General features: G+C 32.8%; 2 protein-coding genes across 4 annotated transcripts; one reads left to right on the top strand and one right to left on the bottom strand.

The window, feature by feature from the left end:
* Positions 1 to 24529: 24529 nt before the first annotated feature.
* On the bottom strand, positions 24530 to 65941 carry LOC115709686 (serine/threonine-protein kinase ATM). 3 transcript variants are annotated; one of them, XM_030637852.2, is made up of 79 exons: positions 65622 to 65941; positions 65151 to 65259; positions 64898 to 65041; positions 64464 to 64625; positions 64163 to 64358; positions 63889 to 64045; positions 63609 to 63745; positions 63125 to 63212; positions 62924 to 63027; positions 62218 to 62316; positions 61569 to 61625; positions 61402 to 61480; positions 60104 to 60178; positions 59703 to 59744; positions 59463 to 59533; positions 56319 to 56367; positions 55879 to 55950; positions 54654 to 54815; positions 54476 to 54565; positions 54200 to 54387; positions 52817 to 53420; positions 52641 to 52712; positions 52362 to 52523; positions 50873 to 50998; positions 49860 to 49987; positions 49031 to 49187; positions 48478 to 48524; positions 48142 to 48205; positions 47832 to 47906; positions 47471 to 47590; positions 46845 to 47027; positions 45760 to 45881; positions 45595 to 45664; positions 45357 to 45484; positions 44992 to 45133; positions 44678 to 44818; positions 44480 to 44578; positions 44314 to 44360; positions 43961 to 44153; positions 43498 to 43722; positions 42795 to 42866; positions 42475 to 42544; positions 41976 to 42093; positions 41710 to 41833; positions 41053 to 41190; positions 40881 to 40958; positions 40348 to 40395; positions 40142 to 40246; positions 39864 to 39950; positions 38396 to 38707; positions 38177 to 38286; positions 35020 to 35086; positions 34867 to 34941; positions 34249 to 34371; positions 33639 to 33803; positions 33453 to 33551; positions 31855 to 32006; positions 31540 to 31741; positions 31409 to 31456; positions 30551 to 30634; positions 30083 to 30166; positions 29849 to 29929; positions 29575 to 29664; positions 29432 to 29494; positions 29188 to 29328; positions 29013 to 29069; positions 28801 to 28860; positions 28578 to 28672; positions 28384 to 28492; positions 27906 to 27995; positions 27504 to 27583; positions 27350 to 27428; positions 26736 to 26782; positions 26556 to 26655; positions 25936 to 26067; positions 25627 to 25761; positions 25461 to 25526; positions 24882 to 25022; positions 24530 to 24726 (listed from the first exon to the last, which is right to left on the bottom strand). In XM_030637852.2, the coding sequence occupies exons 1-79, from the start codon at positions 65697 to 65699 to the stop codon at positions 24649 to 24651; spliced, it is 9069 nt and encodes a 3022-aa protein (XP_030493712.2). In that variant the 5' UTR covers positions 65700 to 65941; the 3' UTR covers positions 24530 to 24648. The 3 variants fall into 3 exon arrangements, with proteins under 3 accessions (XP_030493712.2, XP_060967986.1, XP_060967987.1); XM_061112003.1 differs by having other exon boundaries at positions 44480 to 44818; XM_061112004.1 differs by lacking the exons at positions 63889 to 64045; positions 64163 to 64358; positions 64464 to 64625; ... (1 more) ...; positions 65151 to 65259; positions 65622 to 65941 and having other exon boundaries at positions 44480 to 44818; positions 62924 to 63013; positions 63609 to 63744.
* Positions 65942 to 69272: 3331 nt separating this feature from the next.
* Positions 69273 to 70061, top strand: LOC133036120 (uncharacterized mitochondrial protein AtMg00310-like). Its single transcript, XM_061112612.1, has one exon. It carries the CDS (start codon positions 69273 to 69275, stop codon positions 70059 to 70061), a length of 789 nt encoding a protein of 262 aa, XP_060968595.1.
* The last annotated feature ends 2028 nt before the right edge of the window (positions 70062 to 72089 follow it).

Below are 72089 nucleotides of genomic sequence, written 5' to 3'. Positions count from 1 at the left end.
GTATGGTCGCCACCATTAGGGTGATCTATACCATACAAAACACTTACAAACTACTTATCATTCAAGATTAAACGGTGCGAAATTGCTAATGAACGTTCCTCCATTAGGGAGGATTACTCACTAAAACAAACGCGGTGTAAAACCCACAATGGAGATCGAATGTCTTAATAATAAAGCTCATTATTTAAAGAGAGTTGTATTTTCTTTGATTCTCTTTATTTAATCTATTTATTTTAAATATATATTTACTAATTAAAATTTCCAATTTAGAATGAAAAATTCTAAATATAAATTTTAATTTAATATTTATAAATTTTACTTAGATGGATATGAAAAAAACATGAATTATTTCCATCTTAGTAATAATTTGCAATAAATATTTAGAAAAATATTCAATTTAAGTTGTTACAAAATTAATTTACAACTCAAATTTAATTTTCTATAAATATATATTGCATTTCGAAAAATTAAAGTATTCAAGGACACAATTTTCGAAAAATGCATGTTAAAATAAAAAATTAATCCTGGAAAAATTATTCTAATTTAATGTTGGCCCAAAATTAATTAATAAAATTAATTTACAACAAAAAATATAATTAAATATATAAGAAAAATTTCAAATATTTAATTATGATGATGAAAATCAACTTAAATATTAATTTTCTATTTAATTAAATACACTAGAAAAATACTTCAAGCAAAAATATCATCTATCTAGATTTTCCTTTGACTAATTAATTCAATTTCTAATAATATACTTTAATTCAATTTATTTTAAATTAATCAATAAATGAAAAAATCATTGATTTAAGTTGATCCAAGAATTAATTAAAATAAATAATTAATTTACAACTTAATCTATTTTTCAAATAAAATTCGAAATTCCAGCATTTAAGAAATGCAATTTCGAAATTTGATTAATAAAATAAAGAAAAAATATATTTTGAAAATTATTTAAATTTAGTTGAAAAAATAAATTTCAACTAAAAATAATTTTCTATTTAATTAAGTGTTATGAAAATGAAATATTTAAGTATCATGATGAAAATCAACTTAGATATTTAATTTTCAAATTAATTAAATGTATTAAATTCAAGAAATAAATAATTAAGTGTAGAGAAGGCTTAATTATTAATATCTAGTTTAATACTAGGAAAAAATATACTTAAAATAAATTGTACCAAAATTAATTATTTAAATAATTAATTTCACAATTTATAATCTTTTCATATTTAATATTAGAAATAATAAGTAGTCTAGAAATAACTATCTAGAAAATATCTTATTTGACTAAGTATCTTTTCCACAAAATTTGAAAAAAAAAAAATATCTAATTTAAGTTGTATTGGAAAAAATCTAGAACTTAAATATTTTCAAATTTAAATTTAATTAAATATCAGAAATTAAGTTGTAACCACTTAATTTAAAAATATTCCATTTTAAGTTAATATTCGAAAAGATATTAACTTAAAAAATATCTAAAGAATCTTAATAACCAATGCCTAAAATTCCTCAACTTAATTTTAAAATTTGAAATTCAAAAGATATTCAGATTTAAGTTGATTAGTTATAGATAACTAAATATCAACTTAAATGGGAATATTTAATGAAAAATTTAAATTAAGCTTCAGAAAGAATCTAGATGGTTATAATTCTATATTTAATTAAATACAAGAAAATACATATAGTTTAGCTTAGAATAAAAAATTCTTTAAACTATAATTTTCTTAAATTAATTTCAAAATAAATGAAATTAATTATGTTGTTAATCAATTTTATTAGGTTAAACTAGTTTAATTAACCTAGTACAGTTATTCAAATCAGGCAAATGGGCCTTCACAATTGGGGTGGTTCATGTGAGGGGGTGTTGGGTTCAGTATGTCGTACCCACTACTATGGCTCCCAACTCTCACACAAGGCCCAAAAGAGAGGAATTTAACCTTAATAAGAACAACTGTTATTAATTGAATATGCATCTATAATGAAATTAAACACATAGGCTCACACAGGCACACTTTGGATGGGTCATATCATGTTGCTAGATCATACACAGATGAAAGAAGATTGTAAAATATACCTGTTACAAATTATTAACTTGACCAAGGGAGCCATCAGATCATTAGATCTGGCAAAAGGTAACCATGGCTATTTGCAATCAAGTAATAATAGGTTTTCAAAACTTACACATAAGCTAAAACACATACTCCTGCAACAAGGTTAGTTGAATAGTTGGATGTAGGATTTATTTAATTTTAAATTAAATATTTAATTTCGAAATTAAATAATTAATTAGAAAAAAAATTCGAAAATTTAAAAAAAAAATTGAAATAAAAATTTCTAAATTAAATTAAAATTAAAATTTAAAATTAAACCTACAATTTTGAAAAATTAGGTTTCAACCAACCTAAATATCATTTCAAAATTTGCTAACTACTTTTAAAATTTAAATGTTATTTTATAAATAAAAATTAAATAAAAAATTAAAAAAAAAGATAAATTAATGTTTTTTTCAGATTTTAAATGTAATTTAAATAAATAAAATAACAAAATTTAAAAGTTAGCAAAATATCTTATATCTATTTAAAATTACATGATTATAGTTATCTTATTTTAAATTTAAGTGAGGTCAAATTATTTAAAAAAAGATTTAATTTAAAATTTTAAAATCTGACCTTAAATTTAAAAATAAGATAAGATATAATCAAATTTAAAAATAAGATAGATAATTAAGCAAAAAAGATAGATACTAACTATTTTAAATTCAAATTACACTAATATCTTGAATTAAATTTAAAAAATATTAAATTAATTCATAATGATAATTAGAATTGAATTAGGAATAGTAATAGTATAAATATAGAACTACACAAAAAATCGGAAGTTAATTCCATGAAAAAGCATGAAAAATCGAAGAAAAACGAAAGAAAATTGTGAGCTGTACGGACAATTTTCGCGATCGGAGGAAAATTTCAGCACAACTCTGTTTTTTTTGAATCTTCAAAAAATCATAACTAATTCAAATTAAATCGAAATTGAGTTCTGTAAAAAAGTAACTTGCTTAATTTTTTCCATACTATCCAATAAAAATAATTCCAAAAACAGATATTCAACTATTTTTAACAAAAAATCAATCATCAAATAACACTCAATACAACATGATACCATCCAAAAACAAACAAACAATCGTTTTAAAGTCCAAATTTCATTGCAAGTAAATCAATTACCATGGCTCTACTCTAATCACTAAGATTTCAAAATTTAAGAGGGAAGAAAGAGAGAGGGAGTGGTCGGCCAGATAGGGAGAGAGAAAGGCTCAGGTTTTTCTCTGAAGGAAAAATAGAAAATTTAAGTGTAATTTTTCTGAAGCCTTCCGTTCAGATATCTACTCACAAGTATGTTTATTAACACCCTAAATATGAACTTTCTAAAACGATAAATTAAACACATATAAAGTTTAGGATACCTTACATTGGGTGCAGCGGAATATAATGACTCCTTCCGTTCAGATATCTAGCCCTTGATTCCTTTCTGTAGCAGAGCATTATCAATATCTGAACCTGGATCTCTTTCTCTGAATCTTTGATGCTGAAACTCCTTTTGCTGAATGTCTTTCTTCACGATCTTCCTCACTATGATTGAGGTATCACTTGCTGTGTGTGGGCACTATTCTCACACTAAGATTTTCGAAATTGAAGAGGGAAGGAGAAAGAGAAGGGTTGGCCAAAGATAGGGAGAGAGAAGGCTCAGTTTTTTCTGAATCAGAAGTGTGGAAAATTTAGTGTGTAATTTTCCTGAAGCCTTCACTATCTATTTATAGCATTCCACTAGGGTTAGGTTTGAATTATTTGGCATTAAAATAATGAAAATATCAGAGGGAAAAACCCTACAAAAGTGGCCGTCCCTATACATGTGGATTTGGGCCTCACTTTTTGCAATTTTGCAGTTTTATCTTTTCTGCATCTGATTTTCTCAAAAACGCCAATTTTCTAATTCAACCATTTAAATGCCAATTCTAACTATTTAATAACTATAAATAATTATTAAATAATATTGTCATTTATCATATTTATTAATTGAACCATACAAAGTATCATAATTAACAAATATGCCCCTAAAACTCTTTCTTTACAATTTCGCCCTTACTTAGTGAAAAATTCACAAATAGACATAGTCTAATTTGAGAATTATAATTGATTAATCAAAACCAATCACATGAGTCTTACAAGCAATATTATCTCAACTAGTGCGGGGACCATGGGTCTATATAACCGAGCTTCCAATAAGTAGATCAAGAATTTATTACTAAAATTCACTAACTTATTAATTCTTCGTTGAATCCACGCATAGAACTTAGAATTGCACTCTCAGTTATATAGAATGCTCTATATGTTCCACCATATAGACACATCATTAGTTATCCATTGTTATAATCCTAATGTGATCACTGATCCTCTATATGAATGATCTACACTGTAAAGGGATTAGATCACCGTAACACCCTACTATGTATTTATTCCTTAAAACACTTGACCCCGTATAAATGATATTTCAGCTTATGTGAAATGAGTACTCCACCATTTATTTTCGTTTGGTCAAGCTCGAAGGAGATCATCATTTGCTTACTATTCGCCAGATAGAAGCTATAGATTCCATGTTTATGATAGCACTCCCACTCAATTGCACTACCGTGTTGCCAAAATGTACGTTTCACCCTGACCTAAAAGTAGGCTTAACTAACAAATCAAAGAACACGAATAGCCTTTCAAGATTGAGCCTAATCATATCAGGATTAAGATCATTTGATCTAGGATCAACTAGGCGATATTGACTTGAATAGATATTACGGTAAGTTTAATAAATCTAAGTCAAAGTTCAATATCGGTCCCTTCCGATGCATACTCCATGCATCCAACCTGAGCTTTACTTTAACCAATGCTCTGGAAAGAACATAGAACTTCTCCAAATGCAAGTAAACTCTGTTGTAGATTATCATATCAGTAAAACCCTATGTCTGATAAATCTAGGAAACTTTATTCACATAGTCATGTTTACTTTTCAATGTGTTGACGGCACGATAAACAGGATCAAGTATGTGAAAAGGGTTTCAGATGAATTTATACATTATGTACATATAATCATGAAATAAATCATGTGAACCATGCAACATTAAATGTTATTTCTGATCTATATTAATAAGTAAATCTGATTATATTGAAAAGAGTTTTATTTAGGGCATAAAACCCAACAAACTCCCACTTGCACTAATATAAAACAAAAAGTGCGTTTCAAATATTCTCAACACCTTGATATACAAATCAAGTGTAGTAGTAGTAAACTCCTCGTAATAAGATCTGAAAGGTTGAATTAACCACAACCTTTTCTCCACCATTACTCTTCCTTTAATCACAAAATCATTGATAATGTGAAATTCCTCTCTATATGTCTACTCTCTTGGGATACTGGATTCTATATCTTTGGCAACTACTTTTGGTTAATCAGGAAATTAACACTAGTAGTTTAAGGTAATTTGGAATGATGCCAAAATTGTATAGAACTTTCCTAAGACTGAATAAGTACCTTTCCTGCAGCTTTAACAATCAGTCCCTTTCTGGTAGACCTAGAGACTTCAGATAGGTTTTTACACTTCTCCAAAATCACTATTTCACCCCCAGAGTAATCACCATCTTATCAGAAAGATTTTCTAGCACAAAGGCAAATTTCGATATCTGATATGGTGTAGTCTAAGAGTTTTAAACACACCCTTATAGACTAACATATAGTTCCTCTTCTTAATCTTAGGATTTACTTGATTATCTTCCAATGTTCTTCTCCTGGATTAATCTGATACCTACTCATTACTCCCACTCAACAGCAGGTGTCTAGTCTAAGGCATACAAAAGCATATCTAAGACCTCTCACTGTTGATTTAAGAAATTCTTTCATGGCTTTATCTTTTCTTGAATAGTTGAAACTTTTCCTTAGATAAAATCTATGTCTAAGAAGTTGTGAAGCTTCTATAGATTGCCATTAGAAAGAAAAATGCTTAAGCATCCTACTAAAGTAAGGTGCTTGCATTAGAGTAAGTAATTACCAGGTATACCACAAGCCATAGGTTTAGATAAACTCAAACCTATAATACTAGGAACAGGAAGTTTTGTTAAGTCTATTGAATGGACTTATAAACGAAAATTTCCTTTTATGTCCTTGTAATAGAAAACTTTAGGTTACTCCATGTGAATGGATTAAACCATAGTTCTATTGGCTTTCTTCTTAGTTTCTTATCTTGACAATATATTACTTGTTTAAACTCACAATGGATTTTAATCACTAGTGTCTCCCAAGTCATAAGAAGGTGAGTTCCTAGAAACTCTCCCACTACGACAAGGTACCGTGAATTATGTCTAAGAAAACTAAATGGTATTAACCTCTTTGGTTGTGACAAGACAACAGAGGCAGTGGGATCATCATATGTAAGATGATGGAACACTTTTGGAATCAAGAATTAAATATCTCCTTTAATGCTACTTGTTTTCAGACTTAGTCATTATCTTAGAAAAGTAGTATTTGTTTGAACAAACACTTTCTTATCTATTGACAATGGGATGGTCCACCCCTAATCACTTAGAACAGCTAACAAACCATGGTTAACAGTTCTAGCTTTTCTTAAGATTTTGATTAGGTCAACCATGAATCTAGTAATGATTTACATTAAGTATACAACCATTACATCATTCTGAAATTGTATTACCATAGAAGGAATTAGGCAACGACTAGTAACTAATCATCAACATGCAACTCGAAATTTCTGGGGAGGTAAGTTTGGATATAATTCAAAAATCAATTTAATGATCTTTGAACTGCATATCTACTAACTATTTCTCCACCCCTATCAGTTCGCAAGATATTTAACCACTTACCTTAATGGTTTTAACCATTGCTAGAAATTAATGAAATTTTTCAAACATTTCAAAGTTCTTGCTAAAAGGTATAATCTAGAGTTATCGTTTTAAGAATACAACGAAAAACTCATATCCACCCCTGAATGTACATCCATCGTCGAATGAGATGAACTACTTTCAGTGGATATAGGCATATTAACTCTTTGCAGAGATTGATCTTGTCAAATCCACTATGAACAAGATACAAATGCCATAGATTAAAAAATGGTAGTGTCTTTTGATGACTTAGGTTTATAAAAGAATTCTTAGAATAGTGCAAGTGGATCTTGGTCACAGAATACCTAACTCATATTCCATACATTTTGAATCCATTAATAGAAGATGGATATTAAACACTCGAGAAAGTGTAACTGTATTGTATTCTGGAATTAGAAATATAAGAAAATTTCTATTTGGAATCTAAAATTAAAGTCAAAGACTTAAATTTATACCAAATATAATGAGTAATTCTATCTTGGACCAGCACTACTAATACAGACTCTAAGTCAGATTTGCCCATACAAGTAGGAGATTTCTAAGATTGAGGATTTATATCAATTGGGAATAGAATTTTGGGATTATAATCATATGCGTCATTTAATTTCTTAAGAGAAAATATAGAATGACATGAAATGATTTATAGACCATTCATCCAATGATATGTTATTGAGCTAATTCGAAATGAATAAGCTAAGAGGAATTAGGATAATTTCGTTTAAAATAAGAATCCAACGATGCTTCGATTAGCGAAAGTCAAAGTAATCTTATTTATACAATCTTCTTGTTTCATATCGTAAAAATACTAGTCTAAGATGTCATCAATTGATGAACAGCTAGATGTCGCATATACAATATTTATCTTTCGAGATCTAACACTATTATGAATGTCTAATGGTGAAAATCCACTAGGGATTTATCTCATTAGATAAACAAGCCAAGTAAGACCAACAATGAAGATTCGAAATTAAACTACAACTTAATAACAGAAAATAACATGGTTCAATATAAATTCATACACAATTCAGAAAATTATAAACATATAACAAGTAGGAATGACAAGTGAAAATACTAAAACTTACAATCCTAAATAATTTCTAAGGTTTTCAACAAACTGATATCAGTGTCCCCTTTAGGCGAGAGTCAAAGCTACCATTCATTGAATAGAGTTGTCAGCTCGTCTAAAATGTTAAACATTCTAGCAACCTTTTATTCGATCAAGATTGGAATTCAGCGTTGTCCCGTTTAGGCGAGAGTCAAGGCAATTATATCTTATGAGCTTCCACCATTGTTTCGCAATTTGCAAGTCAAGTATGGTCGCCACCATTAGGGTGATCCATACCAAACAAAACACTTACACACTACTTATCATGCGAGGTTAAACGGTGCGAAATTGCTAATGAACGTTCCTCCATTTGGGAGGATTACTCACTAAAACAAACGCTGTGTAAAACCCACAATGGAGATCGAATATCTTAATAATAAAGCTCATTATTTAAAGAGAGTTGTATTTTCTTTGATTCTCTTTATTTATTCTATTTATTTAAATATATATTTATTTAATTAAAATTTCCAATTTAGAATGAAAAATTCTAAATATAAATTTTAATTTAATATTTATAAATTTTACTTAGATGGATATGAAAATAACATGAATTATTTCCATCTTAGTAATAATTTTCAATAAATATTTAGAAAAATGTTCAATTTAAGTTGTTACAAAATTAATTTAAATTAATTTACAACTCAAATTTTATTTTCTATAAATATATATTGCATTTCGAAAAATTAAAGTATTTAAGAATACAATTTTTCGAAAAATGCATGTTAAAATAAAAAATTAATCCTAGAAAAAATTATTCTAATTTAATGTTGGCCCAAAATTAATTAATAAAATTAATTTACAACAAAAAATATAATTTTCCTATTTAATTAAATATATAAGAAAAATTTCAAATATTTAAGTATGATGATGAAAATCAACTTAAATATTAATTTTCTATTTAATTAAATACACTAGAAAAATACTTCAAGCAAAAATATCATCTATCTAGATTTTTCTTTGACTAATTAATTCAATTTCTAATAATATACTTTAATTCAATTTATTTTAAATTAATCAATAAATGAAAAAATCATTGATTTAAGTTGATCCAAGAATTAATTAAAATAAATAATTAATTTACAACTTAATCTATTTTTCAAGATAAATTCAAAATCATCTTGCATTATGAAATGCAATTTCGAAAATTGATTAATAAAATAAAGAAAAATATATTTTACTTCATTTATTTTAATTAATCATTAAATGAAAAAAATCATCGATTTAAGTTGGTCCAAAATTAAAATAAATAATTTACAACTTTAATCTATTTTTCAAAGAAAATTCGAAATTCCAGCATTTAAGAAATGCAATTTCAAAATTTGATTAATAAAATAAATAAAAAATATATTTTGAAAATTATTTAAATTTAGTTGAAAAAATAAATTTCAACTAAAAATAATTTTCTATTTAATTAAGTGTCATGAAAAAGAAATATTTAAGTATCATGATGAAATCAACTTAGATATTTAATTTTCAAATTAATTAAATGTATTAAATTCAAGAAATAAATAATTAAGTGTAGAGAAGGCTTAATTATTAATGAAATTTTTACATGAAAAATCCTTTTTACACACTTTATTACATAATTACCTTCACACGCTTATTACTACATTTATACTTACAAACTTATTTTTATTACACATTTACCACTTACTCATCATTCCATCCATCATCAATCAAATCCTACTCTCTTCCCTCTCTTTTTTCATTTTCTATCAATCAATCCATCATTTCACTCTCTTTTTTTCTTCTTTTCTTTTTATTTTTAATTTTATTTCAGTTTTTATATTAGAAAATGTCCAAAACAGGTAAATTTATATTTATATTTATTCAGATCGAATAGTAAATATTTTTGAAATGTGTGCTTCAAATTTCTGATCATCCTCTACTGTCGGTCCAAGTTGTTATAATTGCCATGCATGACATAATAATATACATATATATAATAATTCCTAGTTTGAGTTAAAATATTAAAAAAAAAAAAAGTAAAAACTGTGTCAGATGAGAGTAATTAATTGCATGGATATTATATACGTACTACTACTCTACAACTATACACATTAATATTATGAGTAATTTTTCACAACTACCATCATGTGTATTGAACCATACATATCAGTTTCTATTCAAATAATAATTCTTACTTTTCTCTTACCAAAAAAAATAATAATAATTTCTTACTTTTTTCTCTGTAATACACAAAAAGTACAAACAAACTTTTCAGTCACATGTAACCAAATGTGAATTTAATCACAATAAAATTGAATTTAGATATAAATTGTTATTAATTTAATTTTGATTAGAATAAGTATGAAAATTTAAAATTTATTTAATCAAGAATTTTTTAGTCACTAAATTGAATACATATCCTACTAAAGAAAATCACCAGATCAAGCTTCATATTTTCCATGCAGCATGTTTTATATTAGAAAAGTATTAGGACAAACATGATTAAGATTTATGAGTGAATGTGGCAAAGCTAATAGATTAGATTAACCTGGTCAGTCCCATTTTTATATCATCAATGGGTAACAATGAGATTTATCATGGATGTTGATGTTCAAAGAGTTTTTCCTGTATTTTAGTTTGTATACAGTTGTTTTGTAGTTTTATTATAGTTTTGCTACTTGCATATGTTATTTCACTATAAAATTCATATGCAACTATTTGCACAAAACTTACTATGTATAACTACTATTTCTTAGTCCCCATCAAATTAAATTCTTGCATAATATATAAACTATCATAAAACGATAATGCAACTATAAGGCAACTATTTGCACTTGCATACAGTTGTTTTGTAGTTTTATTATAGTTTTGTTACTTGCATATGTTATTTCACTATAAAATTAATATGCAACTATTTGCACAAAACTTACTATGTATAACTACTATTTCTTAGTCCCCATCAAATTAAATTCTTGCATAATATATAAACTATCATAAAACGATAATGCAACTATAAGGCAACTATTTGCACTTGCATACAGTTGTTTTGTAGTTTTGTTATAGTTTTGCTACTTGCATATATTATTTCACTATAAAATTAATATGCAACTATTTGCACAAAACTTACTATGTATAACTACTATTTCTTAGTCCCCATCAAATTAAATTCTTGCATAATATATAAACTATCATAAAACGATAATGCAACTATAAGGCAACTAAAACAAAAAATAAATCAAAATGCAACTTTATATAACGTAGATGTATTATTCATGAGGTTTTTTTTTAAATTTTTCACATCATACATTGTTTTGGATTTAGTGGGAGCTCCAGATCTGTTTGTTACAGATCTATATTTCATGAATATAGATTTCGATATTAGTGGGAGTTATTTTGATCGAATAAAATAGAAAACAAATGTGTAATTTCAGTTTCTTCACAGTTTTTCTGATTTTTTTTTCGTCATTTTCAGTTTAGATCATTGCAGGTATTCTTTTCCAGTTGATTTTGCCAGAATTAATAGTTGTATTTTTCTCGTTTTGGTTTCATTTTGGTTGTTTTGCGGTTTTGAAACGAGCGCGTATTTTCATCTTCATGGTTCGCTCTGTACAGCTGAAGGCTTAGTGCATGTGGTATTTTTGTAAATATTTGTATGTGGACTGTATAAATGTTTAATGGGCCGGCCCAAAGTATTTTTGTAATTTTTTTTCCTTTTTTGTATTTTTTTGTTTTTTTCCCATTATTAATCTCTAGTTTAATACTAGGAAAAAATATACTTAAAATAAATTGTACCAAAATTAATTATTTAAATAATTAATTTCAAAATTTATAATATTTTCCTATTTAATATTAAAAATAATAAGTAGTCTAGAAATAACTATCTAGAAAATATCTTATTTGACTAAGTATCTTTTCCACAAAATTTGAAAAAATATCTAATTTAAGTTGTATTAGAAAAAATCTAGAACCTAAATATTTTTCAAATTTAAATTTAATTAAATATCAAAAATTAAGTTGTAACCACTTAATTTGAAAATATTCCATTTTAAGTTAATATTCAAAAAGATATTAACTTAAAAAAATATCTAAAATATTCCATTTTAAGTTAATATTCGAAAAGATATTAACTTAAAAAATATCTAAAGAATCTTAATAACCAATGCCTAAAATTCCTGAACTTAATTTTGAAATTTTAAATCCAAAAGATATTCAGATTTAAGTTGGTTAGTTGAAGATAACTAAATATCAACTTAAATAGGAATATTTAATGAAAAATTTAAATTAAGCTCCAGAAAGAATCTAGATGGTTATAATTTTATATTTAATTAAATACAAGAAAATACATATAGTTTAGCTTAGAATAAAAATTCTTTAAACTATAATTTTCTTAAATTAATTTCAAAATAAATGAAATTAATTATGTTGCTAATCAATTTTATTAGGTTAAACTAGTTTAATTAACCTAGTACAGTTATTCAAATCAGGCAAATGGGCCTTCACAATTGGGGTGGTTCATGTGAGGGGGTGCTGGGTTCACTATGCCCTACCCACTACTATGGCTCCCAACTCTCACACAAGGCCCAAAAGAGAGGAATTTAACCTTAATAAGAACAACTGTTATTAATTGAATAGGCCCAAAACTAAATGGGCCTAAATAAAATCTATCAAGAACTATGATATTTTATTTAGCAACAACAACCTATATGCATCTATAATAAAATTAAACACATAGGCTCACACAGGCACACTTTGGATGGGTCCTATCATGTTGTTAGGTCACACACAGATGAAAGAAGATTGTAAAATATATCTGTTACAAATTATTAACTTGACCAAGGGAGCCATCAGATCATTAGATCTCGCAAAAGGTAACCATGGCTATTTGCAATCAAGTAATAATAGGTTTTGAAAACTTACACATAAGCTAAAACACATACTCCTGCAACAAGGTTAGTTGGATAGTTGGATGTAGGATTTATTTAATTTGAAATTAAATAATTAATTTCGAAATTAAATAATTAATTAAAAAAAAATTCAAAAATTTTAAAAAAAAAATTGAAATAAAAATTTCAAAATTAAATTAAAATTTAAATTTAAAATTAAACCTACAATTTTAAAAAATTAAGTTTCAACCAACCTAAATATCATTTCAAAATTTGCTAATTACTTTTAAAATTTAAATGTTATTTTATAAATAAAAATTAAATAAAAAATTAGAAAAGATAAATGAATATCTTTTTCAGATTTTAAATGTAATTTAAATAAATAAAATAACAAAATTTAAAAGTTAGCAGAATATCTTACATCTATTTAAAATTACATGATTATAGTTATCTTATTTTAAATTTAAATGAGGTCAAATTATTTAAAAAAAGATTTAATTTAAAATTTTAAAATCTGACCTTAAATTTAAAAATAAGATAAGATATAATCAAATTTAAAAATAAGATAGATAATTAAGCAAAAAAGATAGATACTAACTATTTTAAATTCAAATTACACTAATATCTTGAATTAAATTTAAAAAATATTAAATTAATTCATAATGATAATTAGAATTGAATTAGGAATAGTAATAGTATAAATATAGAACTACACAAAAAATCGAAAGTTAATTCCATGAAAAAGCATGAAAAATCGAAGAAAAACGAAAAAAATTGTGAGCTGTACGGACAGTTTTCGCAATCGCAGGAAAATTTCAGCACAGCTCCGTTTTTTTTAATCTTCAAAAAATCATAACTAATTCAAATTAAATCGAAATTGAGTTCTGTAAAAAAGTAACTTGCTTATTTTTTTCCATACTATCCAATAAAAATAATTCAAAAAACAGATATTCAATTATTTTTAACAAAAAATCAATCATCAAATAACACTCAATACAACATGATACCATCCAAAAACAAACAAACAATCGTTTTAAAGTCCAAATTTCTTGCAAGTAAATCAATTACCATGGCTCTGATACCAGTTCTTGGAAATTATTTTACCAGGATCTTAGATCTACTCACAAGTATGTTGTTTAACACCCTAAATATGAACTTTCTAAAATGATGAAATAAACACATATAAAGTTTAGGAAACCTTACATTGGGTGCAGCGGAACATAATGACTCCTTCCGTTCAGATATCTAGCCCTTGATTCCTTTCTGTAGCAGAGCATTATCAATATCTGAACCTGGATCTCTTTCTCTGAATCTTTGATGCTGAAACTCCTTCTTGCTGAAAGTCTTTCTTCACGATCTTCCTCACTATGATTGAGGTATCACTTGCTGTGTGTGGGCACTACTCATACACTAAGGATTTCGAAATTCAAGAGGAAAGAGAAAGAAGAAGTGGCAGCTAAAGATAGGGAGAGAGAAAGGCTCAGGTTTTTCTCTGAAGGAAAAATAGAAAATTTAAGTGTAATTTTTCTGAAGCCTTCACTATCTATTTATAGCATTCCACTAGGGTTAGGTTTGAATTATTTGGCATTAAAATAATGAAAAAATTAGTTTAAATTGCCTATAAAAGTGGCTGGCCATGCTTAGTGGATTTTGGCCTCACTTTTTGCAATTTTGCAGTTTTATCTTTTCTGCATCTGATTTTCTCAAAAACGCCAATTTTCTAATTCAACCATTTAAATGCCAATTCTAACTATTTAATAACTATAAATAATTATTAAATAATATTGTCATTTATCATATTTATTAATTAAACCATACAAAGTATCATAATTAACAAATATGCCCCTAAAACTCTTTCTTTACAATTTCGCCCTTACTTAGTGAAAAATTCACAAATAGACATAGTCTAATTTGAGAATTATAATTGATTAATCAAAACCAATTACATGAGTCTTACAAGCAATATTATCTCAACTAGTGCGGGGACCATGGGTCTATATAACCGAGCTTCCAATAAGTAGATCAAGAATTTATTACTAAAATTCACTAACTTATTAATTCTTCGTTGAATCCACGCATAGAACTTAGAATTGCACTCTCAGTTATATAGAATGCTCTATATGTTCCACCATATAGACACATCATTAGTTATCCATTGTTATAATCCTAATGTGATCACTGATCCTCTATATGAATGATCTACACTGTAAAGGGATTAGATCACCGTAACACCCTACTATGTATTTATTCCTTAAAACACTTGACCCCGTATAAATGATATTTCAGCTTATGTGAAATGAGTACTCCACCATTTATGTTCGTTTTGTCAAGCTCGAAGGAGATCATCCTTTGCTTACTATTCGCCAGATAGAAGCTATAGATTCCATGTTTATGATAGCACTCCCACTCAATTGCACTACCGTGTTCCCAAAATGTACGTTTCACCCTGACCTAAAAGTAGGCTTAACTAACAAATCAAAGAACACGAATAGCCTTTCAAGATTGAGCCTAATCATATCAGGATTAAGATAATTTGATCTAGAATCAACTAGGCGATATTGACTTGAATAGATATTACGGTAAGTTTAATAAATCTAAGTCAAAGTTCAATATCGGTCCCTTCCGATGCATACTCCATGCATCCAACCTGAGCTTTACTTTAACCAATGCTCTGGAAAGAACATAGCACTTCTCCAAATGCAAGTAAACTCTTGTTGTAGATTATCATATCAGTAAAACCCTATGTCTGATAAATCTAGGAAACTTTATTCACATAGTCATGTTTACTTTCCAATGTGTTGACGGCACAATAAACAGGATCAAGTATGTGAAATGGGTTTCAGATGAATTTATACATTATGTACATATAATCATGAAATAAATCATGTGAACCATGCTACATTAAATGTTATTTCTGATCTATATTAATAAGTAAATCTGATTATATTGAAATGAGTTTTATTTAGGGCATAAAACCCAACAAGGAGGTCTCGGTATGTTCGCGAACCTTTGGCACGAATCACATTTCTGGACGTAGTCTATGCAATCTTTTTTCATCGTTGGCCAAAAGTACCCTTGCCTCAATATTTTCTTTGAGAGACTTGGTCCTCCTGTATGATCTCCACAGAACCCTTCATGGACCTCTAGCATGATTTGCTTAGCTTCAGGGTCCGATACATACCTTAAATAAGGCCTGCTGAGTCCTCTTCGGTAGAGAATTTTTTCCATCATCACATAACGGTGAGCTTGATACTGAATCCTTCTGGACAGTGCCTTTTCTTGGGCAACTCACCTTTTGTTATGTAGTCGATGATGGGGACCATCCAGCTGGGTTCTTGCCCAACCGTTGATATGGCTTCTTTTATTTTGATGCTTGGCTCTGCCAAGCGTTCCACATACCACCCTCAGTTTCTCGATTTTGCTGTCTGAAGCTAACTTAGCCAGACAGTCCACGTGAGCATTCTTTTCCCTGGGAATTCTTTCCACTTTATAGTCCGCGTACTCGTGGAGCAGTTCCCGGACTATTGCTACATACGCGACCATTCTTTCTCCGCATGTTTGATATTCTCCCGACACTTGGTTCACTACCAGTTGGGAATCTCTGTAGACTTCTACTCTTTTAGCTCCCACAGTTTTTGCTAATCTCAGCCCTGCTATCAGGGCTTTCTATTCGGCCTCATTGTTAGAAGCTGAGAAATCAAACCGTAGGGCTGCTTGGAGTCGAAGTCTGTTCAGGGATATCATTGCGACCCCCGCTCCAGATCCATTCTCGTTGGAGGCTCCGTCTACAAATACTTTCCACGCTGGGACTGATGGCGTGGGTATGTTTGCGGTAGCTTCAGCTTCATTGCACTCTGTGATGAAGTCTACTACTACCTACCCCTTTATGGAAATGCGTGGAATGTAGTGTAGATCAAACTGGCTTAACTCTATTGCCCATTTGATGAGCCTTCCGGACGCTTCTGGCTTTTGTAGGACTTGCAGGAGTGGATGGTTGGTTAGTACTTTGATTGGGTGAGCTTGGAAGTAAGGTCTCAACTTTCTCGAGGCCATCAGGAGGCAAAAAAATAGTTTTTAAATTACTGGGTATCGCGTCTCTGCTCCTATCATGCGCTTGCTGACATAGTACACAGGATGTTGAGTTTTCTCCTCTTCCCGAACTAAGGTTGCGCTGACCGCATTCTCGGAGACGGCCAAGTATAGGAACAAGTCTTCTCCGAGAACGGGCTTTGATAAGATTGGTGGCTTGGCCATGTGTTCTTTCAGTTTTTTGAATGCCTCCTCGCACTCGTCGGACCATTCAAATTTCTGACACTTCTTCAGGATGTTGAAGAAGGGAATGCATTTGTCTGTGGACCGGGAGATAAAACGGCTCAGGGTAGCAACCTTTCCGGTTAGGCTCTGGACATCTTTGTGTTTCTTCGGGGAAGGCATGCTCAGGAGAGCTTGAATTTTTTCTGGATTTGCCTCAATTCCCCTTTGACTGACGATGAAGCCCAGAAACTTCCCTGACTTAACCCCGAAAGTGCACTTCTTTGGGTTGAGTTTCATTCCGTATCTCCGGACCACTTCGAAGCATTCTTCTAGGTCGTCCCCGTGGCTAGTGCACGCCTTTGACTTGACTAGCATGTCGTCCACGTATACCTCCATATTTCGCCCCAGGAGGCCTTTGAACGTCCGGTCCACATATTTCGCCGAAAGGCATGACTAGGTAATAGCATACCCCCTTATCGGTCCTGAAGCTAGTGCACTCTTGATCCGCTACGTGCATCTTAATTTGGTTGTAACCTGCGTATGCGTCCATGAAGGACAGTAGCTTGAATCCGGAGGTGACATCCACCATCTGGTCGATCCTTGGCAAAGGGAAACAATCCTTTGGGCAGGCTTTGTTTAGATCAGTGAAGTCTATACAAACCTGCCATGTTCCGTTAGGCTTCGGCACCAGGACCGGATTGGCTAGCCACTCTGGGTAGTAGACATCTCGAATCATGCCACTCGTTAGTAGTTTGTCCACCTCTTTTTCTAAGGCTTCAGCCTTCACTGAGTCGAGGGGACGTCGCTTCTGCTGGACCGGTGGCATGTCCGGATTGACATTAAGGACATGGGTGATGACGTGGGGACTTATGCCAGTCATTTCCTCTTGGCACCACGCGAAAATGTCCGTGGCGCCCCTCAATGTCTTTATTATTTTTTCTATTTCCTCCGGTTCTAGGCTCTTTCCTAGCCGGAGGACTTTGGTGGAGTCGAGGTCGCACACCGACACTTCCTCGACGTCCTCCATTGGTTCTACGATTTTTTCGGATCCCACACGGGGATCCAACTCATCCTCTTCCGCCATTTCTGGCTCAATAATTTCTCGGACCATCAAGACGGGTAGGTGGGCAGCAACGTTATAACACTGCCTGGCCTCCCCTTGGTTTCCCCTCACGGTCCCTATCCCAGCCTCTTGGGTGGGGAATTTCAGGCACAAGTGTCGTATTGACATGACTGTACCAAAATCTACCAAGGCCGGTCGGCCGAGGATTGCATTATAAGCTGTTGGGCAGTCCACCACTACAAATGTGCAGTATTTGAAAGTACTTTGGGGTGTGTCCGGGCACAAGGTGACTGGGAGCCTCACTTTTCCCATTGGGATAAGTGTCATTCCATTGAACCCTGTGAGTTGGGAACCACTTGGTGAAAGGTCTCGGTCTGTTAGGCCTATTGCAGTGAAGGCCTCTTTGAATAATAGGTTCACGGAACTTCCGTTGTCGATCAAGACTTGGGCCACGATCTTATTGGCAATGGGAGTCTCTATGACCAAAGGGTCATGGTGAGGAAAACACATTGTTTTAGCGTCTTCTTCCGTGAGTATAATGGGTTGGTCCATTAGCCGGGGCCTTTGAGCTGGGAGTTGAGTAACCTCCCAAACCTCATCATGTGTTTACGACCCCTGCGTACCATTTGAGCTCCTTACGGGTAGTTCTTCCGATGTGAGATCCTCCCGAGATCATGGCCACTCTCCTGTTGGGTCTTGGTGGTAGGCCAGGAATATGCTGGGCATCTCTGTGGGGAGCAACTGGGGCCAAAGCTCCTGCTGCACCCCCTGGCGCTCCTTGAGGCAGAGCTCCTGCCGCCGGAACCGGATGGAGATGGGGCAGTCGGTTCTTGATCCACTCGTAGAGATGTCCCAATCCGATCAAGTTTTCGATCTCGCCCTTGAGATTTTTGCATTCATTGGTGCTGTGCCCAATGTCATTGTGGTACTCGCATCTCTTATTGGGGTCCCTCCGGGAGCTATCCTTATACAGAGGGGACGGTCTCCGGTAATGCGTACTTTTCCTAGTAGCAAAATATACACGTTCTTGGGAGTCCGTAAACTCCGTGTATTGAGTACATTGGGGAGTATACCCCCTTTTCTGTCGCTTATCCTCCGTCCAGTTGCTGCCTTTAGAGGACCTTTTGCTTCGAGAGCCTTGAGAAGGACCGGCTAGGCTTGCGGTCGGGGCAGAGTGCGATGGGGCTTGTTCATTTGTCCCCGAGGGATTTCCAAAATAGGAAGATGCGGGGGCCAAGGCTTGGCCTTGACTATATCCGGGAGTAGCGGAAAATTGTATGCCCTTCATCGATGGAGCTGCTGCTGGCAAAGTACCTGAGAGATGGGCTCCGGGTACATATCCTGCTATCCCGGTGGGATAGTATCCCCCGTTGGCCACTATCTGGGCCTCTTCCAAGTTAATATATTTTTGGACTCTCTTCTGAAAATCTTGAAGGTTGGAAGCCCCTTCTTGCTGTAACTCGTTCCAGAATGGAGTCCCTGTACGGATGCCCGCTTGAAGAAGAGCGAGCTGTTGTCGGTCGTCAACTTTCTTGGTTTTTGAGGCTTCTTCCTTGAACCTCTTTATGAAATTCTTCAACGTCTCCGTAGGCAGCTGCTCGATGTTAGTCAAGGCGCTGACCTCCAGATTAACTTTCCTTGCGGCGACAAATTGTCTCCGGAAGCTGGCTTGCAACTTATTCCAGCAATCCACGGATCCCGGTTCCAGTTTCTTGAACCACTCTTCCGCGGATCCGCTTAGAGTAAGGGGGAAGCACAAATACTTGGCGTCATTGCTGACCCTCATGACCGTCATGACTCGATTGAACTGTGACAGGTGATCGCTTGGATCTGAGTTCCCAGTGTAAGCTGCCATTTCGGGCATCTTAAAATTTTTGGGGAGCTCTGCTTCCAAGATGTGCTTGGCACACGGTTCCCGATCCTCACAGTTAGAGTCAGAGTCGTCGCCTTTCTGTCTCCGGGAGACTCGGGCGATGTCTTTTCAGAGTATGGCAAGCTCTGCCATGATTCCTTCATTTAACGTTCCCGTAGAGACTGCGGGTCCGTATTTCTTTTGGTCCACGTGATCCCGGAGATCACCATGGTTCCCGTTAATCTAATTTCTCAGATCAATGGGAGGACATTCCTGGCCCCTTCTCCCTCTCCCCGCGGGCTTTTGGTTCACGGAAACACTCTTTCGGTCCTCTCGATCTTGAGGGCCAAGACTCCCTTTTTGGGGTTTGCCCCTCTACGGACCTTTCGGGGATCCTGTACCTTTTTCTTTTTTCTGGGGGTGGAAGTAGGGTTTTTCTTTTGGTTCCCTTCGGAGGGATACCTTATAGGGCTAGGTTCCCTAGATTTCTGCTTTTGGGTACTTGGCGAGGATTCCTCTGGTTCTTTTTCAAGTCCAGCAGGGATGGCTTTAGGATGCAAGTGGATTCCTACTGCCTCCATGGCTTTTTGCATGGCCAGGTGATCGCTTGGATCTGAGTTTCCGGCTTTTTGCTCTTTTTGGGCTGCGATTTCAGCCTCATGATCGGCAGCCTTTTGCCTTAAGAGTACAACCTCTGAGTAGCTGCCTTCGTCATAGGCGTCGTACTCGTCGAAGTTTCCTTCATGCTCGTCATCAGGGGTTCCTTCTTCTTCCTCAGAGCCCACATTTGCTCTTGAGGCCACGTCCTCATCATTTGGATCTTGAGCATCTTGAAGAGGGCGAGGTTGACGTGTGCTTCGAGTCTCCACCATTTTTATTTTGTTGTAATGTAGTGTCTACTTTCAGACGCTTCCTTCAACTCTCAATGAAAGTACCAAAATATTGACCGAGGTTTTCGGCAACCAATATAATAATAATAATAATAATAATAATAATAATAATAATAATAATAATAATAATTAAGAGAGCTATAAGGAATTAAGAGAGAGATTTTTACGTGATTGGGGCGTTAATGAGCCTTAGTCCACGAGTCTGTGTATTTATGATAGTATTTATTACAGAGAATGTTCTTGGTGGATTTTTCCTCCTCTAGTTCTTATGAAACCCAGAATTCTCGACCCCCGCTTTAATGAGTTTGGGGGTATTTATAGTGTTTTTTGTGGGGTGATCCCTAGAATTGAGGTACATGTCTTTCTGTAACTATCAGTAAAACCACACATTCCCAATGAATATATCATAGGTAATGCATGGTCTAATCCCTAGGCTTTGTAGGGGTTTTATGGATGTAGTCCTTTATCCTTTTTGACTGATGTGAGTCCTCATAAAGTAGCCGTCACTAGGCTCATTAATCATAGCATAGTAGCTGCAGAGAGGGGGTTGTGCCGTCAGACTTTAAGACATATGGCAGTTCCAATACGCCTTCTCCCATGCGGCATTAAATGCGAGATGACTGTTCAGATAGGATCTTACACCTCCCAGAGATGCTTTGTTGTAGGTTTGCTCTCGGGGAGCATGTGAGACTTACATGCCTTCTCTGGGAGGCATGTCTAAGTGTTTGATCCTGCGCTTAAGGAGACTTAGCTGATTTATTCAAACGCTAAACCCTTTCCATCTACGTGTCATCATCCGGTTGGTCCACGTATGTTGGGCGAAATCAGGGGCAACAATCACGTTTAAATTTTTCATTAAAAAATATTAATTAATTTTTAACAAAAGCCTACTTTACATTTTTTTTTTTTTTGAAATGATAATTTCAATGTCAAGTATCACATAGTTATAATTAAAGAGCATTACTATTGGGCACCAGTGGTGCCCAACACAATTGATAAGTGGTACACTATGATTAGTTAGCGATATTTCCTTATTTTTTTAAAAAAATGATAAATCTGGTTATATTTTTTGCATCTGTTCGTGTTAGAAATTATCTTAAAGTTTGTTATATTAAAACATAAAATTGTTGAAAATTAAGCTCATGGTCATATTTTTACTATTTTGAAAAATATAAAGTTCATTTTTTCATTTAACAAAATAGAAGGTCAAATTAGTAATTTTTGTAAAACACAAAGTCTAAAATAGTATTTACCCTATTATTTATTTTACAACTAAAATATTTTACTTGCTAGAATAATTGAGTGTCTTATGATAAAATATTTTTTTATCTGATTTATGTAATGTATGAATATTAATAGTAGTACTTTAGTAATATTATCTTCTTTCTTAAATGGTATATAGTAATACCTTACCACAAATTTCTCTTAAACTATTTTTATTGCGTACTTTTATGTATGTGGAAAGAGTTAAAGTAGTGAAATTTATGAATTAGAGGCAACTCTTTATTTATTTTTTTATTCTTTATTCCATATCACATTTTTTTCTTCCTTTCTTTATTTAGTAATTACAAATATTTTCTCATGTTTGTTCTTTGCTTTTGTGTAATTATTTATATATAATAAAAGAGTAAATATGTGCATGTATTTGACAAAAATAATATATTAATTCAAAATAAATTAACAATTTCATAATATAAACACTTATTTTTATTTTAAAATAATTGTTGATTTTTTAAAATATTTATAATTAATTTTTAGTAATTATATACTGTGCATATTAAAAAATAATATATATTCTATTTTACAATTTTTTTAATAATTATATAAATTAGTATAATCACAAATATAAAAAATATAATATAACTGAAAATATATATACAAATAAGAAAGTAATTATTTTTTATTATTATTTTTGTAGTTAATTATTTAATTACTTTAATTTATTAATTTATATTTTGAATTTTTTTTATTAGTATCATAGATTCTAGCTTGATGCTTGAAACTATCTTATATAGTTTCTCATTCTTTTTTTTTTTTTTTCTAATAGTTTAATAAATTTATTATTAATAATAATAAAAATCTCTTAATCTTTAAGTGCTTTCTTTATAAATTTCTCAATTTTTAATCTTTTCTTCCATATAAAATTTTAACACTATCTCTTATTAATCTTATTTCTATGAATTTAACATTGTAGTGTTTAACTTTTAATCTTTTCATCTCTATTAACACTTCATTATATTATTTATTTGTATTATTATGTATTGAGTAAACATATTAGGGATAACAATGGCAACGACTATATATAGAATACAATAATGGCAACAGGTAAGATACAATAATTAACGACTTTAAATAATTGAGATATAAATAATATTGATAGTAAGGGGTGGGCATCCGATCCAATCCAACCTTTTTTTCCTCATCCGATCCAATCCATTTAGTAATTAGATTTGGAAAATCATCATCCGATCCAATCCAATTAGACCTCAAAATCTAATCCAATCCAAGAATTGGATTGGATCGGTTTTTTAATTAGATATCCAATTATACACCTGAATTTCAATTTTTACTTAAAAATATGAAGAAAAAAAATACGTAAAAACTAAATATCACCTTCTATTTAAGTTTAATACTTCATATACATACTATTCTTACAAATGTAATGTAGCTAAAAATTTTAAATAATTAAAACAATAACATTTCTAAGTAATAAAATATAACAAAATATCATGAAAATAAATACACAAAACAATCAAGTATTACAAATTTAACATACAAAAAAATCTAATAAATATATATTATATTTTTCACTATTTTTTATTATATAAATAATTTTTTAATATATATAAATGTAATTGGATTGGATCGGTTTTTAAGTGGATTTTGAGATTGACATCCAATAACCAATCTAATCCAATTGAAATCTAACTTTTAGCATCCAATCCAATCCAATTGTAATTGGATATCCAAATTTTTGTAATTGGATTAGATTGAATTAGTTCGGTTCAGTTCGATTGGATGATGCCCACCCCTACGAGAAAGAGTATTTACTTAAATAATAATAATAATAATAATCTAATTTTTCTTTATACTATCCTATTTATTTTATTTTATATTAATAATTTTTTATTAGAAAATTTTAAAATTCTATATATATTATTCATATAAATTTTAAAATTCTTAATAAGTAAAATAAATTTTTTAAGTTTTATTTTTAATAAATAATTCGATAGTATAATTTTAATATTATTATATAGAGCATTGCTATAAGGCACCAGTGGTGCCTAGCACCTTCTCGACATGTCGCGTTGCGATTGGTTAGCGATACTCCCTAAGAGATATATTATTAAATTATATGGGACCCGATTCTTAGTTAAATTAATAGCGATATTAACACATAAGAGGGTGGCGCCCTTTAGCATTTCTCTATTATATATTAGATTAATTTTTTAAGTTATTATTTATTATTTTTATAAGTAATTTTTTTTTAAATTATTATACTAAAATAAAATTAAAATAGCCGCGAAGAGCCCTAGTTCCATTACTAATTTAGTGAAATGGTACGCCGTAAGATGCTCTTCTTGAAAAAAAAAAAAAGAAAAAAAAACATTTTCTCAAAAATAAATAAATGGGGAAAAACAATTAAAGCCGCCTGTACAACACAAAATTATCGTTGCTAAAGCTAAGACAATGAACGAAATTGGGAGATTGACAAAGTTACAGCCAGGAACCCCATCCAGGAAACATTTGACACAAACGTTCAGAATCAATAGCATCTTGTATTAATTGTTGAACCTGAAAAATGAAATTTCCAAAATGCCAAACATCAGATTCCCAACCCTACTAGGAGAAGACATGACTTTCTAACCAGTTCTGTTTTTGGCTACATTTACTGGTACAAATGTAAAACCTATAAAAGATCTTAGGCTAGACTGGGGAAGGAAAGTTACCTGCCCATGTACACTTCGCATTTCACCTTCTTCATATCCATCCAGTTTCTGTTTAACTCGCATCAGTGCGCGAGCCGCATCCTTGTTCCCTTCGTAATCTTGAGAGCCTTCCAAGCTTGCCTCTAGATCATCATCAGATTCCTAATCAAGGATGACAAGAAAACAAGCATATAAGGCAAAGTTGGAATAATTAATGAATAATTGGCACCATTGACAGACAAGAGATTGTCTTATCAATTTCCCACACCCCATTGCACCTACCACTTTATTGATTATGTTGTTCCTCATTGGTAAGGCAGTATACTGTTAAAACATTATGCTTTTGCACAATTCATTAGTGAAATATTGAATACTCCTCAACCCTATATTTTCTACTTAGATGAACAGCAAGCATGCTAGAATTAGATTGCATATGCACATGACTCAGAACCGTCTTGCTTCTTCTCATTCTGAGATTTTGTTTAATTTTTTTAGTAGATAGTCCTCAAAATTGAGAAAAATAACATTCAAAGCTCTCCCAAAAAAGAAGTAGCCCGTAATTGAAAATTCCGCATATTCCATACAATATTAGGAAACTACCTTCTGACGCTGTAAAGCCTTCAAAGGAGATAAAGCCCACTTATACAGAGGATCATGTATAAAAACCTGCAGAAATTTCTCACATGAGATTTCAAATTAACAAAAAGAAAAGAATTTTTGTTTTTTTTTTTTCTGAAAATGACTATTAATTACTAATGCAACATACTTCAACAATAGTCAGCAGTGCTTCTTTATTTGTCCTCATAACAGAGAGTGTTTCCTCGCAACATCTTCTGAAAACTCCTTCGACTCCACTTACACCCATGCCATCAATAATGTCCCTTGTCAACCTGAAAGGAACCTGGAAAAACAAGATAGCTCAGAGAGCCATGTTTTATGTAAGTTTAAATTTTAATTATAAAGGGGTTATTTTCATCTGTGATCTCCATTCTTTCACTTATTTTACTATGGTCCAGCTAGTTTTTATTTATTCATAAAAACTTAAAAGAAATGTAACCAAATAATAAGTACAAACCCGCTCTGGAGTCTTCAGCATCAAGCCTTGTTCGAAAGCAACACCAAGATCTATGTGAACAACTTCTGCCGTGGCTTGATCAATTAAGATATTCATAGAATGTCGATCACCAAGGCCAACAATATACCCAACCTGTAAAAGGAGCAACTTTATCAAATGATTAATGAACCTACATATATAATTGCTAATAGGTTATTCGTTTATCAGTACGAAGTAAACTAAATTCATTGCCAGTTACTTTATACACAATATTTACTAATTACAACATGTGTATAACTATATATTAGTTAGTTAAACAAATAGTGGAATAACAGATATACCCTATCCGTGCACGTTGCCTATTAATGTTTCTAAACAGTTACTGCAACATATAAATATATTTTATTAGTTTAGGATAAGGCAGCATAAATGTACGGATTGAACATAATCAGGTTGTACTTGCCACAAAAATATATAAATATATATATATATATATATATATATATAAATAATCAGGTTGCACTAGCTTTCACAGTAGAGCATGTTCTGAAAAAACAGCAATACATGCTTACATCCCAATTTCTTAGGAAAGGTGCCAGTTCTACAAGTGAAAAAAAATAGTATAACATGACAGCACTGACCATTGAACTCGCAGCCACACTTCGCGTGTATGCAAGTCTTTTCTCAAACCAGTCAGCTGGTTGTAAAAATCTCTCCAAGAAAAAGTAATGCATGACAGGCCTGCACAGTCCACATTATAATGCATGTTAGAAATCCTATTTTGAATACTATAAACTTTTACCATAAAGAATAGGATAAACCTGAATTTCTCACAAACTTCCTGAAAAGCCTTGCGCTTGTCTTTTGCCTGTCAAAACATCAAAGCAACACTAGTTTTTTAGTCCTTTCTTTCCGCGTGTTAAAACGAACATTTTGAAAGAGTATTATAGGGAGAATATATTAAACATCCAAACTTCTTTATCTACAGATACGTGACCATCGTTTTCATTGTTATGTGAGTGGTTGCACATTTTTTCCCACTATATTTTCACCAGTATTTTTAATAATTTTGCTAAATATACATGTGTCAAACAATGTTTCACTACAGTCATCTCCTATGAGAGGCTGCATTAGTAAAATACATTTTATTAATAGCTGTTTCTCCAAACTAATACGCTCATAACCAAACTGGTAATATGGAAGCAGAGCAAAAACAAATGACATATCTTATTATGCGTGAAGACAACAGCCAACAAATCTCATAAAGAAATGAAGTGAAATATGGATAGACCAAACATAAAATGTTGAAACTAAGGACTTGTGAATAATTACTGGGTTATATATATACACACACACTGATACACATATTTATGGTAGAAAACAGGACATACACAGTACAGACAGCTATTGTTATAAAGATTACAAGAAGCTTTACATTTGCCATGTGTTCTCGACATTTGAGAAATGACCAATCACCTACTCCATATCGACCGTGGGCACCTCCAGTCCTCATACTGAAAAATGACCGGATGAAACAGTTATTCCACTAGAGCATTGTTAAATAAAAGCTATAACATTGAAAATCGTACCTCCCTATAAGGTATTCGCCAAGAGGAAGAGTACCATTAACCCATTCAAGAACACCGGCACTTGGAGTAAAAGGAACAACCTATATCATTAAATTAATAATTCAGAATTAACATGTAAAGACAAAATGCTATAACCATGCTTCAAGTCCTCATTCAACCATTTTTCCTTTTGGCCGGACTTTTTGGCTCTCGGGTATGTGCCCATTACTCATCTGTATTGTACACTATGATTCTTTATGTGTTCCTCAAAGAATTCTTGTCATGTATGAAGCCAAGATAGTCATGGGCGAAAGGGCACCGTTGAGGCTTATGCTTGGTGTTACACAAAAGCACCCAGATCTTCTATTTTAAAATACCATATCTCAACAAAGTGAAAAGTGCATATAATTGGAATGAAAATACCTTGTATGTCCGCACCCCTAATCTTCTTTTCCATGTGTCCCGATGGTTTTGTAAAAAAGTGTTGACTAAACCAAAAAACTGTTCCATTACCTGTAAACATTGGGAGGATTTTTATCAATATAAATCCAATAGCACTAGAGAGGTTTCATAATTTGTTCCTATATTCATAATAAACACACACACACACATGCAATATGCATAACTTCCATTCCAAAAAATATTTGGAATTCCCATAAGAAAAGTTTAGGGGATTATATTACAGGATCCAATAGCAATGACTAGCAAGTCCTTTCATAATAACTGATACTAAGAAACCACTAGTAAACCAGTGATATCAAAAGGGACTTGATGAGTTCAGTAAATTGTCAAAGATTATTCTGCATCAGTATTTAAGGCTTCCCAATTTTATATGTTGGTGAAAATTTATGTGGAGGAACTTTTAGACAAATAGAGAGAAAAAACCAAGAGTAATTTTTACAGCATCTTGTCTTAGGTCGTCGTTTCCAGATTTCGCCAGTTGCTTATACATACGCCCATCAGAACCCATACACTCAACCACCTTTGGAGCATTTATACCATTCATTACCCTGTGCAGTAAATCAACCGAAACTAACTAGTGAGTATAGTACATATAGAAAGAATGTGAAGTATTTTCAAAAGTCCAAGACATACAAAACTGAATCAACCAATCCTCTAAAGAATGGAAAAGAGCCTTCACTATATTGACAACTGCGGTCAACTGGAAAGGTGGCTGTCACTACAGGCACCTAAAAGCAAATCAGGATTCAAATTAATCTGTAACTAATCAGCATAGCTTAAATGCATTTGCAGAAGTTCTGTGCAATATTCAGTAATCAGATAAAAGGGATTTTTTCAGGTAAAAGTTCTTCCTTACAAGTTCCAATGGTTTGAGATTACGCAAATCTCTAGGTAGGGTAATCCTTTTATTTGTATCCTGTTTACAGGCAAAAACATATATTAATATCAAGACATAATTGTATCTGTAAAAAACTTATTTTTCTTCAACAAGATTTTCCATTATGATAAACATAATTAGACTACTGTATTTAAATAGACTAAAAAAACCACTTTTTCTATTTCACCAACCTCTCTTCTTGTTTCGAGTTCAGCTAGTTTGATATAGATCTCCACCATTTGCTTCATCTACATTCATTGATGAATACATGTATATAACTGTGAGAATGTAAACAACACTTTTTCATATAGATAAGAAACTATATATCAAATATAAAAGTACTTAATTAAATAAAATTGAAGTTACTTGTCTGATAATAGATCTATGATATGCTGACAGCTCTTCTAAAAGTTTCTCTGCAGCGAGCTTTTTATCCATATCCACCACAAATGAGTTTCTACTGCGTTGCTTGTCCTTAATACGATTACCATTGGCAAGTGCTAGAAGCTAGAGGTAACCCCACCCCATCCCGCAAGAGAAATAGATAAGGAAATCAATCAATGCAAATAAACTTCTAGCAACTTCAACCAAGAAACATAAAAATCAATACCTGAAAGATTGTATGGTATGGATGATCAATGGCCATTTTCTTCAAAAGAGAAACCAAGGCAAACTGCAAAGTCCAAAGTTTAAAAAGCATTAGGACTAAAGAACAGTTCAAGAATAAAAAAGGAAGAAAAGAAAAACCCTAACCTGGAAAGTCTGAGGCCCAGAGCTATCTTTTGAGCTACCCATTCTTGAAGCAATTTGGTATACTAGAGGTATAAACTTGTACGACTGAACCTGTCATAATTTTGAAAAAGCAACAAACTATCATTTGTAATATTTTCAAAGATCTGATAAGCAAATGGAGATCATAACTTGTAGTTAGTTAGTTGTACAGGATATTTACACTAGACTTCTAGTATTTTAATAGCTCAAATATCTTAAATATAACAAAAAGACTATCCTTTCATCTGTTGTGTACCTCATTACTAGTGCTGAGCATGTTATCTATGATATCTTGTCTATCAGATAGAGTGAACCACAGGGAAACCAGTCGAAATATCTGTAAGCACACTAGTTAGTTTCTTGAGGAATAACAATTACAACAATGACAATGTTATGAGTAGTCCTTTCCACTAAATCATATACTTACAGCAGTGTATAATATAAATGAAAATGGCAATAATACCAAAGTATCCGTGAAAAAAGTACATACCACTTTTACATCATATTTGTCACAGACAACCAAAGAGCGTGAATATCCATCCAATGCTAGGCTAAGAAAATTGTCCCTGTCAACCTGATATAGATTTGCTTATATATAATTTCGCAGCCTTAAGCTTAGTGCTAGAAGATAGAAATAAGAATAGAGGTCAACCTGTAGTATTAAGTTAACCTTGGGAAAATCATAACTATAACTAGCTAGCTAGGCTAAGCACGAGTTTAATCTGAAGAGAAAATTATATCCTACAAATTACATTCACCAGTGTCTTCTTTGACAAATATGTAAAAATAAAATATGTGCAAATGAAGACAATATTTTTAGCTATTGTTATAAAATGAAAATATTCTTTCCCCCTTAATTATATATGTATAAAAAAAATTGTATCAGATATTTTTTCTCGGCTTAAAAAAATTATATATTGTATTAAAAGTAAGCCCAAATTATTAATTCGATTGCTACCTGCAGTTTTTTAGCCTCTTCCTTGTCCATTGCAAGCTGCTTCTGCAACTCTTGTATTTTTACAGAATAGTCTGTCTTATCCCCCTACAATTCATTAAGAGAGAATAAAATACCTTTTTCAAACAAAAGCATAAGAGAAACTTACATCATTATGGTATCAACAGTGAAGTCTAATGCTTCAAATTAATTGATCTTGAATTGATTGGAATATAAAAGCGAGAATTCTGATGATAGCATGTCAGCTTCTCTTAAATGAAGCTCTAATATAAATAGTTGCAAATTGTTTCTAATAAACAAAACAGCAAACCGGTTTTATTGATAAAGGATACTCAAGACACATAGTCGCAAATTGTAATAAGTCATGATAAGCCTTGAATTTGGAATCAAATCTTGGTACTCATAGGGTACTTTTGGTTGGAATGAATGAAAATATATGAATAGGAATGGAATTAGATTTAATAAGCATATAAAAAGTAGATATATATATTTTATATTCATTTTGCTTTGGAATGATCTTTCTACCCATTTTAAAATGGAATAGTCATTGCACCAAAATAATGAAGAAGCCATTCCATTGGAATAATATTCCAATACTTTAAAATGCAATCACACATAGGAAATTAATAAAATTTGATTCTTTTCTATTTCATTAACCCAACAAAACGCACCCCTAATGTTGAGGTAGCTCCTAACATCCCTTCATTGACGTTAGTGACCAAAACAAAGACATTTTGTATTTTGATTATCAAAAAAAAAAAAAAAAAAACCCTTTACGGTTTAATGTTTTTGGCAATAAAATTAAACTTCGGATATAGTCACACACACACACACAAGAAATAAAGAGCAAATTGAACTTACCTTTGATGAACTTTTCAGTCGTTTAATAAGCGCTTCCAATTCCCTAGTCTGATAAACCAACATTTCACTTCTGTTAATTACTTATTAAGATAATGTAACTTAGATACAATTTCTGGAGAAGATCAAGTTACCTTGTGCTTCCTTAAACGGGTTGCTGCATGCCATTCACTAGAAGAAAGTCTTTCCTCGTAACTCCTAAAAAGAGCATCTGCATAGTGTGCGAGATGAAAATGAGTTTGGCCCTGTCTTTCTACAGACTTCTTGTTTGTAGTCTTCTCAATTTCAGCAAGTGCTACTGCAGGTTTTAAATACTTTTCGAGAATAGTTCTTGAGCTGAATTGTCATCACCAACATAATATTCAAGAAAAGGAAATACAAAACAAAGATATCAGCATTATGATGTGGCATTGGAAATGATTCACTAAATACTTCAAAGTTCAAATTACCTGCTAGATCTAGTTTCTGCCAACCACTTCCCAACCAAGCGATATACATCTGAAGATTCTTCATTACACTGGTAATTTTGAGAGATATATTTTGCAAGGCTGATAGCCATCTCGTGCTGTCCTTGGCTACGCAAAAGCTTTGCTTCTTCAAGCTGAAATTAAACATTGTTTTGAAATAGAACAAATTAGAAGAAGAAAAAATACAAAAGAGTGACAAGTCTTTGCCTTGTGCAGACAGCCCAAACATAATAAGAAGTAAATTATCACATTTTTACAAAAAATATTGCACAAGATATAATACAAGTTAGGCATTGTACCCTTTACATATTTACTACCCTTTTGCTTGCTTCAGTAAAATTTACAAAGCATACCCCTTTTATTTAGTTAATATCAAAACACTACTTTTTATATGACATATCAACATAAAAACATCCTTGAGCATAATTTTGGTTAAATTTAATTTCAATATGATCAAAATATCTCTATATATATGGCATAATGTATCTAATAAATAATCAAATTTCAATATTACTTTTTTAAGAATTAGAATTCAAGTTTGAAAGTAAAAAATAATTAAATAATTTGAATTAATTAAAAACCTAAAATCACAAAAAGCTATTGGTTTCAAATTAAATAAAGAACTAAGAAGAAAATATATAGTACTATATAATTAAAATAAAATAAAAATTGGTTACATTGATAATAAATTTGATCAAAAGATTTTTCAAATACATGACAGTGTCTTGTTAAGGTATTTAACTAATGAGAGAAGTGTAAATTGGTATTTAAGCAAACAAAAAAAAAAGAGAGGAAAGATATAAACTGGTAGGCTTTTTGTGTGGCAAGTCCCCCACACAATTACAAATTGGTCCCCAAACTTCTCTTTTGGCGAATTGGCTCCCCAACTTTAATTTCTTGGTAGTGTTAATGGTAGAGGATTATTGCTGTCAAGAAAATCAAAGTTGGGGACCAATTTGGCAAAAGAAAATTTTGGGAATTAACTTGCCAAAAATATATTAACTTATTTGTTGAGATATTGGTTCCCCAACTTAAAAATAAAACTATAATACAGAAAAAATTAAAAAAAGAAAAAAAAAAAAGTAAAAGGCCATATAAGGAGATATTCTCTTCAGAAAAACAATTAAATATCAATAATGTTTTATATATTTATTTATTTTTTATAAAATGTTATATACACTAATTATAGAATTATAACAATGAAGATACAACAAATTATATAATGGGAAAATTCATTTCAAGACTTGCAGGAAATTAAGAAAACTCTCAATCTCAAACTTTTCACAAAGCAGAAGAAAAATATTACACCAATTGCATACAACATGGAAGTACAATATTAGGGAAATTAGCTTTCTTTGTGGGTTTGACGCAACTATTTCACTGCAACAACACAAAACAAAAGGGAAAAGGGAAGAAATAATACAAATACACAAAGTTCGTTTATTAAGATGCAATCGACTATGCAATGTCTACAAAGAGAGGGGAAGAAAACCTGGCCCCAAGAATTCCAGGAATCATACAGGTCATAAAGTTCAAATCAGTAACCCTAAAAAGATATAGAAAGGGAAGAGTTTTTGTACCCGTCCAAGCCAATATAAGGTTGAATATTGCTCTCGTGATTCCACACTGAGGAGCTTGTGCTCGTGCAAGAATGCAGTAGCTTGAGAAAATCTAGAACCCTATCAAAAGAACAGGAGCACAAGCTTATTTAGGCATCATAAACTGGGGTTCAGATCAGTTTCCCTAACATTGAAATGCTTCCATACCTTACGAAGAGTAGATGCTGATTGCAAAAGATGTTCCATCGTAGAGTCTTTACAGCTTAATATTTGAAGTAGAACTCGTCTGAATGCTATAAATGGTTCTATCAAATTCATATGTAGGTGTGCTTTTTCCAAAATGGAGCTCCAATCTCTGTTCAGCCACGACAACTAATTGAATTTTCAAAGCATATGTTGTTAGTCAATAATGTGATACCATAAATTTTTCTGCTATGATTGCAGCATAGAACCGTGTCACATCATAAATATACCTAAAAAGACACTAACTTAAATTCTACTAGAATTAGAACTATTTACAAAAGTTAACTAAGTTTGCCTATCCATAAACTATGCAGGTATATAATTAAACTAAAAAATTTCAGTCCACACCAGAAAACAAAAGGCAAGAACATCTTCACCTAAAGAATTTTTGTTTGCAGAATTTGTTCAAGTAACCTCTATAGGTAAATAAGATAATAATGAGACACAGTTCTATTTCCATTTATCACAATTATATATTCCCATATTAAAATCCCACATTTCTAAGTGATTCTCATACAAAGATGGAAGCACTAGGCATGCGCTACGAGAAATAGACTTATAAAAACTTTATTACCTGGTCCACCGTTGGAATCACAGGTTCTGAAATCCCTTTTTGCTTTTCTGAAGAGAATTTTAATCCTTCAGATGGAGATCCTCTCCATCGTAGATCCCAAGCAATACCAAGATGATAAAGAATCTGCACACATTACAGAATAAGAGCGTTGCAACAAAAGCATAAACAATATATTGTGGATCTGAGTAAAAAGTATAGTACTTAAGAACAAGAAACCTAGGATATGACAAGAAATTTTAGTATTTTCCATTGGGATGTAATATAACATGGGATATTAGTTCTCATGGAATTTCATGGCTTCAGAAGGTTAGATAAATAACGAAGTTGAATCACAGATAGAGAAAAGTGACATATTAGTAGCTTAGTAACTAGAAAATTTGAGTTTTCTTATCCAAATATGATAACCTAACAATGATTTCTGGATATGTTGCAGTCACTGTTCATAATTGCTACAATAATCGATCTATTCAAATAGAATCAAAATATAGAATCTATTATCACTAATGAGAGCATATTAAGAAGCATAATGCACGAGAAGTTGTAACGAATGCATACTTCAAAAGTTAATTTGTCATCTTGGAAGTAGTGTTCACCTTAAGAAGTAAGGCAAACTAGTACCTGAAGTTTAATAACTGATGAGTAGATGTGTTCAGTGCTCTCCTCACTTGCATGAGAAACAGACCACACGAGTTCCTAATCATTTAAGGCATAAGTAAACTTCTAGGTAATCAAAACTCCTGCAAAAAGCGACAAAAGCAACACAAAAAGCACCTGCTTTGATTCTCTTAGCTTTCTATGGAAATCACTAGAGCCTCCCTCTTGCAATGCTGTCAAACAGCTGTTTCAAGTATTAAAGCAAAGACATCGTAAGAAACAGAGTCAATGAATTACGTGCAAGGTATTTCTCCTTAAAATTGATGTTCTGAAACTATCTTTTAAACTTAGGAACCATAAATAGCAGGTAACCATGTGTTCAGGCATGGTATTGATGTAGGTAAACCGTAAATCAAGTATGGTGAATTATAGTTCTAAAGCAGGTTTCATCAACTAGATTGTAGCAAATGCCACATCTTGACAATTGTTCATTTCAAATGGCATAACACCAATGTATCATAAAGCTTCCCCCTTCCCTCTTAAAAAAAAAAAGAAGATAAACAGCTAGTTTAATTGACCAACAAAATCCCCAATATTCTTTACTAGAAATATCTCTCTTAACAACAAAAAGCCGCCACAAGTCAGTGTTTGTGGTGTGGTTTTTAGCTAATTTTTTGAACCTCACTGCATAGACCTCAAAACCACACAAACTGCATCACAAAAATGCAGTGGCAGTTTGCACTAATTGCCGACTAATTTAACAATTAAACATTGTAATAAAATTTCATCATATAATTCATAGACAAAACTCATAACTAAAAAGGTTCAAACAAAACAATAAAATAATAGCAAACTAAGATATAAAATACATAAATAAGTCAATAAATAATACAGTACAAACTATATTTTATTATTTATTTATCTTTTTTCGAAAAAGAGACAAAGGTCACTTGTCTTAGACTGAGATTCTCCCAAGTTTATTAGGGAGCTGACAGGAAATGCTGCCAAATTAAAGTTACAGTAGCATAAAATAGAGAAAAATAGAAGAGACAATGCTGAAAATGGTACTGGTATATTAATATCAGGGACTTCGAGAGCCTTGTTCTCTCCCTAGCTATTACAAGCTTAAACCAATTTCCCCACACCCACAAAAGACTCACTACATACTATTTATTTTATTATATCCAACTGAATCCACTGAAACCAGCCACAACCTAACATAGCTCACATAACAAACTAAATGCCAGCCCACCAAAAACACTATCCACTCAAGGCACTAGTAACCTTTCCTTGTTTGGGCCTACGGGAATACACATGTAACTGGAGGCCTTTCAGGAGCCTCACTTATGGCGGAGGAAAGCCGTAGTAACATGATAAACATGAAAAATTAAAAGCATAAAATACAGAATAAGCTCAAAACCCGATACATTTAGGCCTATGTCTATATCCTCATACCAAGGCACTAATACGAAATAGAAACCCATTCCCTAGTCAAGTCTTGAAAAGATACACCCTAAAAGATTTTGTCTTTTAGACCCATGTTGCAATCCAGACTTTAACCTTCTCCCAAAGGACATCAACTTCGTACAAACTATTATATATTATGTGCATATTTTTTTTGAAAAAAAAAATAAAATCATATACTTACGTAAAGTATTAATTAATCTATAAAACATGCTCCCTGGGTTCTATTAATACAAATGTATATAACCATAGTGTCTAAACTAATTCATATTTCTTTTTTTTTTTTTGAAAAAAGAGGAGGCCATATGGCTGGTCTCCTCCTATAATATTAAAGCCTCACTTGTGGCGGAGGAAAACCATGGTACATAAATTGTAAGAATACAAAAAATTATCACAATGAAAACAAAAGAGAGAAAACACAAGTTTTTACAACAAAACACTCCAATCCCGGCTTAAGTCAAGGAAAGAAAAAGCCTCAAAATGTTTGGTTTTAAAAATCCATGTGGCTGTCCAAAATTTTATCCTCTCCCAGACAAAGTTTGCTGATCTCTCTTGACCTTCAAAAATTCTGCTATTTCTCTCATTCTACACCGCCCATAACAGTGCTAACGTTGTAGTTCTCCAAAGCTTAACTTTTCTTTTACTTCCCACTGGTTTACTTATTTAAGGTTGACCAAACCAAACTAAAAGTCAAATAAAAGTATAAATTATATTAAAAAAAATTAGTATTTCTGGAAGAGTGCACTGCAGTGTGGATTAGATTGCTCAAAGAGTTTGGTGTTCCATGGTGTAGGCCCATTCGTGTAGACTGATGTTGTTGTGTAAACCTAAGGGGATAGTTCTAGATTATGGACAGTAGCCATTCTGGTTATTCCTTAGGTTGTTTGGCTTGAGAGAAATCAAAGAATCTTTGATGGTATTAAGAATTATGTAGGAAACCTTTAGGAGAATGTTAAATTCTGGGTAGCAACTTAGGTTTACAAAACAAAAGGCATTAAGAGCTTTACTTTTCAAGATCTTCTTAGAGAATTGGGACTTAATTTTCACTAATTTTTCAAACCATTACGGTTTTAGATAGTTTTAATGTCTAGGGGCTTATTCTGTTAGCGTTATGTTCATAGTTTTGTGTTTTATTTTTCTATTGTGTAACTACATTTTTCCTCCGCCATAAATGACCCCGTTATAAACTTGGGACGGGGTCAGTCTAAGACATTTGACCTGTCTCTTTTTAAAAAAAAATCCAAACCGCATTGCACCTTATAAGGTTCACAACCGCATCATTTAGTGTGGTGTGCGCAGTTTGTGTGGTGTGAGTAGTTTGATGAACACTCCTTAATCTATGCCCTATAAGCAGGGGCAAAATAAGAAATAAAATTGAGGTGGGACAATTACATATTTTTATATCATGTCTGAGACTTCACAATTTTAATAAGAATTATAAAATTAGATATAATAAAATATTTATTAATTATGTTAAAGTGAGTTTTATGGAATGACATTTTATATTTTCACCTTACACAATTGTTAGGTAGTTCAAATCTCAACAATAATATTTTAGTTCTTTTTCAAAAAAAGAAAAATGAAGATGTGAAGTGTTGAACTTGCAACCTCCTTAAATTTATTTAAAAAAAAAAAATTTACCACCACACCGAACAAACTTAATATTATTTGAGCAGAGAAGTATTTGTATAAAGGCCTAAGAAAAAATCTATTTACACCTAAGCTCCACATAGCTTAGGACGGTCCCATAATTTCAGCTAAGGCGACCGTCCCACCTAGTCTACACCTAGCTTCACCCCTGCCTATAAGTTCTACTAGGTACAATTACACTGAAGAAAAGAAAATAAAAAACATTGATGGCTCATTGTACCTGTGCAGATTTTCATTGAAATGACCACTTTTAGTTTGCTGACTCAATGAATTATCTCCCATGTAAAGCAAGGAAAAATTCCAGTTTCCTGCACGCCAAGCAGCCTCATACTGCAGATAATTGATGGCCAAAACGAAAGATGATGAATACACCACCAACTAAAGAAAAAAAATTAAAATTTCAAAGACAAGGGAAAAGATTAATATTAAGTTAGGAAACCTGCAATTCAGTAAACTCTAGATCATGCTGAAAATGACCCTGCCTTGAAGTCAGCCCTTGGCAATACAAATCCAGCATGTGCATACAACCAATTTGTTGTAAAGACCTAATAAGACCTTTATAAGGCTTTCTCATCTGATCTTCCAAAGCAGAAGTTGCTGGATTCTGTGTTGGCAAAGTCTGTTCTAGTAGTGGCTTTTTAGAACGGTAATCCATCTGCACTGAGGCAGCTGATCGCACTTGTAGGTCATAAGATTCAAGAGCCTTTCCCCAATTTCCCTCATGCTCAAAAGTAGTTATTTGAGAGGTCAACTGATAATGCCATCACCCCAAAGGAAAAAGAAAAAAAAAAAAAAGAACAACCATGAGCACATGCTTATTTCATGAATTTATAACAGCAGAAAAATCACGGTTGCAAAAGACTTGAGCAAAGCAGACTTTCACTCTTTCATAGATGTCCATCAGAATTCAGGTGATAAGGTTCTAACTTTTCACATGACCTTGGCAAATGGAACATACAAGGACAATTAAGACCTTTTATTTGGGGTTCCAATTTAAAACCGATCTCCTAAAATAAGGGTAACCTACTATTGTAATAGATTAGGATATCATTATTGTTATCGTTTCCGATTTAAGGGATAGAATCAGGTAAGATATTAACCTAGTCGTTAGAATATCCCACATCTATAGTGTCTGGAAACTTAAGACCATTTATATGAGTGTGAGCTACTTCACTCATTCCTAATTGGTTTTGAGATGAACTGCATATTTCTTGCCATAAACCTCATTCTACTTCCTAAACCACATTGGTGATGGAGTCATCAAAGATCGGTGAGCAAAAACAGTCGCCAGCTTAAAGGATGTTAGAGAGTCCGACATTGATAGTGTTTGGAAACTTATAACCATTTATAAGAGTGTGGGATACTACATTCATCACCAATTAGTTTTGAGATGGAACTCATGCTTCTTACCACGCACCTCATTCTACTTTGCAAACCATATTTCCACATTCTAACATGCTAGCATACAAAACATCATGCAATCAACTAATCAAGAGATGAATGAATAAGAAAAACTACAATTGACATGTGTTTCTCTCCTAACTTTACTACAAAGAATCGTTAACTAGCTTCTTTTCTCTGCTCATGTTGGCTTAAGCTGATATAGATGTTCTGTACTAGAACACTTGTAATTTGTTTATTAGCTTCACAAACTTCAAAAGGTATAGCAGTGTAAAAAAGTACTAAGATATACGTGATAGTATCTCTCTATTTATATATGTGTCTCACAGCCACCATAACGCTGCGGCTCTGGCATTCTAAAAACTTAAAAGCGTGCAATCTGGCACTTTGATGGACTAGTGATGACATGGCATTCTTCAAAACCTCTCTCTAATCAAAGCAAAGCTTGTTTAGTGTATTACTTACCTTTATCTACATTCAAAGATAAGTTGACATGTATTGCTTACCTTGTGGGACTGAATGATCCCATATAAGCTGTCAGGTTCATTGATATGAGTGACTGCTGAGACAAGTATCTCAATATGTTGAGGTAGCTGAACCAAAAAGACCAAATAATACAGATTAGAGAAATGGTATTAAACCAGATAATATGTCAAGCTAAACATACAAGCAGTTTTATTTTTTTAGAAAAGAAGTGATGCACCAGTTTTTAAGCAACATATTCTCAACATCATCTGAAACTCAAAATAAGAAAAGTATGACATGTTATCTTTTAGCAACTAACCATTTCAATGTCAGAAAAATCTGGACTGCCCAGTGTTAGGCTCTTGAAATGCTCCTCACACCATTGTTCCACATACATCACAGAAGTAAAGTACAAGCCACAAATCTATACACATGTTAATTGAAATTAACAAATGCAGGTCTAAAGGTCACCAGAAGTACAAAAAAAGAAATATTCAACTAGAGTAGGAAAGCAGCGGAACTCACAACTGCGGACTTAGCAACAGCAAGATAGTCAATAGAAAGCCAAAACACCTGGGAACATAAACTTGTTAGCAAATGAGATAGAAAGCAACAAAGTATCACAAAACAAGCACAAGACTCAAAAACTGAATGTGTTTTTAGTAGTTTCTGTACATAGATAATTGTTCCAAATTGTGAATATGCCTTAGTTTCCTGATGTTGTATTCTTTATTTGTTTGTGTCTATAGCCCCTGTTCACTAAGAACCAGAGTATACCTATATTTTCTGAATTAAGACAACTAAAGTTTACAAAAATACAAATAAGTGGTCAAAAATACAAAAGAAAAAGAATCTACTAAAAGTCTTCAACTCCACATAGGAAAAACCAAGGATGAAGGATGTATAAAGTAACAGAAACTAATAGCCAGGTCATGAACTTGAAATATTAATGCATTAAACAAAACATAAGGCCAAATTATTTCTGTAGCCAGTTCCAGCAAAAAAAGCAAAAGCCAACCAAAATAATGTGTTGCATGCATACTTGCATGAAAAATTACCTTATCCCACAAAGAAGTCGACAATGTCATTGTAGCCTTTCCAGAAGTGGAACGTGATTTAGAGCCATAGCTAGAAGTCTTGGCACATTAAGACAGAAAGATGTATGCATTGTGAGAAGAACCCTTGAAAAGAAAAAAAAAAACCTCTGTAAAACAATATAATATGGTAAACCTTAGTACTTCCTTGCTTGGATGGTAGACAATAAGATCTTTCCGTGACATAACATAATCGAAGTTCATTCAAGGCATTCAGCAAGACTTGAATTGACTTCATTAATCTATTAGACTCTGTAAAAATATGTTCTTGCACCTGCATATAAAGCAAAGATAAAATATTCAATTCATTTCCATCTAATAATGTGCAGATATGTAGAAGAATGCAGCAAGAGACTAGTAAAGTTTCACCCAAATATCAGTTGAACAATATAGGCTGAGAAAATTAATGAATTTCTGTTCCTGCTCCAGAAGTAGACAAGGCAAATCCAACTTTTGCCAAAGTCTATAAACTAGATTATTTTATTAATAAAACCACATATACGCATAACAAAAAAGAGATTTTATATAGACTGTTGACTGATAACATTTCTTCTTTCTGTGAAAGATTCGACTCTTCAATAGTTATTTTGTCTCCTAGAAATCAGAACTTAAGTTGTTTAGAGTTATCTGTTTCCTAGCATTAAATTTAATACAAAGGTTGCTTCTTTTAAAAAACTTACAATTCCTTTTGAAAAAAAATTACAACAACCATTCAGCAATATTATAGCTACATGAAATATTAGGAGAACAAGAAATATGCTAATGAAAAGAAATGAAACAAAAACAAAAAAACCTGTAAGGATATCAATCGTTGAAGATTGATATCTAAGTCTCTCCTCCCGGCGAGATTTACAAAAATACTTGGTAACAGAAGCTCTGCAACTTCAACTTTTAAAAACACAATCTCTTGGCATAATCTGAAAGCCGGAAATACAATCTAATAAATTTGTTGTTGTATTCAAATAAAAAGCTAAACAAATTGTATGATCAAATGCTTTCAAATAAATTATAATAATAAATCTAGATAGACCACACAAACTTCAGAAGAACATATAATACCTTAGAATTACATCTGTGCAGTAGCCACAAAGCAAATGGGCAAGTGGACAAATCCATGTCTCAAAAGTTTTACCATGTGTCGCCCATAAAGTTGAAGTTCCCACAGAAATTGCTTCCGCTGATGAGAAATTTAAGGAATCACTAATTGTGTCTCGAACAAACATATAAAATGAAAGACAAAATAATAACAGCATAGAGAGCAGAAAAGAATGACAGATAAAAGCACAGATACATGACTTTGATTTTTCTTTAGCATTAATTTTATTTTTCTCATTAAGTCATTAGAAGTTGATTAATACCAGTAAAAGCAAATGAAAATAACTTTGGTTAGAAAGAAGCAGGAGAATCTTGGAAGTAGTTTAAAATGAATTTTATTGGCACAGAATTAATGTAGTGAAAGTTAACACTCAAAAATTCTTTAAATAGGATTTTTATCCTCATATATTGCAATCTTCACTTCAATCATGACAATTCCAATCATCACATTAAGCAACAGTACCTTCAAATTTTCTTTCTAAATCTGAAAGGCACTTCTCTACCATCTCAAGACTTATACCCTTAGAATGGACCTGCATTTTAATTATACAAACTAATTTCCATCAGGATGGCCTCAATAAAATGGTTAGAAGGAACAAACGCAGCAGAACTAAATTTGTAAGTCATCGTTGACCCTTTGGCCAATGACCTGTGAGATTGTTCACTCACTCAATCAAAAGGCTGAAAGGCAACAGAATTAAGTAACAGGTATGATTTATATATATGTGCATGTATATTTATATTCCCTTCATATAACCAGACAAAAAATGCATAAACAGCCACCTCAACAAGCGACCTCTCGTAATCATCAAATGACTTCAGAGTTCTCTGACCCCTTTCAGTAGAAAGTATTCCCTGATTAAGAAAATCAAGTATGGGATCAGTTAATAATTACATCCCGAAATCACCAAAAATAAAAAAGAAATAGAACTACAAATATGCACCAGACCAGACAAATAAATATTTTATTTGTACAACTATTTTGATAATTGGGACAACCAAGCACAAAGATTCTCCTTGCTTTTGTTTTACCAATTATTGAAACCTTGCTATTGATTCTGACACTTTTAGCAAATAAATCATTCCACAAATTGACTGACAATCCTGGTACTCTGAATGTGATAAAGAAAGGCAACTGTTTCCAAATGATAAGCCTCCTATTTGGTTCACATAGGAAGCTCTACACTATTATCACGTTACTTATATTTTCTTTGTATTTCTTATGGCAAGGATAGTTTGAGGTTTTGCTTCTATCTTCAATAAGGCCTTGGGATTGGAGAGACTGTTGCTCTATTAGTGCAGTGTGTGTGAGCTGCGGAAATTACTCTGGAATATTGTAATTGAGAACTGCTCTTGGATAGTTTTCTAGCCTCTTGAATGGTATATTTGTTTTGTCAAGATTCAATACAAAGTAATCAGAGGTTAATTCATTTACTGTTGTGTATATCATCTAACAGACTAAGGGGAAGAAAAAAACATAACTCACCCGAAGAGCTTGAGATGCAGTATCTACTATTTTAACAGAATCATCCAGCAGATACTTCTTTAAAAGTTTTAGAAGTGTAACCATGAGACCTTCAGACATGCCAGTATCCATAGGAAAACCTACTTCTGGCGAAAAGTTATGATTAGTAGTAGTTCTGCAGGAATGGAGCTCCCCATAGCTTGCAGGTAGATGGAAGACAACAGAATATGGGTCACCAATACCAGCCTGAACTCGAGTTGAAGAACAAGAGAGCATGTCTCAAAAAATATGGAAGTACAATAATAAACAGATACTCATACACACACATTAAGAAAAATTATTGAAAATATATATTGAGAAAAAATCATTAAAAGAAATTATGGAATTGCTTTAGAACTCAATGGAGAATAACAAAGTAAACCAGAAAAAATAATAAATTATAATAATAAACAGATATACAAGCGTATATAAATCATATCATTACCCTAGAAATAAAATCAGAAACCAATGCTCCAGCTGTACTTCCATCCTCTGAGCCACAAATGCGCACTAGTGTCCAGATAGCATAAACAATGTCATTGTCAATGTGCCACCGTCCACCTTTCATCAGATCTTCAGTGTTCTTCTCACATTGAAATGAGTCCTCAGAAAGTAACTTCTTGTGCAGTGCTTGTAGACTACAAGAATATAACAGTGTAATAGTGTATAATGAAAAGTTGAATCATTTAAATTACAGCAAACAATTGCTCATTCTTAACGGTGACCCTATATTACTTCCCACCTATAACTTCAAGCTTGTTAACGACCGATGGAAGAGACATAAAAAGGACAAACTACCTTGACAAAAGTAACCTTGGCGGAAGTTGGCAAGATCTCTTCACCAACTAAATTAGAGAAATAGTATAGCAGAAAATTCATTAGAGAAAATTATAAAATAGCACCTGAATTACCCCAAACGAAAAAACTAATAATAAAAAGATTCAACAACATCAATACAACATACCTTCAACAAGTGATCTTTTGGAGAGTAATTTTGGCTTATTTCCTTAAGAAACCTTCTAACCTTATCAAAGATATCTATTTCAGGAAACGGTTCCAATTCCTGCCAAAAAAATAAAAAACAACAAAGATTAAGGAGCATGATTCTTCTGATGTACATAAGATTGATTGCAGGAATTATATATGGATCAAATAGAGCTACACTGATGTAATCATGAAGAGATGGATCAGAATCCACAGTCAGCTGGAGGAGCAGAGGTAAAACTTGAGATGATTTAGTTCCAGATTGCTCTCCATTAGCTTTAGAGGGAATGCAACAAGCCACCAACTTTGATACTAAAAACTGTAACAAATGGCATAATCAGATGAGAGCAAATGACAAGTGGGGAGGAGGTCAGTCCATGAATTGACCTTTGTCTCTTTTTCAAAAAGAAAAATGAGACCAAATGATGCTAGAGAAGAACAGCAGAACCAAAAAAAAAAAAAAAACTTATTGAATGGATAGGAGATACTTGCCTGAAGTTGCTCGCCCAACACAGTTATCATTTCTTTGGATGGGTTATAGTTGATTGTATTTAGCAATGCAGATATGATGTGAAAGCACTGATCTTGTAAGGCATCACAACCAATGAATTGCCCAACCAAATTTAAAAGATAACTGCATGAACAATCATTTCACAAGAATCAAATATACCAATGAGCATAATAGGAAAATTCAACTTGACATTAATAAAGAAAATAACACAACTGCCGATAAAGTTGAGGCTAAAATAGCACATGGATTAATATGATTAATAAGTAAAAACAAATCACTAAACATTAGTAAAAAGAGTTTGAGCAAGCATTTTGCTTAATAAAAAATGTAAATATTGTACACTCACTTGAAAGTGCTTGACAGAGCAACTCTGTGACCAAGTATATCGATAAGCACCTGAATGCCTGCCAATCGATGGCATTTATGCCTATAATGCACTGCGGCGGTAATTTTATAGTGCAGCTCTAGAATAAACTGCATAATTAAGAAAGTAATTCATTTCACAAACAGCATTTGCTGCAAGAACTGAAAGAGAGAAGTGAACTGAGAAGGATCTCAAACAAACAACATAAATGCATTATCACCATGAAAACTCTATCCCCACGAAAAATGTTAATCTTGTCAATAACACCAGCGCGTGTAGGACAATCGTCCCTGCACACGGCCAAACCAAACAATTCAACAGAATTTATAGATAGATGAGAAAGAAATACTAAAAGAGTTAAAAAAAAATAAAAAAAAATACTGACATCTCCAGGAAACCATCAACAACAGTTCGAATTGCTCGTCCCACTATATCCAGAGAAAAGAATGGGACAGCAGGTTCTGAAGCACTTGATGCAAGGGACAAAATATGGCTGACGATGGATACCTGACAAAGAAGCAGAAATGTTGAAAAAAAAATCAAGAGTAATTTTGACAACACCTACTTAGTTATGAAGAACAATTCCTGACAGATCAAAGAAGACTGCATTTTGTAGACCATTAGTCAGGCATATTATCAGCTGGTTTAAGAGAGAAAACAAATCTTTTATTCCATGATAATCAAACTCTGATTACATCAAAACCTGCTTTACAGGGATTGTCCACCTCATATAATATGATAAATAAATTCAAAGATAGAAAGGTGAAACTCTAAATCAGATAAAAGACCTCCTTTAATCCATTAAGTCTAGTTTTCAACTCCTTGGATTAGACTAATTACTACTTGATCCTTGCAACTTCAAAATGGAATACACAAAGCAAATTGTAAAAGAAGATAACTGATCAACATGACAACATCAGGTTTTCATTTTGTTGAATTATCTGAATACTTTCTAAATAATTCAAAATATCTATCTGAAATGTTTCCTTACGTAACATAGGTCATACTTAAATTAAGAGTTTGAATATTTTTTGTATTTCAAATTTAAAAGAAGCAAAGTCTACTCCTTAGTTCAAGCCTACTTGTAGGTGTTGTCTTTCGCGATTTCTTATCCATAAATTAGCTTATAAATCAGTCACAATTTTCCAGATCATTCAATCTCTCTCAAATTTGTATTCCACACCAAGTCATTAAAGCATTATGCTGGCATCCTTAAGGACCTTAACAACTACAAAGTGAGTTTACTCAGAACTTAAGTTGCATAAGTAATGGAGATCAATAATTATGCTCTTTGCTTTACTTTCTGTCAAGAAACAGAAATTATATGGAAAAAAAAAAAAAACAAGATATCAAATTCGCTAAGTGGTAATTAACTTAAATTTTGACAATGACTCCATTAAAGTAACTTCATCATTTTTAAGAAAATAAAATAATAATATTAATAATAACTAAATAGAAGTAGGTGCATACCATATGTTTCTTTATGAGTGTGTCTCGTTCACTCTCAGATATTTGTGCAAGATGCAAAATTGAATTCTGAAGCACAACCACTCCTTTTTCCCCACATGCCTTACTGCAATGCAATCCCATACAAATTGAAAAGATCTGCACGAAATGATCTTTCACCAGAATTGGCAATGGTTGACCAGCTATCTAAAACAAAACAAACACTTGGAAAATGAAAAACTTCAACAGAAAATATAGAAAGTTAAGACACATAAAAAAGAAATGACAACACTAAATCTTAGTAAATACATAGAAGTTAACACATAATCTTATGTCCATATTTTACTTTAATATTTTTTATAAGAATTGAGACTTGTATTAATGAGTAAAAACAATACAGCAGCATTCAGTAAATTGATTGCTAATGAATCATTTCAGGAGTCTCCACATGCAAGGATTCTGTGCAAATCCTTAGCTTCCCCCATAAGTAAAGTGTCTGTGAGGCTGTTACTATTATTGGAGCTTACATGTCGAAAATTATTTTGCAGTACTTGATGACATTTTGATGCCAACTGTAGTACCAGCCCAATTGCAACATCAGAATCAAAAGAAAAAAGTTTTATCAATCACATCCTAGTTTATAATCCTACCTTAGAAACCCAGTTTAAATTAGAACTGTCGCCATGCAGAACCAGAGCAGGAAGAAGCCAATTGCAACAATACTGCATAAAATAACTAGGTTCCGAATCTGAAACAAAGAGCTGTCTAATCTGCAAAGTTTAAAAAAAAAAGAAAATAACGATAACAAACAAAGAAGATTTCTTTATTTTTGATGAGCAAACAAAGACAATATTATCAAGGAAGTAAAAGCAAAATATATATATATATATATATTATCTAGACAAACAGAAATCCTGCTGGTAGTAAACTTCGTATACTTTCAGAAAAGGAAAAAAAAAAATAGCAAAAAAAATGATAATTTTATGACCAATCATCAGCCTGAACACTTACCTCAACAAGTGACACTAAGCTCACACCACAAGCAACCCAACAAAAAAGAATGGATCCTATGAGCTCTTCCAAGTACTGCAAAAGAAGTATTAAGATTTAAGCTCCATAAATCTAATTCTTATACAAAAATATAAAATAAAAATATATATAATATAACATAGTTGAATGAAATCCATAATTCATCAGGAATACTCCATGCAAATTAATAGACAGTGAAACTCCTAATATTTTATAAAACCATGTGGAGCCACAAATATGAAAAGTGACTAGCCCATGGACTAGCAGTAGAAAGAGAGAACTGTTGTGTCACCTTAAACCTAGTTGCATACTGAAGCATTCTGGAAAGATTGTCAAGTACCACAAAAACCAATCCCCTGAAAAGAGGTAAAAGAAATTAAGATAGTGTTACCAGTCATCAGAATGAACTTGGGATTCATCAAAACTCAAAATTTTATTTTTCAAAATACCTTCCAAAAGAAGAAAGTAGAGAGCTGCTTTTTTTAGAAGACATTCCATTTAGATAAATAAATTTTAATAACTCAACCCGACATTCTAAAATGCAACTTCAATCTCTAGAAGAGCTTTTAAAGCCAAGCCAAATAAATTCTACAACAATTCAATTTGCAAAACAAAGGGCAAACGGTACCTCAGACAAGGATTAATAGCAGAAATCACACACATCATAAATACAGCCTGCAAGTAAGAATAGGAAATAAATGAATACAAAGTAGAACACTTCAATGAAAAAGTAGTAATAATGCTTATGCATAATCATTAAAACGAAGAAACAATAGAGAACGATGATCCACCAAGACCATACAATATAAACTTATATAATAGTATTTGAACTCATTAAAATCATAAGCAATAGAAGGGAGAAGAAAACAAAATATATAAATATATATATATACACCATGTATATTATACAGAAATTAGGAGAATAGAATAAAGATAAAAAGTTGCAGTATTACATAAATGAACTTCAGAAAAATCAAACCCTTATTTTAAACATTTGAAAAAGGAAAAAAAAAAGGAAAATGTCCCCACGGAACCAACCACTCATATTGTACTTTGCCTTAAGAATTTTCCAGCACAGCTCCATACAGACAAAGAGTGACTCTGACATACTACCTTTAACAGACCCTTATTTGCCCCATACACAAATAAATAAACCAAACTGAGAAAGACAGCATATTTACCTGCCGTTCTATTTTCTCGCTGTTCAATGCAAGGTTCATGAGTGTAATGATAACAGTTTCCATTGTAAGAGGAGGCTGTGGACCTACTGCTAAGACCTCAGCAGCAGTAACGAGTTTTTCTTTTGAGGAAACCACCAATGAAATGCCAAAGTTGGAACTAGCAAAATAACCAAAATTAAAAAGATGTTATAGACAAAAATGCTGTTGATTTTATATATCCTATAATCGATGAAAACCTACATCCATTTGCATAATGACAAATCTATAACGTAAAAAAAAAATAATAGTGCATTTACACAAGTATGGATCAAGAACAACACTTCATAACTTAACTAGTTCCATGGAGAAAAAAAAACAGCCCACTTCAATTTAGCTAACTTAAAAAACAAATAAATATCCATTTTGAGAAAAAGAGATAAAGGCCATTGTCATAGACTGGCCCCTACCCGAAACATGTTGAAAACCCTCACTTGTGACGGAGGAAAACCGTGGTTACATGAGTTTTAGCATAAAAACATACTAAAACAAGCGCAAATTGATTTTCCTTTTCTTTTTTTAAGTACCTTGTTTTAAAAAAATACTACAAATTGATTTTCTATATTTATAATCCACAAAATATACCTCTTGTGATTTATTTATTGGTCAATCTATAAGAGCTCTTTTTCAGAGCGCCAAGTTAAAGTTTGGGACACAGTCTAAATTGAATTTATGTTACCCATAGACCCAAATAAATTTCATAAGAGGAGAGAAAACATTTGTATTAAGTATAAGAGCTAGCAATCACAAATTTTTTTAAGAAAAAAAAATGGTTAGTAAAAGTAAAAGTTACCAGATATCTTGAAATAACTCTTCATGACCTTCCCAAGTTTGAAAAAGAACACCAATCCGCCCAGCAACAGAAAACCTAACACGATAATCAGTATCTCGGAGCATCATTAACAATCGCTCAACCATTGCCTGTTATAAGTTGCATCACAGCAACCACAAAAGAACAGAATTTAAGGTAAGATAAGAAATGTATTCCAATTCCATGAATAACCAACAAAAGATATAATGTATCCTGAACAGCAAAACAAGGGGCAAAATAAAAATAAAGTTCCAATAGTAAAACAAGATCAATAATGAGCAGTCCTTGAACTTCAGAATGAAGGTGGGCGGTATATGGCTTCAATTTGTTTTTTTTGTTGTGGTAGAGATAATTCATCAGGTCTGAATAGTTTACTATAGTTTTTTTCCCAAGAATGTTGGGACTTTGTAAAGTTTGATTTTTAAAGTACAAAAGATAGACTAAAACAAAATTATCAATGGGTGATTGGCCAAAATTACATGACAGATTGCGGACAAAGTACCCTAGGCACTATAAGATGGATGACATTTGGTAACTTAGAGTCTTTCAAATTAGAGTGGCTAAGATTCCCTACAATATTTAATTATTTTAGTTTGGCTTGATGTGTTTGGATATATAAACCCTTTCATTGTGATGATTTTTATAATCTTAATAATACTAGTTTCTCGATTCTTCTCACAAAAATTCATGGAAACATTTTTTTTAACTAAGCAACTTATAAGACCAAACTAGTAAACTATAGGGGAACATAACCACGACCTTTTACCAACTGGCTGAAAGCTCTTCATTCTTACATTAATGAAACTCATCACAAATACATGTTACGAAAATGCAATGTACAGCTTACCTTGTCCTGCATTATACTGAATTAAAGAAATAAAAGCACTTCGGGTTTAGCACAAAATCATGCTTTGTATGCTCAGAGCCCAAAATAGAAAGAAATAAAAAGTACAATACAAACAAATTAATTAATTTGCATCCTCGTTAAAAATCACCTGGCCAATTTGAGGACTGAGTACAACAAAATCACATATGCAGTCAATCAGCTTAACACGTCCAGACCACTCCAGATGATCAAATTCTGAAATTTTATTTACCAGAGCTCCAAGATGCATCAAGCTCTGGAAAAAAGAAGAGGGAAGTATCAAATTTTTTTGAAAAGATTAAAAAAGAAAAACATGATATAATTTTCATTGTGCACTCTTCTACCAATCATGGCAAAAAATTTGCATGCACAGAAAGAAAGAAATAAATAAAGATTATGCCTTTTAGGAGTAACCATTGGCTACTGCCTAGACTGTAATACAGTGATAGGTTACAATCCTTTTTAGTACAAATCTTGTTCCATATTAAGGGGAGGATCCTGTCTAAGACAAGAGGATCTCTTCTCTTTTTTCAAAAAAAAAATCTTGTTCCATATTTCAAAAAGAAAAGGACAAACAAACAAATAAGTACAACACCAGCTTGAGCAAAAAAAAAAAAGGTAACTACAACACCAAACACAAAGTGAAACTAGAAATGAAAGGAACTCATTGTTTCGGAGTTCTCACTAAAACCAGGGTTACAATTTATGAAAAAAGAAAATCCTAGCTTATTTTATCAAACAAACCTAAAGATAAAAACATGATAATGATTGATCCTAACAGAAAAAATAAGACATACAACAAGTAACAACTTAGATGGTATAACAATAAATTTTGAAAGAAACTAAATGAAAGCCCTCCCTAATTTTCCCTATTTTTTTTCTTTTTTTTTTCCGAACAAGTAACAGAACATTGTATCAAATCAAAGGGACAGAATAAAAAGAAAACAAAGGACACATGCTATCTTTAAAAAAGAGAGCGTGAACTTGAGAACAGAAATTCTGCTGACACACATGAAGAAGAAAATAAAGAAAAACATGCCAAATCTCTCCCAAATGTTAGTGCAAATGAATCAATCATGTCAGCTAATCAATGTAAATATATCAAATTAGTGCCAAGGTCACCACAGCACACAATTGCAATTATTTACTTTATGCATAAAGAAAAAAGATGCATTAAAACCTCCTTGAATGGTTAAGGACCTGAAGACACGCCTTAGTTGTGTAAGCACTAATCAGGACATATTTATAAATATTCAACTATACAACTAATTACTCTAGCACTAAAAAACTAATGCAGTTAATTAGATATGTCTAACATTATCTTACTTAACAACAAAATATGAATTAAACTAAATCATAAATTCAAATTCAAACTTCAAGCATTAAATTAAAATCAAATACAAGGCAAAAAGAGATATGAGGTGACAATTTATGAGTGTTTGAATTTAATTGTTTTGATATTTCAAAATTAGAATAATTGGGACTTGATTTTCAATTCAATTACTCAGCCCTAAAAAAGTTGTTGATATGAACCTGCCCCTGGATCCTAGGGTCTAACAGTTGCCACCTCCCTAATCATCCCCATTAGTTAAACGAAGAACGAGGAGAATAATAAATACCTGCTCAGATGTCATATCCTTCGAAGAACAACATAATTTATCATTCCAAATATCTTCCAAGGATAGTAAAGTTCCTACCAAAGCACGTATTGCAGCTAATGTGCTAACGCAATCAAGCTTAAGACTGGATTGCATCATAACCATTTCATCCATAAAATTGACCTGCAATAGAGAAATGTATATGCCTGTTATTTCTTCATATTAATAATACCTGAGGAAAAAAAAAACATGCATCTATTAATTTTAAAGTGATTTGTTTCCAGATTTATTTTCATATACCAAATCTGAAATATTTGAAGGAGATGACCAGTAAGGATGCTGACAAAGGTTGTAAAGAATTGTTTCATGCACCTGGATTTAATAACAAATGTAAGAGTACATTTTAAGATGAAAAAAATTAAATTAAACCAGTAGAATTTTGCAATGCATAACTTAAGAATAACTAAGCACTTTACCTTTAAATCACATTCTTTCTCCATGAGTTTAAACAGAATATCCCATGTAACAATAACTGGAACAGAGAAAAATCCTGAAATAAGCGATACCATGTCCATCTTCCATTTCTCAACAGAAGAGACACCAGTGCCAATTTTCCCACCAACAGATAAAACCTCTACATCTCCAGAATCAACACTCACATCCAATTCTAGGTCCAAAATCCTGCTTTTATTACAATCAACTTGGGAAATATCCTGAGCAGGAATTACAGATGCAGTCAAATCTTGCAGGAACCTTTCAGACTGAAGACTTGTTAAACTATTACAGTATTCCTCATATACTTTAGTAAGGGCTTTAAGAAGCCTCTCCATAGATTGAATAACTGCATCATACAGTGCAATATCAGTAGAGTTACGATCTCTCTGCTCAGCAAACAGAGAAGAGGAAACGAAACTCCTAAATGAAGCAACAAGAGTGCGATCACTGACGATGAAGTCATAGCTTGGGCAGCCAGATGAAAGATCATTTGGGATTCCCTGAATTACATCCACAGCATGACCCAACAATTCTAATAAGCACTGGCCCAATTCAGAGGGGAATGATGAGACTCCCTCTCCTTTCCTGGCATGAAAAAGAACACATTTCGCTTGCAGATAAACCAATAAGAAACAAATTCAATAAACATATAAAATTCCAAACCAGAATATGAAAAGTTAGTCGTTGTGAATCATTTATATATATATATAAAAAAAAAAAAAAAAAAAAAAAAAAAACAGGTCTTCAAAGTATTTTTCTCATAAATATTAAAAATATGTCAGAAGTTGCACAATTCTACAGATGGTTATTATGTTTTCTTCCACTCTATTATTGATAGGATTAAATTTCTTACATATCAAAATTTGAATTATGATTTATAAGAGATATATTGAAAAGCTTTATTTTCTGTTATATATCCTAGATCTGCAGGATTTTCTAGTCAGGTCCTATACAAGTCAATGGGGGTTAAAGTTTCAATCAAGCAAATATGACTTCATGGTGTCAAAGTTGAAACTCTAGCTAGAGGAAGAGTAGTCAATTTGTACATCAAACTAAAAAAAACCTCCCACACGGGTATGCAATATAGAAGCTTTTGTTGATGTTTCTTCCCCTAGCCTTAAAATCAAGATAAAGTTGTACTATGACAGAAAAGCGGCCATCAGCATCTCTCGTAATCTTTGTAAATCGTGATTTTTTTGAAACATGTTGAGGTTGATCACCATTTTAGCAGAACAATAGTTATCAAAGAACAGATGACGAAACACAAAACTTATGCATAAAGCTACCTAACAGGAAACAAGGTAATTTAAGGGGAAAGAGATTCCAAAAAAACTAAATGAAAAACATAGCAAGATAAGACAAACCTCACAAAGTAGGAACCATAGATGAAATTTGATAATAGAGTACAGAGAAACAGTATATCAGATAGAGGCCTAGTCTTGATTTTCTTGTCTACTAGATATCCATGAGCAAAGTTCTCCATTTCAAGAAGCAGTGAGTCTCTCATCAAGCGAGGAAGATGCACACTCAGATCATTTGCAAATGAGGAAACCTTACAAGATTTACAAAAAAGAAATAGTAATAAGTAAATACAACTGAAATACAGTACAGATGGTACTAAATGATACAAAACCCAGTACCTTAACAGAGGAAACCTGATCAATATTCGCAAGTACATCAATGGAGCATTCAAAAAGTTCGTGCATAGAGTCTTGCTCAAGTTCTTCCGTCTACAACCACAATTATCTAGTTTTAGTTTTGTAGTGATAACCGGATGTATAAAATTATAGCCTGCTATTACTATAGATCACCAAATACCTTAACCCAGTCATCCATAGGCATAGCCTTATTAGCATCTTCAGAAGCATTGAATATAGAAAGTCCACTATAACATTTTTGGAAAGGGGTGCAACCAGCAGAAAGAGCATAAACAGCTGCAGGCAACAGCACAACCATGTGCTCATTTAAAATGGAAGACTCCTGCAATAAAGCAATTGATCATAATGTTTCTAACAACAAAATCTATCAGGATACAGATGAGTAAAGTGGAGTAAAACACGAAAAAGATTGAATGACATACCTGTAAGGGAAGTATAAATATGTATGCAAAGGAAGCATGTGAAATTAATATAAATAGTATAAATATTTTACAATAAATATCTACATAAAAATAATATTGAAACTTTCGATTTCATCAACTAAAGGCCAAACGAGCATATAGAACTATGAACTGAGATAGCTCTTTCTAAAAAAAAAACTAAAACAGTAGTGTGATGAATATTTTAAAAAAAGTTCTGTGGCTCATCAAATCTTAGGGGACGTTTGGCATTGATACGAAACATCTGTGTTCTATTTTTAAAAATACAAAATAATCCTCTAAAAACAAGTAAACAAGTGTTTTGCACGAAGAACAATTTTTGAAACAATTTTTTTAAAAAAAAAAAGAAAAAGAAAAAGAAAACTGAGCAATAAAAAAATTGTCTTCTGTGTTTTTTAAAAACAATTTTTTTTGTTGATATTTTTCATCAGTGTTTTGCTGTCACTTTCTCTCTCATCATCTTCTCAACGAAGCCAGTATCTACTTAATCAACAAGTAAGGACACAATAGATAAGTGATAAGAGTGTATTAGTACCATTCTGTTTTTAAATTGATAGAAGAGTCTCTGTTCAATGTTCCACTTTTTTCGTTTACCCATTTTACAGAGAAAAAATGCAATTAATTATGAGATAGTATCATACAGGAAGAGGAGAACCAAAAGTCCTCCAGAGTAACAATCACAAACTACAATAAAGAAAAGCATTACCTCAATATCATTCACCCATAAAACTAACCAAAAACTTCAAAGATTATTTTGAGAGAAAAGACGCCCTAATTAAACAGCCGGAACTGAAAAATTCCATATATCAATTTCCTCAAAGATTATAATTCTCTAGTTAATTATAAATCTTTTTTTATTTTGTGTGTGTGCGCGCGCGCGCTTAACCTCTTGAAAATCATCCCAGGCAAAACATAAGGGAAAAAGAAACAAACCAACAGACAGACCTGCCACTCAAGATGACCCAAAACTGCTTTCAGGAGGCCTTTTCTAAGATGCAAAATGTCTCGGGAATCCCCCTGCATCAACATGAAGGAAGTTGATTTAACAAATTATACATACAGCCTCTGTTGCTTGTATCAAGCTTTATATGACCTGTAACTATTAGCATGTCTTGGTATTGATGTCTTCTTTCTTTAGAAATGGAAGTGCCTTGTATCATGGTATTGATATCCTAACTACCCAACCAAAAAAAAAAAAGGATTCACTTTGGAAAGGAGGCACTAAGACCACGCCCAATCATCAATCATTCAGTTCTATCTAACAAGTGTCTGTCTAAATGTAAATACATGACATGTTAGACTAATTCTGATTAAATTCAGGTCTATGTGAACAACAGCAGCATATCTCCTACTAATAGTGAGAGTATACTAATTGCACCACTTACTTGGGAGCATTTCCTTGTGAAGTAGCATGAAATGAAGTACAAAGCTGACCTGGATAACATAACTTTCAATTCAGTTAATGTGAACCTCAAAATACCATATGTATAACTCATATTTGAAATACGATGAAGAATTTAGAAAACTAATGATGGTGGAATTTTAATGCTAAATAGGTAAAAGACGTTGCCATTTTCTGATTAGAATAGAGATTGGTATATTTGGTTGTGTAAAATAACGTGTAAAAATTATATGAAACTTAATCTTAGTTTGTTATATTTAAAAATAGTTGTTAGTTAGTTTCTTATTTTTCAGACTTTTTTTATTCTTTTTATAAAGTGAAAGAGGTCATTGTCTTAGACTGACCTCCCACCGTTATGCATAGATAACCTCACTTATGGCATAGGAAAGTCGTGGTAACAATGGAACAGAAAGAAATAATAAAAAGAATACACAACAAAATAAAGCCTTAGGATCTAATAAAAATAGAAAGGAAAAGATTTTTTTTATTCTGAGTTGTTACAGTTTGTAATTTATAAAAAGCCATTTGGCTATTCAACATATCTCCAGGATGGTGTATCTGTTGCAAGTCCAGTAATGAAACGACCGAGCATATGTTCCTTCATTGCACATACATTCAAAAAATCTGGTCATTACTTTATAAAGAATTTAGTCTGGACTGGGTTATGCCTTGTTTGGTGACAGAGGCCCTACTAAGTAAACTGGTGGGAAGCAAAAGAAAAGTTAAACTTTGGAGGACTACAATGTTAGCACTGCTATGGGCTGTGTGGAATGAGAAAAATAGCAGAATTTTCAAAGGGCAAGAGAGATCAACAAACTTTGTTTGGGAGAGAATAAAATTTTGGACAGCCACATGGATCTTTAAAACCAAATACTTCGAGGCTTTTTCTTTCCTAGATTTAAGCAGGGATTGGAGTGGTTTGTTGTAAAACTCGGGAATTCTCTCTTTTTGTTTGATTGGTCACTCAATGTGCTAATTCATTGTATTGTTTTACATTTTATGTACCAAGGTTTTCCTCTGCCACAAGTGAGACTTTAATAACATCGGGGGAGGCCTGCCAAGTGGTCTTCTTCTCTCTTTTCAAAAAAAAAAATTGGCTAGTCAATGAATAATAAGAATTATTATTTACCAAAATTACATGGTATCAGAGCCGATAATATTCTGACCTAGATCGACTCTTTTTCTTGCTTCTTCTCTGTTCGTTTTCTTCTTCTTCTTCTAAATGGTACAGAGCCATTTGGCATTTTTTTTGTGAGCAGGGGGTGATGTTTTACATGCTACATATTTAATGAATAGACTTCCTTCTAAAATACTAAGCTTCAAAACGCTCATATCTGTTCTTTAGAACTGGTTTTCTAAATCTTGTTTGTTTTCTGACATGTCTATAAAAAAATTTTGGTTGTACTGTTTTCGTGAAAAAATTCACTTAAAAATGCTAGTAAACTCAATCCTAGAGCAAAAAGGTGTGTTTTTATTGGTATTGCTTCAAACTAAAAAAAGTACAAATGTTTTGATCCTACACTTCAAAAAACGTTTGTAATCATGGATGTAAATATTTTTGAAAATATCCCATTTTTTAATCCTAATCATAAGGGGGGATGAAGTTAAAGATTTGGATTTGGAATAATAAATAAAAGATTTAATCCTTATTACAATCTTAAAAATATTGCCAAAAATAATTTTAATGATCATACATTAGACTTGGATTTTTTAGGTAACGATTTAGGACATAATGAAAGGCAAATTGAAGAGATTGATAGTAGTAGCAGTAGGGAAAGTCGGGCAATAAATAATTCCAGAAATACTGAACAAGAAAGTTGTGAAAATGCTGAACAGAATGTTTGGGAGGGAGAAAATGGTTTACAAAATAAATCTCAATTACAAACAGTATGCAATGAGCATAATGGGATCAAGTTTGGTCATGTTTATACACGAAGGCTTCCTCATCAAAGAATTGAAGTCACCACTGACTGGCCACGCCGAGAATCTGAACCAAGACTAGAAAATGAAACAGGTAATTCTTCTATTCCTTCTAACCTTAGTCCTGAATCTAATCTTCCCATAGCTATTAAGTAAGGAAACGATCGTGTGTCAAATATCTAATGTCTCTTGTTGTCTCTAACTCAAAAACCTCATCTTCTTTTATCACTTTCACCACCAATGTGTCAAATGTCATTATTTCAAATAATATACTGTAAATGCTCCAATGTAGAAGAAGATTGTTGTTGAGCAAATGAGTGCTTTAGAGAAAAAGCAAACATGGAAAGTTGAAAAGCTAACCAAAGGTGCTCCGATAGTTGGCTGTAAGTGGGTTTTTACACCCAAATTTAATGGGCATGGCACTCTAAAGAGGCTAAAAGCTTGGCTAGTTGCCAAAGGTTCACACAAAGGTAAGGTATTGATTACACTAAGACCTTTGCTCCAGTAGCCAAACTTAATACTGTTCGGATCTTGTTGTCTATTGCAGCTAATTTAAATTAGCCTTTGAGACAGTTTAACATAGAGAATGCTTTCTTAAATGGAAGAAGTGTAGGTGTGTTAGACTAACTGATTTAGAGAGTTGGTTAAAGTTAGTTAAAGATTAGTTGGAAGTTAGTTAAGGTCTGTTAATAGTTTTTGTTCAGCTGTAAGTATAATTGAATTACCTATAAATATAAATATAATAGTTGTTAGTTAGTTTCCTATTTATTAGACCTTTTTTATTATGAGTTGTTACAGTTTGTAATTTATAAAAAGCCATTTGGCTATCAAGTGGATAATAAGAATGATTATTCACCAAAATTACAGGTTGTAACTTTAGATGATTTCCATTATTTGTTTTAATCTCCCTTTCTCCATTAAAGTTATAAATTTTTGTTTCTTTTCAATATACATATACATATATATTTAAAAAAAGCATGGCTAGTTATTGTGGAAATAGTAGTGCATAACAGAAAAATAGGAACTCAGTAGTTGGTGGAGAACAAATGTCCATCTCAGATGATAATATTACACTTGATTGGTGTAGCTACTAGCTTATGTGATAGAAGTCAACAAGTAAGTTTTTATACGTCTCATAGAAGAATACTAACAAGATTATATTAGAAAGGTCTATCATACAACAATAAAGAACAAAGAACACTCTTACATTGATGGGATTCGTTTGAATAACCTGAGGTCCCAGACATCCTGGGGTACAACCAACATATTTATAAGATCCTGGAGAAAGAAATTTCATAAGAACATTCGTCAATAGACATATTCATGTTCACAACCCCTAAAGGCGTGCGAGAAACAAAACCATTATTGAATATGTTTAAGGAAATTAAAAAAGAGAAAAAGTTATCCCCATAGAAATCCTAATAAGAGAATAAATGTCCATATTCACCCTTGAAATCATGTTACCAAGGAGTATAAGAGCAGCATCAACCTGCATGATTCCATACATAATGAATTGAATTAGAACTATTCTTGCAAATGCTAAGATAATTTGAGAGAGATAAAACATTGGTGTCCGCATATAGATCGTGAAAACAAGCACATCTTTTTATTGGAATCCCTATTTAATAGTCAATGAAATTATGAAACCCAAAGAGTACATGTTATTAAAGATTATAGCTAATAGACATGTCTTAAAGTATAAAAGAAAATGAAAAAATAAAACAAAAGATTAGGAACTTCAATAAAAGAAACTTAATATATATGGAAGAAAAAAACTACTGCCATACAAAATTCGTCCAACTATAAATTAAATTGAATCCCAAAGATGGTTATATGGGTACAACTTACAACTGCAGTTACATTACTGAATATTGGCAAACCATGCATCAAAGAGCCCCATAGTAGTCGCCAACTGCTGTTATACTGAAATTTTTCATCAAATAGTCAGTATCAACAACAAACACAAAAATCAAACATCACTTGTATCAGTACCAGACTCTAGCTAAGGTTTTAGTTTCACAGTTCATAAAAAGACCAGCATATCCAAAGGTTCGATTCAAGAGTGCACAAAAATACAGTAAAAAAAATTGAAAAGAGACAAATGTGACATGTCCATAAGTGACCTTATCCCAAAGTTATTAGGGCCCCTCACTTAAGGCGGAGAAAAACCATGGTAACAAACAGATTGAGGAGAGTAGAGAATTCCAGCTTAGTCCTGATTCCCATTAAAACACATTTTTGCTCATTGTGATTCGTGAGTTTGCATTGTCCCTATGGTCCATGTTTTTGACAGACTTTCAAGGGGGATGGGTTACTCTACTCCTAGATGTTATTATGCATTTATGGTTAAAAATTTAGTTGGAAGGAATATAAAAGAATAATGATATGTGCACCCATAATAGAAAGACAATTAAAATTTGGAGGTGGATTTAGGACTCACTACATCATATTTGTTTGGGTTTTTTTTTTTTTTTTTTTTTTGAAAAAAGAGACAGAGGCCGCTTGTCTTAGGCTGACCCGCTCCCAAATTTTATTCGGAAGCCTCACTTTTGGGTTACTTTTTCTTTTAGAGACAAAACTCTCGATTAATTATAAAAGAGTATACTCTTCTTTTTTTTTTTTTTGAATAAAGGGGCAGGGGTCAAATATCTATGACTGACCGCCACCCAAAATTGTTATTAGAACCCTCACATAAGGTATTATGAAAAAATAATACAAAGTAAAGGGAGCCTAGAAGACAGTCCAAACCCCAGACTAGAACCAGCAATAGCACATGAAAACTGTAACCCAAATTTTGGGTTACAGTTTGCCTTAAAAATGTAAAATGAACTTTAAACCTTTGATTATTTCTATTTTCTTGAGAGATTGAGAGGTCTTGCTCTTATTTCTGTTTGAAATTTGTCATTGTTGTGTTCCCAGTTATCAGATGCTTAAATTTTGGTTGAGTTTGTCATGGTCTTATTTATTACAATTTTTTAGCTGTAATATTATTTTCGCCATTTAATAATAAAGTAATATTGTTTTTACAATAATTTTTTAAAAAAAAAATAAAATAAAATAATCCAGTTGACTGCTAGAAATTCAACTTTTTTAGGACAATCATGTTTAACAGCAACAACCAAAAGGTAAAAAATCCAAATATGTACCTCATTTGAAGAGGAAGAACTAGACGAAATTGCAACCTCTGATGGTAGCAGTAATACAAAAGAGAGTTCTTGCAAACTCCTTTACATGCAAAAATATAGAAACATATGAGCTCACAAGAGAAAATTGGAGATGGAGAGAATTTGAAAAGAAACAAACTATTCAATACCTCAGAGTCCACAGCAAACCCTCATAACTGTGCCCCATATTTGCATCGTTCATAATTCTGCAACACAATTCAATTTTTAAAATGAACAACCATTTTCTATTTAAAGCATCCATAAAAAAGCATGTAGAAGATGCGTCTTAGAAAATAATCATGTCATCAAAGAAGATATGCCTCAAAGACTAACATCCTGTTATTATTTTTATTTTATCATGTTATGTAAGGAACGTACAAAAACATCAATATAGAAAGTATTTTCCTATACAAGCCTACATTGAAACACAAATAAGACAATGTAAGCTGATTATAGAAATATGAAAGGCATCTGAAAAACAGTTGCATAGTTATGAAATTCTACTAGAAAATTAGCATAGGAAACACATCAACAGCAAGGAACAAACCCAGGGTGTTATGGACCTAAGGAGAAAATAGAAGAACAGATAAAGATGTATCCGTAGAGAGAAATAGATCAAAAGATAGAAAAGGAAAAAGTATTATTAGAGAGAAAATCTCAATGATTTATAATAATATGAACAAATTTGACTGTATAAAGTATGAAGTCCCTTAAGCAAAAATTATCAACACGGTAGGTTCAGATAAATTCAGCAAAGAGATAACTATTTACTATGTTTGACTTAACACAGAGAACTACCTTTCAAAGCTTGAAATGATACCCTCAAACCAGTAGATGAAGAGATCTTTACTCATGCGCCTTTTGTAGTTGTGAGTGAGACAGCAAAAAGCAGCATTCCTGTAGAATAGTCCCTATGTTACTTAAACATGCTTTTGTAGTATTATCACCGGGAGTTACTAAGCAAATTTTTTTTTTTAAAACCACCGCTTTCTTACTCCATCCCTCTACTTACATCTGTACATTACCAAGTTTTTTATGGACTTCTTCCTACCCTTTCCACACATCAAAAACCCTGCTAATACATTAATTCCTGCAGTCAACTCTGAACATACAACTCTGAACATATGAAGCAAAAATACTTCCAAACCTACATAGAGAAGGACCTTGTTCCAGCAGATGAATATCAAGATAGATAAGACAATAATAACTGTTCTAACCAAAGCTTCCTCACTAAGAAGCCTAACCTCCAAATCCAAAGTGAACAAAATTTTGCTACAGCTTGTCTAAAACCGTTAATCAGGGTAGTTATTTATATATTTAGTTTCCCTCAAATATATTTTACAATGTTCACAAATACAGCTCAACAATTACAAGACTCCTAATATATAGAATGGAAGAATTTTTGTATTTTCTTTATACACAAAGATATCTAAATATATATTTAGATATATCAATTACAGAAAAGGAAACTAGATATTTCCAAATCAATCAGATTAGGACTTACCATAGCCACTTTCCTTTCGTGAGCTCTTCTCTCAAACGTGCATCAGCATGCTCTCTCTTCACCCGCTTCTCTGATGATGATGGTTTAGCTCTGTTAACACAAGCCTAAGATGCAAGATCACATTAGATACCTCTTACATGAATCTTTATCTCAGTAAAGCACATAAATTACATCTTTTATAAAGTGAATGGAAATAATTACCCGATAGAACAAAGCAGCTGCAAGGTCCACAAGGCCATATTGTGACCTACTTAAAGCTCCAAATTTATCATCTTTAGTTGCCTCAGCCCTAAGTCAGTATAGATTTAACATTATAAATGTTTTTTGAGACAAATCACATGTCCATAAGTAACCTCATGGGTAAATTATTTTTCTATTGATAAAAACAGATCGTATTAATAAAACATCAATAGTCATCTTTTGTATTACAAACTAGGTATTAGCAAAAATACTCCTAAAACGTAGTGAAAGACAAAACAGAGACAGAGAAACCTTTCCATAAACCTCTAAGATTACAGCCATAAATGCCAATCAAAAAAGAGAGTGGAGAATGAGAAAGAGAAAGAGAATGCCTTAAACTCCTTATTGTTGAATATTAATATAGTTATAGATTCAATGCCTGATCAGAAGTATAAACTGAGAGGGGGGAAAGAAAAATGGAGAAAACCAAAAACAAAACACTAACCAGGGCACACTGCAACTAGATAAGCTTTGATCTAGTTCCTTACAAACTATATCAAGAAGTTGCTCTACCAGAAGACTACTATCAGTAGCATCTCTAGTACAATTTAGCTGTAATCTTGCATATAATATAAGTGCATCCTGCAAAACAAAAAAAACAAAGTAGAAAAGTCTTAATATAGTTACTTGCAAATTCATCATGAAAGTATGAAAGTAATTTTATTTTTATTCATATAATAAAAATAAAAAAATAAAAAAATTGCTTTGAAGCTTGACTTGGAAACCTTAAGAGCTCGGTCATGTGTTGTCAACCAACAGCGAAACACAAATTGTTGTACAGCATTATGGATCTCCATAGAATGGCACCCCAAATTAGGACCATCTTTCAACAAGTATTTATTAACACACTCAATAAGTTTGCGTGAAAGCTTGTCCTCATCCCTGAGCAAAAATTACCATTTACGTTTCCATTATTGAAGACAATTGGAATTACAATTACAAACAATCATATATGCATAACAGTGTAGAAAGTGACAAATAATACTACTTATGACTAACCTTATATGAGAGAAAATCCCTACAAACCCCTTAACAATGTCTTCTCTTAGACTGTTTGGTAAATCTCCAGGGGGATTCTCCAGAATTGATTGGAGAGTCAGAATGCAACGAAAGATCTCCTCCCTGGGATTATACTGGCTGTTATTTTTCCCACCCAAGCTTGATTCCACCTTTTCCATGTACAGAAGCACAAGACCTAGCAAAAAGATAACATATGCATAGGAAATGTGATCAGTGTTCGCACCAGCTTACAATGAAGAAAAGTACTTTGCTCAAAAACCTAAATAAGTGAAAATCTTACAGGAATAGATACGCTTCCTCATGTGAAAACGATAATCTTTAACAGCCAAAAGATGCCGGAGAATACTTTCGTATTCTGATTGAAAGCTTGGAACACTGCTCAAGACATCCCATATGTGATTAAAAAGCAATTTAACCACAGATAGCAAGGGTGTCATCTTCCCTGAAATTGTACAAAGCAAACTTGTCATATTTCCTGAATTGAGCCTATCCACTTCCTTACTAAGTTCTATTTGTTTTCAAAGGTCCATTTCACACATCAAACATTATGAACATAATCTTCCTTGTCTCAATCAAACACTAAAAGCTTCTTGGAAAAACAAAAAATTCAATGTTCCCAAAAAAGTGAATACAAAAATGGACATGATAAACATCTTGTTTCATACGGTTCACTTGACAAGAATAACCAACTCAAAAACATTTTCAAACAAATACCAGACAACTTAGAATCGTGTGCTCGTTGCACCACAATACGGAGAGTCTTCGCAAATTGCAACTTCGGCAATCTTCGTTTACTCGACGAAATCTCCATTGAAACACATTGCATTAGCAAAGATATCAAGAAAGGCCATGTTTCAGCTGCAGGAAAGGATAAAAAATATAAGAAATGTATCTACTCGTTAAGTCCAAAGGAAAGCCAATTCTACTTCCATGGATTGAAAGAGCCATATCTAAAAGGTTTGCTCACAATGTGGAATTTCATTCGGTTTAAGCTTCGCTGTGTGCTGTCCAAGAAATTTGCAGAAAGCTATTGATCTCTCTCCTTCCAACCATGTATTCAACAACTTTATCCCTTCCTATGAACATAAATCAATACCAGAAAAATAAGAAATCTGTTTTGCTGCTGAGAAAATTTACAACAAACAAGACATCAAAGTTCTTATTATGTAATATTTTTTAACACAACTTTTGTTTCATTCAATTTACATTATTTACTCTCTCTCAAACTTTACTCTCAGTTTATAGCCATTTGCGATTAGCTAATTTGAACTGTCACTTTTTCTAATTAGTAATCCTATCAAATACACATAATATATATGTAGAGTTTTATATTCATCAAGTCCATTTTCATTTTCGTTTTCCTTTTCCTCCTACTGCATTTTCTAGGCGGCCAAACGGATAGTAAAACAGAACGAAATGATGATAGAGAGAAAGATACTTCTCGAGCTTTGGCTTTATCGGACGAGAGCTTTGAAACTATCTCCTGAACGTCTCTGGAAGTGACAATCGCGGTCATCGGAGCTCCCGATTATAGACTCTGGACAGTCCTGAAGAACGAAAGACGAACTCTAGGGTTTTAAAACGACATAGACACTGGAAATTTGGCGGGAAAGTGTAGACTAAGTAAAGATATAACGACACTGTCAGTCACCGGAAGAAAAGAAAAAAAGACCCTTGAAGTTGAAGAGTACTAATCAACTTAAATGCTGTCTCACTAAATTCGGGATTCCGTCAGCCCATATCAAACTTCTACCATTCTCTCTTTTCTTCCTTTTCTTCCTAAAATACCCTTCTAAAAAAACCAATTTCTTTTTTCATTTTATGACATAACCAAACAAAAGGTATTAGGTGAAGAAAAAGTCTTGTCCTTTGACATGAATTGGTTGTGAGTTGGTCGTGAGCGTTGTTGTCTGCTGCTTGTTTTCTGTGGTGGTTTCGATTGTTTTTGTATCAGTTGGAAGAGAAAGAAGAAGGGGCCTTCTTATGCGATATTATAGAAGATGTTGGGTAGCCAATTGACAATCGATGGTGTTTGGTGGGGAAGTTTCTATGAGTAGGGCCATTGATTCTTTGTCGATGCAACACACTATGGTTTTCTTTATGGCAACCAGGAAAGGGTATGTACGTAAAGAAGCTTCAAACGAATTTATATCTCTTTCAATTCTACCATCAAGCTGATACACAAAGGGTAATTGAATGAAGTCCATGGACGTTCAACAAGTTTCAATTGATTTTTGAACGCCTGAAAAAGGGTGAGGAGCCTAGAGCAATTAAACTTTATCGTCTTGATATTTGGGTGCAACTGCATAATCTCAAACCTGGGTTCATGTCTGATACTATTATCAAAAATGTTGCCAACTACATTGGCTCTTATGTTAAATCGGGTCCGAAAAATTTTAACGGCATATGGAGAGACTATTTGCGTGTGAGAACCAGCATCAATGTTGAAAAACTGTTGAAAATGAGGATGAAGCTGAAAAAGTCGGATGGTGATTGGCTTTGGACTAATTTCAAGTATGAATTCGTTCCTACATTTTGCTTTATCTGTGGCATTATTGGTCATTCGAAGAGATTTTGCTCTCATATCTATTATACACCCCTAGAAGTAATAGAAAAGCCATATGGTTTATGGATGAAAGCTCAACCTTAGAGGAAGAACAAGTTGATGGAGCCAGGTGGCTGAGAACAGGGACTGTTGCTGATATCCAGTTTTTTGATGATGGTCCAAGCTGTGGTGAGAAAGCAATTAATTCAGGAGTTAATGGTGCCACGCATAAAAAATGGTAGCGGTAAAGATACGGAGGTTGACCTCTTCATGATGAATCACATTGACAGGGGGATTGGATTCGAAAAGGAAGGTGGCACTGATCAGGGAATTAGTGTATTAAATACTCCTAAGGTGAGAAATAAAGATAACTTTCAATCAGAATTCTTGGTGGTTATGGATTCAAAACGTAGAAGGACAGATAAGAATGGGAGGGAAATAATGGAGGAGGATGAGGTGGGAATAATCAATAGAAATATTGTTGGGTCGAAAAATAGGTCTTTGGTGGGTCCTGGTTCGCAAGCCCACTAGGATTATGAGTGTCCTTTGTTGGAATTTTCGTAGGCTTGGAAACCCACGGGTCTTACAATTCCTATAGGACCTTATGTCCAAAAGAGGCCCAATTTTATTTTCCTTTATGAGACTTTGAGTAAGAAAGACAAAGTTGACAGACTTCGTGTTCAGTTGAAGTTCGAAGGTGCGGTATCCATTGATGCTCAAGGATGAAGTGGGGGAATTGCTATGTTATGGAGGAATAAAGATGATGTTTCTCTTCTTGGTTACTCTCAAGATTATATTGATGTACAAATCAATAATGCTAATGGTAATAATTGGAGACTTACAGGCTGTTATGGAGAGCCTAATCGGAGCTTATGGTTTTGAACTTGGAACTTGCTGCGCACCCTTTCTGCTAACAACAATCTTCCTTGGTGTGTTATTGGTGACCTCAATAATGTATTATCACATGATGATAAGAAAGGGGAGATTCCATACCCTGACTAGTTAAACAATGGCTTCCATCAATCCCTGGAGGACAGCAGTTTGTGTGATCTTGATCTCTCAGGGTATCCATACACTTAGGAGAAGGGTAGAGGGACTTTAAATTGGATTGAGGTAAGGTTGGATAGAGCCCTTGTATCTCAAAGTTAGTTAAACATTTTTAGCTCAGCTAAGCTTATTAATTTGGAAGTGTCTAGCTCTGACCACTGTCCAATCCTTCTTGAACCAACTGTGAAGACCTTTAATTCTGAAGTTACGTGTTTTAGATTTGAAAATTCTTGGCTTAGAGATCCATTGTGTATCCAAGTGGTTAAGGAGAGTTGGGATATTGGTAATTCTTTAGATATTGTGGATAAAATTGCTCTACGTGGAAAGCACCTTGCTGATTGGGATAAGAGCTACACTCAGAACTTCAAAAATAGAATTCAATATTGAAAAAAAAAAAAAAGATAGCAAAGTACAAAGGAGGCAGAGATGATAACTCCATTTCAGCCTTTAAAGAAGCTGAGAAGGAATTGTTTGAGGTTTATGCTTTAAGAGAGGTATTTTGGCGCCAAAGATCTAAGCAACTTTGGTTGCGTGAAGGTGATCACAATAGTCAGTTTTTCCATGCTGCTGCAACAACCCGTAAATGACATAATGTAATTACCAAGTTACAAGACTCTTCTAGTAATTGGTTTGACTGGAACCCAGGACTTTCTGAGGTTATTAAAAGCTATTTTGATCAACTATATTATTCCTCTAATGCCAATGTTGCTGGTGTTCTTGGTAATATTCCTAGCACGATAACTACCCAATAGAATGAGGACCTTTTAACCACTGTCTCGGATGATGAAATTCGAAAAGCTCTCTTTCAAATGCATCCTGAAAAATCACCAGGTCCCGATGGCATGACACCAGGATTTTATCAAAAATATTGGAGCATTGTGAAGCATGATGTAATAATTCTAGTTCGAAAAATTTTCTCAAATGTTTCTCTTCCTCCTAGGCTGAATCACACACATATTGTTCTTGTCCCAAAGAAGAAAAATCCAACTAATATGGGGGAATTGAGGCTAACTCTTTGTGTAATATTTTGTACAAGATCATCTCCAAAGTCATGGCCAATCGTCTTAAGGTGGTGCTTTCTCAGCTGATATCAGATACACAAAGCGCTTTTATTCCAGGGAGATTCATCACTGATAATATCATGATTTCATATGAGGTCATGCATTATCTTCAGCGTAAAAGAGCGGGCAAGGAAAGGTATATGGCTTTGAAACTTGATTTTAGCAAAGCATATGACAAAGTTGAGTGGACATTTCTTGAAGTTGTACTTCAAAGAATGGGGTTCGATCCAAAGTGGATTTTTCTTGTGCTTCAATGCATTACATCTGTTTAATACATGATCACTCATAGTGGGAGACAAATAGGTCTTATTTTCCTGTCTAGAGGAATATGCCAAGGTGATCCTTTGTCTTCATACTTGTTTTTAATCTGTGCTGAAGCTTTTTCATTATTAATTAAGGCATTCAAGTTGCGAATTGTGCTCCTTTCATATTGCACATGCTATTCGCGGGTGATAGCTATTTATTTTGTTGTGCCACTGAGAATGACACTACAAATGTGCTGAATTTGCTGAAGGATTTTGAAATGGCTTATGGCGAGGTGGTTAATTTCTCGAAGTCATTTGTGTTCTTCAGTGTAAACACTCAGCCTGCTACTCGTTCTCTAATTTGTCAAAGAATGGGTATCCAAGAAGCAAAAGATACAAGTCTTTATTTGGGGCTTATCTGTATCATTGGTAGGAACAAGAATGCTATCTTAGGTTTCCTTAAAGACAAGTTATGCAAACGAATTCAAAGTTGGGAAGGGGGGTTCTTATCGAAAGCTGGAAAGGAGCTTCTTCTAAAAATGGTAGCTCAAGCTCTTCCAAATCATGCTATGTTAGTATTTCTTCTGCCTTTGAATACTTGTAAATCCTTAGAGAGTACTATGAGCAAACACTGGTGGCAGTCATCTAAGCAAAGTCGTGGAGTGACTTGGATGAGCTGGAAAAAACTCTGCAAGCATAAGAACAATGGTGGTCTCAATTTTAAAGATTTGAGGCAGTATAATTTAGCTTTACTTGGCAAGAAGGCGTGGAGATTGCTAGTGAATGAATCAACATTGGTTAGCAGAGTTTTTAAGGCTAGATATTTTCCTAATGGCTCTTTCTTGACTGCCACTTTAGGAAACAATCCTAGCTATGTGTGGAGAAGCATTTTTGAAGCCAAAGATCTTATTACAGCTAGTGCTAGGAAGAGTATTGCTAGTGGAATTCAAACATCAATCACTGAAGATCATTGGCTCTAGGAATGGCAATTTGGGCCATTTTCGCGGGCCGGGTCGGGCCCCCAGCCCGACGGGGCGGCTTTGGCCCGATTACATCGGGTGGTTATCGGGCTTCCGGCTCGGTACATATTATTTCGGGTCGGGTCCGGCCCGGCCCGGTTTCAGATTTTTTTTTCTGCTTGTTTGTTTTCTTCTGCGTTTATTCTCTTTTCTAATCAGTCAATTCATTACTCTCCGTTAGTCAATTCATCCATCAATCATAGGAGGATGAGTTAATACAGTTCAACCCTCGAAGAAAATGCATTTCGTAACTCCTCCAAAAATGGTTTTATTCTATTAACTGAATTATTTTAGTTGTCTATATTATTAGGAAAATAATTATGAAACCAATAATATATATGGCTTTGTGTCACTGGATAGCTTGTTGTTCCTTCTATGTGGCGATTTGTGATCTATTTTCTTTTTCTTTTGGCTTGAAGTGTAAGTGAAAATAAAGTGTTTGTTTTTATTAAATATGCATCTTAGCTTTTAGCTTCATTACTTTACTCTCTTTTTTGGGAGTTTATAGCATGGAATGGATCATTGTTGTTATAGGGATATGCCATTTCTTTTTTAATCTAGATCAAGAAAGTTTGGAGTTTTTGAGGTTTTTTAATCTCAATGTTTGGAATCTTTCATGGGATTGGCATCTTTTCAATTGATGGTTTTTTACGAGGTTAAGATCTTTGAACTGTGCTTCTGAAATTGAGCGTGCAATAACACTTACAGAGAGTTAGTAGACTAGTATATATGTGTATATATGTAAAGAGAGTTAGTAGTATTCAGCATTTGTATAAATAAATAAAATAAACTGATTTAAAAAAAGAAGGAATACGGGTCGGGCTCAACCCGGCCCGATTATATCAGGTCGGGCTTGATCCGCAAGCTGAATAAAGAAGTCGGGCCGGGCCGGGCCGGGCTAAAACAATATCAGGTCGGGTCGGATCTATGGCGGGTCAGGCCAGGCCGGGCCCGATTGCCATTCCTAATTGGCTCCCTGATGATGGTTTTCCCTTTGTTCATACTATCCACCCTGGTTTGAAAAATCAGTATGTGGCATCTTTATTATGTATGGATAAAAAATAATGGGATATTGAGGTTATTGATGATTTATTTGATGCTCGAGATCGAACTTTGATTCTTAATATCCCTTTGCCTTTGTCTGTGCATAATGATTGCTGGACATGGAACAAAGAAACCTCAGCTATATACATTGTAAAGAGTGCATACAGATGGCTATATATAAATATGTTTATATATTTGTTCATGATTATAGTGTCACAACACAGTGGAATATAATTATGATTATATGTTCAAAAGTTTAATTCCCATGATTTTTCAGTTCATTGGATTTAGACTGACATGATAATCGGTGATTAGGTATACTTACACCTTGGATAAGTGTTATGTCCTTTCCAGGGTATTGGCAAAATTTACAAGTATCGGATGTATGGAGTATACATTGGAAGGGACCGATATTAATTTTAAATAAGATATCATAAACTTACTGTTATATCTTTCTAAGTCAATATCAATGGTTGATCATAGATCTATGGATCTTAATCCTGATATGGTTATGTTCAACTTAGTTGTATTATTTATGTTCTTCAAGTTGTTTGTGGAAGCTAACTAATAGTTCTTGGGGATATTTACATTTTGGGAACATGGTAGTTCAATTAAGTGGGAGCGCTGATCATAGATATGGAATCTATAGCTTCTATAAGTATTTATAAGTGAAACGATGATTTCTTTCGAGCTGGAAAATAGAGATAAATGATTGAGATCTCATTTCAGTAATTATATTAGTTTACTGAAAAATATCATTTATAGGTAGCTAAGTGTTTTAAGGATAAAATACATTGAAGGGTAGAACAGTAAATTTGTCCCTATTCAGTGTAGATCATCTATAGAGGATCTTTGACTATTAGGATTGTAACAATGGATAATCATAATGTATCTATATCATGGTACATATAGAGCATTCTATATAATTGAGTGTATTCAATTCCA

This window comes from Cannabis sativa, chromosome 3 (assembly GCF_029168945.1).
Source record: "Cannabis sativa cultivar Pink pepper isolate KNU-18-1 chromosome 3, ASM2916894v1, whole genome shotgun sequence".
In the NCBI taxonomy this organism is placed as follows: Eukaryota; Viridiplantae; Streptophyta; class Magnoliopsida; order Rosales; family Cannabaceae; genus Cannabis; species Cannabis sativa.
The sequence above is the reverse complement of the archived record's forward strand: the minus strand, read 5'-3'. Positions and strand labels throughout refer to the sequence as shown.

Bases quoted from the DNA above. Each gene is read 5' to 3' on its own strand.
- LOC115709686 (XM_061112003.1), bottom strand. From the start codon at position 65,699: ATGACCGCGATTGTCACTTCCAGAGACGTTCAGGAGATAGTTTCAAAG. The intron at 64,626-64,897 runs GTATTTGTTTGA...GTACAATTTCAG, and splicing joins ACACGATTCTAAGTTGTCTG to GGAAGATGACACCCTTGCTA. The intron at 38,708-39,863 runs GTAAGCAATACA...TGGCATTATCAG, and splicing joins GGATCATTCAGTCCCACAAG to TTGACCTCTCAAATAACTAC.
- LOC133036120 (XM_061112612.1), top strand. From the start codon at position 69,273: ATGCTATTCGCGGGTGATAGCTATTTATTTTGTTGTGCCACTGAGAAT.